Source organism: Mercenaria mercenaria, chromosome 3, assembly GCF_021730395.1.
Source record: "Mercenaria mercenaria strain notata chromosome 3, MADL_Memer_1, whole genome shotgun sequence".
NCBI classification, from domain to species: Eukaryota; Metazoa; Mollusca; class Bivalvia; order Venerida; family Veneridae; genus Mercenaria; species Mercenaria mercenaria.
The window spans coordinates 52,103,493-52,175,581 of record NC_069363.1 but is presented as its reverse complement, the minus strand read 5'-3'; the positions used below and the strand labels follow the sequence as shown (position 1 = coordinate 52,175,581).

Genomic DNA, 72,089 nt, shown 5'->3' with positions numbered 1-72,089 from the left:
ATGGAAATGGTGTTTAAAGGGTGATATTTTTATTTCTGCAGTTTACATTCCTGGGGTGGATAATGTTCATGCTGATTATTATTCTAGAAAATTTTCAAAAAGTACCGAATGGTCATTGAAACAAGATATTTTCTCTAGAATTTGTGGGCAATTATTCCATCCAGACATGGATCTTTTTGCATCAGATTTGAATGGGACAATTATGTCTCCTAGTTCCCAGGAAATCCTTCATTTTGTCACAATGCCTTTTCTTTGTCATGGAATGAGTTTACACCTTATTTATTTCATCCCTTCAATTTGGTTGGGAAGGTGATGAATAAAGTTATATCTGATGGAGTAGAGAAGGTATACTTGTTTTTCCATTTTGGAAATCGGCAACTTGGTTTCCAATGGTTTTATATAATATATCTTCTTTACCTATTAGACTACCACATCATCGGGATCTGTTATTGTTAGAACACAATGGGGAGGCATCCTCTGTTGTAGTCTTTGACGATGGTCGCTGTAGCTGTATCCGGGAAGCCTTACATAGTCAAGGAGTTTCAAGATCAACTGCTCTTGTCATCATACAAGCTTGGAGGAAAGGAACTATCAAACAGTATGAATTTGCCTAGAGAAGCTGGTATATTTGGTGTAATAAACAGTGTAAAAGTCCCTTTTCAGCCTCTGAAGGTACTGTAGTGAATTATTTATCCTATTTGCTTGAGCAAGGTATACATATCTTATTCACTTTTAATTACACATAAGTCTATGCTTCTTCAGACTTTGCCCTTTTTCAAGAACTCTTGGTGTGATAAACCGTTTCTGATTAGTAAATTTATGAAAGGTGTTTTTCATAGAACCCCTCCAAAACCTAGGTATTCTTTCACATGGGACGTGAGTGTTGTATTAAATGTTTTGAGGACTTTGTATCCTTTAACTGATTTGAGTTTAAAATTATTAACTTTAAAGCTTACAGCTTTGGTTTCTCTTTGTACTGCTCCGAGGGCACAGACTTTGGTTTCCTTAGATATAGATCACATGGACTGTACAAATGAAAGGATTACTTTTTATATTCCACCTTTACTGAAAACTAGTAAAGTGGGACACAGTGCGTATTCTTTAGTTTTAGACAGTTACCAGGATAGGAAATTGTGTGTTGTTAATACATTATTGTGTTATTTGAGCAGGACAGAAAGTGTAAGAAAAAGTAAACAGTTATTAATTTCTTATTGATACAAGGGTTTTTAAGCGCATTCTTATAGATCAGCTGCCGTTTCAGCAGCCTACACATGGGGGTGTTTTGAAACTGCGCAATGGAATAGTGACAAAAATTTCTATACATATTATTATAGAAATTGTAGATTAAAGATAATGTACATGTAGACTTTTCCCGAGCTGTTTTGAATAAATTATAAAAACTTTGTGATTTCAAGTTTTAAGAAGTATTGTTCTTGTACTTGAAGCTATAGGGATTTTCCTTTGTATTTTTCAATGTTTGTGGGTATAAGTATGGTTTAAAAATACCTTCAGATTTCATGTTGGTTGTTTTGTTTCTCGCCTTTAAAGATGCTATTTGTATACATGTGCAAGGTCGGAGGCCTTACGGAAAATAATGTCCCCTCATCCAAGCTTTAGTGATGGATGAGGGTCATTATTGAAGTAAGGCCGGAGGCCTAAGCATGTATGCATTACCCACCTCTGTTTTGTTTTTTCCCTCCCTTGGTAAGGGATTTTTTAATTGCGGAAACAAAACTGCGTTAAAATTATGAAGTTAGTAGCGCCTGAGTGAGCATGATGCGAATGACGTAGTTCTATTGGTTTATTAATCGGTTTTTTACTTTAAAATGCGGTGCTTTCTCGCGATTCTCGATAGACATGCTATTTGTATACATGCTTAGGCCTCCGACCTTACTTCAATAATGACCCTTAACCATCACTAAAGCTTGGATGAGTGGACATTATGCGCCATTTACAGCACGAGCGTCACCTAACACCACCCGTATTGGCACTATGCTTGCTTTATAACGAAACACTATTAAAATAAGTAGGTCGTTCTAATATTTTTAATTATAAACGGATTTTTTAGCTTTATCGAAACACTTACTTGAATTTACATGTAAACCCACTTTTTGTCTACTTTAGTTAACATAACATGCATCATACGACAATTGACTAATTCTTCTTAAAAACAGTATTTCATAGGTACTTAACAAAATGTCATTCTTGGAAAAACCAATGTATATCAATGCTTGGTACAACTGTAGTCGTAGTCTTATTTCATCATCCAGTAAAAAGTCAATTCTTGTAAAATCCATCAAAAATAATTACAAAACAGCTCATTAAGTAAAGTAAAACTAACACTGCAATAGAAAATGAAAACAATTAAAATCACATCAAAGTAGAGGAGAAACCTAAGGCATTTCATAAGAACAAATTCCTGTAGTTTACGTTTATATGCATGAAATACTTTGGTTGTATCACTCTAGGGTAAGGTTATTAGTCTTTATTTAAATTGATGTTTATAAAATCTTGGTTGTAGCAAAAGTACATTCAAAATAAGAGAATCCCTAATGTAAGTAAATAAAATAAAATAAAATGACCTTTTTAGCAAGACTTTGTTTTATAAAGCTGGTGTGCTTTGTTTTCCATAGACGTAATGTGAACTGCAATGAAGACACTACAGGGAATAGATATGAAAATTTGTTAAATTCATAAAATGTGTATTAAAACTTTTAATTTGAAGTAATTTCTCAACAATCTTTCTTCCAGGACAACAATCTGGACAGAGACTATATAATTGTACAGAATATGTTTAGAAACGCAGACGAAGACTTTTCCCGATTGGTATATACAACACTCGACACGTTCGGATTTCAACTGGAATCCGTATCCTTTCGTTCAAAAGTCTACGATCATATTTCAAATCTAGCAACACTTAGCAATTCTAAGGAAGGAATACCATTTTCTCTTGTCTATGTGGGTAGCGCAGGCGAAGGTGTGGCACTAAAGGATAGTGATGCTGACGTAATGTCAATATTTAGTGATACCATATGTGCAGACAAAGCAAGTGCTCAAAGCCAATTTAATATACTTGAGGCAGATTATGCAACTTCTCCTACCGGATACACAAAAATAGTTCCTGTTTATTTAGATGAAAACAGTTACAGCCATGTTTTGTTTAAGTCATCGTATATGTACTCATCTCAGACAAGATGTCCTTACATATCTAGTGCTGTATTCTGTAACTATGTTCATTGGTTTACTAAAATGAAATGGGCTTTCATTGCGAATGTTAAACCTGTGAACTTTTCGAACAACGGTCCAGCCACAACCATGGAAAGCCGTGATATAGTTTCTTCTATATATTATTTTGGTGGTGAACAGCTAAGTAAATGGAAAGACAGAACGAGATTTAACACCTGGCCGTCACTTGATTTAGTTCAGGAAATTTCTCAGATGGAAGGTTATATTGTGCCTGTCGGGGATAAATTAAGTGACAGCCAGTTTTTGGAATGGCGGATATGTTACACTACTGCAGAAAAGAAATTGATATCAACTCTGAACGATGTTCAAGTTAAATTATATGTATTATTAAAACTTATAGGAAAGAAAATATTGAAACCTGTTTTTAAGGATATTACATCTTACATAGTAAAAAATACTGTGTTCTGGGTTGTAGAAACAAACCAGGAAAGCTCGTTTTCTCCAGAGCTGTTGTTGAAGCTAGTACAAAAGTCATTGTTTTTCCTAAAACACTGTGTAGAAAATAATCATTTTCCAAATTATATGATAACGGATAGAAATCTTCTGAATGTAGTATTCGGTCATTATAAAACAAGGGTAGTACGCTTTTTGTCAGATTGTTTGAAAGACGGAAGAGCTATAATTCTTAGAAGTCCAGAACTTCGCGAACTTATGTGTTATAATAACACACCATTGGAGAGGATGGTTTTTAAGGAATGGAGATTTGAGGCGGAAAAGGCAATATTTACCCAGGTAATGCAGAGGCTAGAACACTATGACGCAAGTTTGATATCAGACTGCACATTTGTGGAGGACCTGCAACGGGAATACTTAAAAGATGAAAGATATTGGGAGACAACCTTGAAATATTTGAACACTTTAGTGCCAGAATGGTTTCAGTTGACTATAGAAGGGAGAATTGAAGAAATAAATAAATTGCGTTGCCTAAGGTCAGAAGCAATGCTGCCAAGATTGTAAGGTGATTCCCATAACTTTACTTAAATCATAAAGACCTTTCTCAATATATGCAAAACCCGCTCAGTATGAAGGGCGTAGATTTAAGGAACACAAAAACACAAAAATCTGTAAGTTAAAGTAGTGCTATATAAATATGATTCTATAAAATGACCAAAAACACCAACAAAAATAAACACAACTCAGTTTTTTCTATCACATTGACAATAACGAAGCCAGACAAGGATGGCGATCTCCGGACAAGGCATATGTTCTCCGTGACGATTTGTTAAAAGATAATGTGTCTGAAATCATTCGTCCTCCACCTCTGATTCATGAGGAGAAGTTGGCAGTTACTTGCGTAGAACAGGTTTGTACTTGTACAGAATCCAGGAACACTGGTAAAGTTAACTGTTCACCTTTGCATAACTGAAGTACTATTGAAAAACGGCGTAATACTCGAAACAAACAAACAAATTTAATACATGCAAGTATATCATTAACTAAACAAACTGCATTAGAATATTAGCATTGGAGTACCATATGAAATGGACAGGCCCGTAGTTCAATAAAAATTAAGAATGAGCAGGAATAATACGGTGCAGACATACTTCTACCTCAGTAGTCCGAAACTACATCCAAAGTATAAAATGTAAGGGGACAATCCCTAAAAGCATTGGACATTGAAAGTTCGGCCTTATCTATATTCGGAAAGGTACAGCAGATATACATCTTGATAAATCCCTCGGCAAGGTACATTTTCATGTAAATAGAATGCCATGTGGTCCCACGAAACGTGGACGGAAGACAACCCACAAATAAGACGAAATGACGGCTATTTAGGTTGGATATGAGGATGAGACTAAAAGATTGTAGTGTTATATAATACCATGTACTGTGCAGTAAAGACAGTCATAATGAATTTATCGCCATGCCGATATTGTTTTTCTTTTGGGGTATTATAGTTTTTACACTATTCATATCTTTCTGTTTTGGAGAATGTGCTTCGTCTGTGCAAAAAAAAAAAAAAATGAATTTGATTATCCTGAACTATTCCTATTCTTTGAATAAATAATTTATATTATTATAATTATTTTATATGTAATATATTTTTATTGTATTGGTTACGATTAATGCCTGATTCCTTTTCAGTTATGCCGTACAATCGTCTTTCCTTGTCATGTTTAGCAAACAGATATAAAGTTAGAGCTAAAAGAACAAAGATACCATTTTAATTATTTGACAATATTTACTAATATGGTATAGTATATATTTAATAAGTAAATATATTCGAACAAATTTGCTTACGATCATTTAACTGATAGAACAGTTCCTACACAAATTTAATCACTTTTCACTGCCTACAAGACGGGTATACCCGTCCCACTGCTATGTCAGCCTATTTGCCTACAAGACGGGTTTACCCGTCTTGGAATTTCCCAACATTCCCCAACCTATAAACAATTCAAATGACGTCACATGAATTTATCCCAGAGCAACCAATCATATTAAAGAATGTTTTCCATCTGTGTTTGCTGTTGTACTTTTAGAATACTGTACACAGGAAAGCCCATAATGACCTAAGTGACCTGGTAAATTTCCACATTTCAAAATGGTGGACGGCGATTCAACTGCGTGATAAAGTAGACAAAACAACTGTAATAAACGCCGAAGATTCGATAAGGAAATTAGGTCCTTCATATTGCTTTATTTTCTAAATATAGATTTACAAACCAAGTAGATTCTTCAAAAATTTATAGCTGTTTACGGTGATTTTTCCCCATCTAGCCCCTTCGCTGTCTACATGTATGACGGGTATACCCGTCTCACATTTACGTCAGCATATTTCAAACTAAAACAAGACTTTTTTTAGAATAAATCTGTTCATATGAATGCATTTATTATTTTTCTTTCAAACTTAACCTAGATATCATCAAGGTGAACATTCTCACCAATTTTCATGAAGATCTCATGAAAAGTATGGCCTCTAGAGAGGTCACAAGGTTTTTCTATTTTTAGACCTACTGACCTAGTTTTTGACCGCACGTGATCCAGTTTCGAACTTGACCTAGATATCATCAAGATGAACATTCTGACCAATTTTCATGAAGATCCATTGAAAAGTATGGCCTCTAGAGAGGTCAAAATGTTTTTCTATTGTTAGACCTAATGACCTAGTTTTTGATGGCACGTGACCCAGTTTTGAACTTGACCTAGATATCATCAAGATGAACATTCAGACCAACACTTATAAAGATCCCGTGAAAAATGTGACCTCTAGAGTGGTCACAAGCAAACGTTTACGGACGGACGGAAGGACGACAGACGCCACGCGATCACAAAAGCTCACCTTGTCACTTTGTGACTGGTGAGCTAAAAAAAATTAAGAGCTTAACTACATTTAAAAAAACAAAACAAACAAGACCGGTCTTAAAATTGGTAGTCTAACGTTCTGACCACTAGGGCATGGACACTGCTGCTAAACATTTGATTGATCTACGGTATCGTAGGTAAATACCCGTCTCTTTTGGTCCTTATTTTTAATCGATAATTTAATGCCGTAGTATAGTGAATAGATCGATTTTTTCTGACTTTCATTGTTTTATTTTATTACTATCGGAATGTTTCTACTGTAAATGGGAGCATCAATTGACTGATGTTTACCTTCAAGGGGCCTCAATTTCTGCGCATGCGCACTGTAACTGGAATTCCACTGCAGTTCCCAATCTCTTGTGTAAACATTACATCGAAGTAAGTTAAAACAACCGGGATATTCAAATAATAAATAAATAAATAAGTTCGGTAATGCTAGGTTTTCGCTGCTATGTAAAGGCAACATGATATTGTTACCCTGATGCTTTACGGCGGCGTAAAGTCTATACAACACGAAATATAAAAGGTCCGGAAAACTACTTGGGTCCGGAAACTACTGGGAAACCAGTAGAGATTGTACAGTAAGCAACGTTAGAGATTGTACGGTAAGCAACGTTAGAGATTGTACGGTAAACAGTAAGCAATGCTAGAGATTGTACGGTAAACGACGCTTCAGATTGTATGATAGACAATGCTAGAGATTGCACTGAGAACAATTCTAGAGATTGTACGGTAAACATTGTTAGAGATTGTAAGGTAAACAACGCTAGAGATTGTACTGTAAACAATGTTAGATTGTACGGTAAAAAATGCTAAAGATTGCATGGTAAACGACGCTAGAGATTGTACTGTAAATAATGCTAGATTGTACGGTAACAATGCTAGATTGTACGGTAAAAAATGCTAGAGATTGCATGGTAAAAAATGCTAGATTGTACGGTAAAAAATGCTAGAGATTGCATGGTAAAAAATGCTAGATTGTACAGTAAAAATGCTAGATATTGCATGGTAAACAATGCTAGATTGTACGGTAAAAAATGCTAGAGATTACATGGTAAACAATGCTAGATTGTACGGTAAAAAATGCTAGAGATTGTATGGTAAAGAATGCTAGATTGTACGGTAAAAAATGCTAGAGATTGCATGGTAAACAATGCTAGATTGTACGGTAAAAAATGCTAGAGACTGCATGGTAAACAATGCTAGATTGTACGGTAAAACATGCTAGAGATTGCATGGTAAAAAATGTTAAGGATTTTACGGCAAACAACACTAAAGATTGTACTGTAAACAATGTTAGATTGTACGGTAAAAATGCTAGAGATTGCATGGTAAACGACGCTAGAGATTGTATAGTAAACAATGAGGAATTGTACTGTTACCGACGCTAATGATTGTGTGGTAACCAATGCTGAAGTTTCTTCGGTAAACAATGCTAGATATTGTACGATCATTAATTAACATCGTTTGTATTACGTTGCTGAAAAGCAAAATATATATATTTAGCTACATTAACAATTTTCTTTCTAGATTCTTATGTTAATAATTCTACAAAAGTTATGTTTGGCCATCTATAATAATAAGGATTAAATAATCGCGTTCTTATATTTCTGTATTTCTGACAGACTAGTAAGAAATGGTATTCATTTTCTGCCATACCCATATTACAATGATAGCATAAACGATATTGTCTATCAATGTTGTCCTATCTTCCCGTTTCTATCGCCAATTTATGCGACGATAATCGAAATTGAGAAAGAGCAATTTGATACTTTCTTTCCTTTATATATTCTACATATTTTTCTAATTCGAAATTGTGCTTAATAAGTTATAAGACGGTAATCTACCAGACCCGTTTAATGAATGGAATAACCGGTGTTATCATTGTGCAACCGATTGATATTACAATAGAACTTTTGCTCAACAAAGACTACACTACAAATGATAAATTTTATCTGTCTATACGTCTGATTCCGTTTTGACTGCTGATCTCGTGGATGAGATAACGACCGTATTCTTTGTCAAAAACATATTTTATTTTTATTTTCTATAGGCATGCAACTGCTTTTCGGAGAATGGTGCAATGTATGGGTGCCACACCCTTTGAAATATTAAACATTAGTACTGTTGCATATAAAATTTTCTATCCTATAGAAAATGATAGAATCATAGGAGTCTGACAAATAATTATAAATACTCCAAAGTGACTGATAAAAATTTAATGTACTTTAAAGTCCTTTGTAATATGAAAACGGGTTCAAAGTAAAACTGGTTGGTGTCTACAATACCTGTAATTGATTCATTTAAGCTAAAACTTCACTTCGGGTATTTTGTCATTCATTATTTTATAGTAAAAGTAAAAAATCTTGAACAATATTTATTACAGTTTCAACGTTGTATGGTGTATCAACAGTTAAACATTTTGTTTGTCTTTCTAAATTTATCAAAATGCTTTATGAGACCATTCTTTTATGGCAGTTCCATGTGTGATAATTAATGCAGAACAAGACATTATAACTACAATAATATCTCAGCGAATCAAAAACAACAAATCACAACATCACCAATCACAAGGGATGTACTAGGTAATAAGAGGCATGAAAAAACGACGAGTAAAGCATGGTTAAATGACGATTAATATCCCGGTTTTGTACGTTTTGAAACGGTTGTGGCTGCTGAAGATGTGTTCATTAGTTCAATAGTTTGTAAACATTGCTTATGTGTTATTAACTAGATCTAAACTTCACTATCATTTCTGGTACAGCCGTCTTTAAAAAAGTGTTGTTTCTTTTTTGATATTTTTTGTCATACTGTGTCTGTTGAGAACACAATGATGATTTCCATGTTTCGGTTTTAGGTGGAGAATTTTGGTTTGGGGCCTCAATATTGTGGTTAAGGTCGCTGACTTCAATTTACTTGAATGTTACTGATGTGGGTTCGAAACCTCTATCGGGGTGTAGAATTCTTCATATAAGGAAGCCTTCCAGATATTCTACTATTGACTATAAACCCAACAAAAAAGAAAAGCATTAGATAGTTTGAAACTAACAGTGTTAACATTTTATGTAGTTGGAAAATTAAGTTACATTCAATCTGCCCGTCCATCATATCTATGCTGATTATCTCACTTTTACTTTTTAATTAATTATGAAACAACCACATTCGAAGAGGAAGCCAGCGAAATTACGTTAATTCACCATGCATTCTTTTAATTGTTCGGGTTTAACGCCGTTTTTCACTAGCATTTCAGTTATGTAACGACGGGCAGTTAATCTAATCAGTGTTCCTGGATTCTGGACCAGTACAAACCTTTTCTCTGCAAGTAAATATCAACTTCCCCTAAAGATTCAGAGGCGGAGGACGAATGATTTCATTATACTGCATCAAACCGAGTCAGTTCGTATTTTGCCGTCACTGCGGGGAATCACATGATCAAAATAATCCCTAAACCAAAGTTATATTTTGAAGAAAATGAAATATCTTCATAACATATGACTAATGAAAATCGTTAAATTATTATGTCGTTGACAATAATAATAGACATCATGTAATTACAAACACTAAGGAAAATGAGAAGTCTCAGTTTCTTGGAGTGTTCCAGATAATCAGAAGATTGTTGTAATTGAAATATATGTAGTTTTAAGATACATCTATGTTGCCATATTATAGGTTATATTTTACATTTACAGCACAAGTCGCTTCAAAATTATCCCATATTATTTATAAAGTTATTTTGACAAAGAGATTATTTTGATCATGTGATTCCCCACAGAGATGCTGTGCTCCATGGTTTAGAAAAGGCAAATTGTATAAACAGTTGCAACAACGGTCTTCAAGGACTGCGCGGCTTTAGTAATAATCTCCCGATACCTCACCATTCCGTCCTCCCATATTTGGCCTCAGAGTTGTTACTAATTCTGGTCATGATTCTATCAATTTGTTATCCGATTAAACCAGTGGCAGTGTATGGTAAGCTCCAGGGGGTTTGCACATTTCATTATTTCATGAACAAACGAAGTTAAACCTTTGCTTCTATTATTTAACATTGCTGCATTCATTATTTCAAAGGGGTCTAATATTTTTATGGTTAAATACGTTATGCAATCACACCAAATTATTTTTAGAAACACAAGAGGGGTTCCGTTGAAACCACTTCTGTATTGCCAGCTCTTCTTGAGCTGTTTTAGTTTACAAACCTTATGGCTAACTAAGCCAGTAATCTTTTCCCTTTTTCCGACATCTTTGCCCGACTAATTCTATCAAAGTAAAAACTTACAAGAAAGTGCGCAGCTGTATTACTATTTACGCCTTACATAAAATTGATTGCTATGTACAGTGTATTTCCTTGGATTCCTAACATATATTCTGCATCTTTGTGTTGAATCTCCTGACTTTTTGACAAAACCGAATTATTAAAAATGTACAAGCTTTTTATGATATTTTTGATAATGGTAAAGAGCGTGGCATATAATTTTATACTCATGAAAAAACTGCTGCGCATATTTCTTGAGTATATATTAGCTATCGTTTGTGTCTCTATTGTTCTTATACACTCCATGACGCTTTGTCAAAAATTCTCTATTATTCCGTAAACTTAACGCCTAGATGAAAATGAATGAAAACAATGAATGAAAAAACTAGTCCATAAGACACGAACGTCCACGAAGTGCGATGTTATGATGAGTCCTGTGAGTAAAGGTACTTTGACAGTAATCGTGTAATACAGAAGTTACGGACAGAGAAAGAAATATGACTGTAAAAAAATATTTCACCTTTAGATAATTAAATATTACATCGCCTTGCTATGTTGAAAGTTTGTAGTAATTTATCTAAATATTCTTTTTTTTTGCATATTAAAGTTAGAGGACAGACAATACAAAACGACATAAAATCTTTGACATCTAATTGTGAACTGTTTAATTTCAAACTGTAACAGATATCGGAGCAAAAGAAGAACTGATATCCAGACGAAAGGTATATAAATGTAACAGATTTGTGACAATAAACTTACATTTTGACAATTTGCAAATATTGTGCGATTGGTTTATGCACTTGCACAGCGAAAGAAACAAGTATGAGCAATGTGTCCTTGTCACAGAAAAGCACCATTTCAATATCGAAGGAGATATATCATTCAAAGACGAATCAAGCTAATGCCTGCTGGAAAACTCCTGCTTCAAACTATTTACTTTTTTAAAAAAGGCCACCATAGCAACACTTGACTAAAACAAAAGAAAAACTAACGTGACATGTATGAGCTCAGCAAAACATTGTTTAAATTTTATGCTTACCTTTTTATCAAATATTTCCTTAAGTTAAACTTAAATTTCAGTCGCACTAACTGCCGGGTTGCTGTATCAAATATAGGTGATAAATATGAATAAGCTTGACAATTACTATGAAATCATTAATATTCATGGGGGACTAATTTTCGTGGATTTCGTGGTTGAGGTAATCCACGAAATTTAATCCCAACGAACAAGTCAAATTCCCATTCATTTTATGTTCAAAAGTTGAAATCCACGAATTCATATCCCCACGAAATTGCCGTTTTGACCAAAACCACAAAATTTCATGCCCACAAAATTAAATGATTTTACAGTATGTCAAAAGGAATGGTTTTTGTTTTATTACAGAAATTCTAAATTATAAAATATATACAGCCGTAAAGTGAGGTGATCTATCTTTAAATCATTTTCGAACCGTGAATTATTTAGATGCATTTCACAATATACATGTACAATCCTAGTATACAGAAAGGTACATAGTTAACCAAAACTCAGTCAAAATGCAATATGATAAAAGGTTTCTCCTTCCATCTCAAAAAAGGAAACCTGGAGAAAAGAAAAAAAAACTCGCGAATAATCAAGTAAGTCAGAACGTCCAGAGTAAATTATGTATTTCTTAATACAGTGTTCTGCGATTTTATAAAGATACAGTTTGCTATTTTATATACAGTACAGTTTGTGATTTGATACAAAGTACAATTTGCGATTTAATACAGGTGATATTTTGCTTTCAAAATCGTCAAAATAAAATGAGAACAGAACAGAACATACCTTTATCAACTCAAACCCTATATCAGTTATACTAGTACACAATGCAATACAATTCAAATGACATGGTGATGTTTTGCGAGCAGGAAATGGATTGGTATTTGCATAAATGGATTCAATTAGAGTAATTATCTGATACTATACTGAAAATATTATAAAATGTATGTATTTCTGACATTTCTCAAATTCGCCTATTAATGCGTTATACAATATTATTAAAGATAATGAAGCTAATATCATCCCATGCGGTACAACAGAAGATATTACACTGTTTATTCACCCATCATACATTGCCAATATTTTATGTTCTTTCTGTTATATGTGCAAGGACACAGTACGTAAGGCAATAGTTACGTCTATCTTTCACGATCAAGAAGCAAGAAGTTGATGTAAAGTACAAAGGCAAAGTAATGTTGTAATAATCAGTTCGTTCTAAGATAAATGAAGATACGCTGCAAAAAAAAAGAAGAAGACAAAAGTAATGTTAAAATAAACAATTCAAAGTCCTAGTATAAGAGAATAGCATTTTTAACAAAAAAAGGAGATCTCTTGGTAATGCCTTTTTACACCAATTCAATTCATTTTAGGTATACTGTAGTCATAAGGGATTCTCTAATTATGTGCCTTTCCTTTTTGTAACTTGATATTCCCGCCTGTCTGCCATGACATACATTTTGTAGAACCGCACGGAGAGTAGATCCCAGAATAACAAAAATACAATATTGGTAACGCATTTTTACAATACAATAAGCCGACGGGAAAAGTCAAGTGATACACAGTTCTGAAAAATTATCTATTGTTACAGTAAGATTATTGCGATTAATGTAGGCTTCTTTTACTGCAAATGTCAAACAAAACCTAATCGGATACAAATTATGAGAAACAATAAATTGAATGGTATTTTGTATAAATGGAATCTTTTCTGAGCAATTAGCTTACACATTTAATACTTATAATGTCGTTAATTATGTATTTTTAACATTTCTCAAATTACCCCATTAATGTATTTGAAAGACCAACACCATTTATAAGTGGATCACAATATTTCGTATTTACGATTATAAATGTATAAATCTGCAACTGGTTTAAGTCACAACGGCACAATTCAAGTCACGTGATATGGCGAGTTTCCAGATTCTAATGGCTGAGAGAAAGATCTAAGATTCCCCTTTTGACAATATTACAGGTACGAGCGGGAACGTTGGTAGAGCCATCGACCTTTTACAACCCAAATTAATATTTTTTTCTGACATGGCAATAGCGGAGTCTGAACCTACTGAAGGGCAAGTGAAGCGGTCTCCGATATATCAATAATCATAGGCAAAAGTATTTGCCGATTAAAATAATAAAAACGAATATATGACGTCACATACTGTTGCGGGTAATCCAGAATTATACAGAAAACGCCTGTAAATCGAAACTGCAGTTCAGTTCGAATCAACAAAACGACACCCTAGTAACACAAAGTGGTGCTATTCGTCAAATGTCGTTTAGTGGCGCCATTTTCTATTTTTCATTCTATACATGACCGTGTTAAGTAATGTTACCATATTGAACGGACAAGGGGTTATTAGTACGGCTTTTTCTACATAAAAGAATTTTCTGATCGAATAGCGAAATATCGGTTTCGCACAATATACTTGAACAAAAATAGTTAGCAGATGGACACATTAGGATCAATACTGAAAAGGATTTCTGTTTTGCTCATCGACAAGGAGCATTGGAAACCTACCCGCAACAACTTTTCGCATGTTCAGTTTTTCTTTCAATAGTAAAGTCAGTAAAACTTGCATTTCCCTTTTAACAACTACTGCACTATTCATAAATACATATTCTCTTTGATGTTCGACATACCTTTTAAATAATTTAAATTACATATTTCTTCTTTTAACTCTTTTTCTTTAAAACTAATCGCATACTGCTCTGCTGCCCAATTCTGAACGAAGTCTCCATACGACTAACATCGTCATCTAGAGACATCTTTATTGATTATTTCCTCAAAAGTTTTTGATTATTTCCTCAAAAGTTTTCATAGCTTTTCTATCAATACATATGGATAAATTGTCACATGTATCTGGTATTTGTTTGGACAAAAATACTATTTAGCTCCGCCTCGAAAATTCTTGTGTTGCCTTAGCAACCACCAATTCGATATTATGTCATTATTTTGCCAACAGATGGAAGTCTATAACCGAAATTTCAGAAGCTCTACTGAAGATAATAACTTCACTGAAATATATCGTTTAATTCTGGATGTCCCTCGTACAAATATGAAGAGACTTTTTAGCAAGCGAATGATTAAGGAAGTAAATGAACTTGATATTTAACTAAGGAAACGAGATGGAAAGCACACACCGGCACAGAAAAGCAAATATTTGAGGTTGGAAGACATGAAAATTTGTACTGACTAAAGTTTCATTCAAGTTCGTCTGCATTTAAATCTACTAAAAATAAAAATATATAAATGGACTTTGTTATCTTAATAAGAATTTATCTTTTCTACGATATGCAGATGGACGTGGTGGAACATTGTTGATGTGGATATTAAGATTTATTCTAAATACTCTCATTACAAACCATATTGTACAAGTACAGTATATTCTTAAAGTGACATGTGACTTGGCACAAAATGCCAAATAAAACTATAAAAAGGATATAATTGTGTTAAGTGTTTGACAGAACAATCCTCTAATCTAAAATGGCATAAGGCCAAGGTTGTTGGACATTAACAAGCGCGAAAAAAATACCCTGATGATATGTTTCTGTAGAAGGATCTAGGGCAAAAAAAAAGATACGCAAGAAAAGTAGTTAATTATAAAGTTAAAGATTGTATTAGCGTGAATGAAATATATAAGAATTTCTCATTAATGTTCAAAGAGATCAACATAATGCAGAAATTTGTTCTGACAATAAAACATGAGAAACAAAAATACTAATTGCAAAACACGATATTTTCATACGCTTGTACAGGTGCTTTTGTCGCGAGGTTTAAAAGAGTTATGAAAGAGACAAAAGAATACTTTTGCTCTTTGCTCTGGACATGTTGGATTAAAGAACTTGTGCTAAAATGTCAAGACGGTAAATAAAATCAACGTTAAAAACAGTTTGAAGATTCTGCATTGTGTCAAACAGGATATTACAGATATGTGTACATGTATGCATAAACGTTTCGTGTATATAGAAGATAATCATATGTACATTCGTGCTAACGTGTAATTTTGTGATGATAATATCTCAACTGACTGAGTGACAAACCATTATATAATTTACTGTTTTTATACACTAACCAATATTGATACACGTTTAAGAAATTACTGCAACAAAATGAATTTTACTTCTTTGGTTTTAAATTATTCTAACTTAGTTACACTAAACAACAGTTATTATTATTATTATTATGATTATGGTTTTTCGTCGTATGATGAACTTATAACATACATGTTTGCAAGGGCATGGCGGGTCGCAGTAATTATTATAATCATCGAAAGCTGTATTGGAATTTTAGGGAATATAGTATCGTTGATAGTTTGGAACATTGGGAAAAGAAGCAGTGTATTAGCGTGCTCCACATATTTCAAAATACTAGCTGCAAGCGATATTCTTACACTTATAACTGGCATTTCTTTTTTTGTGGTTCCCTATTTCTTCGACAATATTCAAACAGAATATTGTTCTGTCATAGGCATACTTGACAATATTCTGTTACCTCTAGCACCAGAGCTATCAGCTTGGATTATTGTTAGCATCTCAGTCGAAAGGATGTTAAGTCTGTGTTTTCCTTTCAGATTTCACAAGAAAGGCTTCAGGTTAAGGGCTTGGATAGCCTGCTTTGTAATCATTATCCTCCTCACCGGGATTAATTACGACATGTTTCTTTGTAGCGATGTTGTTGCGGATCATGAACTAGGTATAACGATGTGTACATGTACTGGCAGCGGTAAAGATGCCTTTAAATTAGTTACAATAGCTTTGTTTCTGTGTATCCTTCCATTTCTAACAGTAACATTTTGTAACATTGTCATTGCTATCAAACTCTGCATGGAGAAAAAATCTAATCTCCAACTCAACAGTACTAACAGAAGAGATACACTTCAAACATTTACTAAACTATGTATTGGCATCGCCATATTTCATTGCGTGTCTGTGTTGCCATTGGCAGTAATAATCTTCTATATTTACAGGGTTTTTAATAGTTCTGATGAAGATAAATTTGATTTTGAAGACATTGGTGAAATTGAAAACTATCTGGCATTTATAACAACATTGTTTGCAGTGTTAGTAGGCTGTTTCTTTTTAAACAACAGTTTCAATTTCCTGCTTTATTGTTTTACGGGAACAAACTTTAGAAAGGATCTGAAAGAGTTATTCATCCTTTGTATCAGCAAATTTACATCGCGATAACAGCTAAATTTAGTGCACATGATGTAGTCATCAAAATCTCTGACTTAGAACGGGTACCAGCAGATCTAATATTAAGGAAGTTTATATACAATATTTGATTATTCAAAAAAGCAACCCCCAGAACTTCTCTCTAATTGTATATACCAGTTTTATAACAACTAGTCGGACAAGAACATTTTGTCTTGTTAATTCTTGACAAACCATCAGAAAAGTATGTATTTCTAATGTGTTTTTTTTTCCATATAAATTATATACTCAGTTAATATGAAACAATACTGCCGGATCCCTTAACATCAAGCCGTAAACGAACAAATTTCAAATTTTGTGCGACTGTTGTTTTAATAGAGATTATGGTTCTGATTTTTATTAATCTCTCTTGGTGACAATGAACAATCTGCTTGTAAATGTTTTTCAGTGTCACAATCATTTGAGCCGTGTCATGAGAAAACCAACATAGTGGCCTCTGCGACCAGCATGGATCCAGACTAGCCTGCGCATCCGCGCAGTCTGGTCAGGATCCATGCTGTTCGCTTTCAGAGCTTATTACATTAGCGGATGCACAGGCTGGTCTGGATCCATGCTAGTCACAAAGCCAGTATGTTGGTTTTCTCATGGCACGGCTCATTTCTTTATTTAGAAAGACAAAATGAAATTTTCAGTTTTATGCTTTTTGATATAATGTTAAATATATATGTAATACAGTTTGTCGCTTTGATATCCTATGATGCAAAATGAAATATTTAATGTACATAGGATGAGAACGACATGAAAGAATTTGTTGCATAATATGAGCCGTGCCATGGGAAAACCAACATAGTGGGTGTGCGACCAGCATGGATCCAGACCAGCCTGCGCATCCGCGCAGTCTGGTCAGGATCCATGCTGTTCGCTAACAGTTTCTCCAATTCCAATAGGCTTTAAAAGCGAACAGCATGGAGCCTGACCAGACTGCGCGGATGCGCAGGCTGGTCTGGATCCATGCTGGTCGCACACCCACTATGTTGGTTTTCCCATGGCACGGCTCATATGTTGTTTGTTTTATAGCTTTTCTTTTAAATACGAGTGTCTGTCGTAATATGTATTAATGAGTAAATCATCTGATAATATAATGTGTAAATGGCGATGGTATATAAGTTTCCTTATCTGTTTTAGTGATTACAGACTGATGTTACATTTTTTATTGTACATGAATGGTGTTATTTTCCCTAAATTTCAGAATGCCACATTTGAATTAACATGTATGTAATTGTTTGTATATTTCTCTTTATATAAAGGTATAATTATCATTATCATTATTATTATTACTATTTCTTGTATAACTACTCGAGCGCATTATTCATAAAATGTATTTTAAAATAAAGAACGACGGTAAAACTAATACATTTTAACTCTTTATTACTTGCTGAAAAAAGTACAATTTTTACGCATACAGAAAGCGATCAATATCTATTTGTTTTTTTTTATAAATAACGTAAATAAGAATCTGGTAGCAGTTGTTTTGGAACTGAAAATTGGAATTGTTTAGTTATTATATTGAAAACAAATTTTTCTAAAATAAGAATTCCACTAAAAGATCACACTAACCTAAACGGTAAATTAAATACACAATCAGATAATAATAACAATATGATGAAAATGCTTTGACTTGTTTAATCTTTGAACATTTTTAAATTACTAGTATAGGTACGACAATTGCAATTCGTCAGAGGTTCATATCAGTACATGTATATAATGAAATTTGCACGCCTATAAATGACCGTTTTCTTGCTAGATATAAGCTTTATTAAGATGAATGTTTTTTTGATACCTTTAAGCTACTTTATGTGCTTCTAAGGTTTTGTTTTGAAATTGCTTGGTAAAATGAAAGTAAAAGTCGGTAATTTCTGATGTCTACCCACGCTGTATTAGCGTTTTTGTCAGGTGTCTCAGTCATATTTTTGTTTATATTTTCGATTGCGAATAGACAGTAAACTTTACACGAAATGAAAGGCTGGAAATGCTGATAAAAGATGATATACATTGTTATTTTGATATAAAGATAATAGCAGAGACATTTGGGCGCTGGTATGTGTGAAATCACCACAAGAACGTAAAAACAAAAAACTAAACAGTTTTTACCTTTGACTAAGCAACTGTCCAGTGTTAGGTATCAAAAGCCGCTAAACGCACCAGATTCGTTAACAATATGTTTAACATTTGAAAACGACTTCTAGTTTCAATTTCACACTTTCTGACATTCTTGTAAATGATTCAAAAAAAAATAACTACAATTTAGTTAATCAACATGAAAATGATTTTGATAAAAGGTCAATGTCTCAGCTCAATTTGGACACCAGTTTCATTGTTTTATCGCTAAAACTGACCAAGATATTATCATCTATATGGTTGTCCAGTTGCCACGGAAACAGTGAAATCAATATAGCTCATAAGAGTTTTGCATGGAAACATAAAAGAGTTGGTCCTGTCGAACAATTAGCAATTAGGTACGTATGAAAAAAGTCTTGCTACGTGGGGGAAGAGAAAGCGCATGGTAGACGTTTTTAGTCTCCTACTACATTCAGGATAACTATACTACTAGCAAAAATAATATTTGGCCAATCATAGTGTGAAATGTAACTGGGACATTGCGCGAGTACAAAACGTTCGCAAAATATATAGCCAACATTAACATTGCATTAGGTCTGTTATGACAGTATATTTACTTCATGTATTATAGACAATGGACCCAATACAATGTTATGAAACCATGCGGAATATGGCGGATGTTGACAATTAAGCTAGTGAATCAGCCGCATCACTTTACATTAGGAAATGCAATTACATTCTATCGAAGGGTGTATAAAGTATATTTACCTTCGTTCCAGCAGCTACCGAGTTATTCTATTATGTTTGTGAGTTTACATATATTAAATAATATGATGTCTTGTTTTAAAAAAGGTTTAATATCGTGTACAGTGTTCTTTATGCAGTATTTTTTCCATTTATTTATACATGTATCATATATTTCATTGCCTCGATACCCTAACACCGAATGCGGGAGATCGTGGATTCAATCCCCAGCCGCGTCATACCAAAGACGCAAAAAATGGTAACAGAAGCTCACTTGCTTGGCACTCAGCATTAAAAGGGAAACTTAGCTTCTATTCTTTCATACCTTCTTAACGATGAATTCCGCCAGGAATGATGTGTCGAGAGTGATTGGTATACATTAAAAAGTTCTGTTTTCACATTCATAATTATTTTAGAATAAATTAGTATAAACTATAAACTAATATATTCAAAATCTTTCTTTCTTTCGCCCGATGTGGTTCTGGGACGATCTGTGTATGAAAAGAATTGGAACCACTGCCTTACCCTTGCATGATCGTAAGAGGCGACTAATAGGGTCTTAACACTTGGTTTTGTTGTAACTGTGATTCCAGCAGGTATGCAAATTTTGATTCCATACCTCATGTTTTTATTTCGGTGTAAATGAGATGTGAAACCAAAATTTGTAGTCCTGTTTGGCGCCATATAACCTATACTGTGTTGGTGCGCCATAAAACCCAAATAAATAAATTCAAAATCTTTCTGATGTTTCATTCACATAAAAGTACGTCACAGTATATGCAACATCTTAGCGCTATTCCAAACAGACAAATACAATAAGGACTGCTTCCAACGGTTCTTCATTACTTATCCGCTTCTGGAGACTTTACTCTACATGTGATTTAGGGGAGAATGTATTTTACATTAGCATAACTATATAGGTACTAAAAGTAGTCAAAACTACAAAATATTGCACGTCATTTTCATTTATCGCCAACGTTTTGGCAACTCAGGGTACTAAATAAATATGATAAAGGAAATGAAGTCCATGTCAAGTAATGTAAATGACGAGGACCTCAAAATGTAGCAAAGAGTTTTGCGGAAAAACCATAAACAACGTAATACGATGAAGGAAGCAGTATAAGTGATTGGTTAGTTAAACGCACCATTTAGAACTGATAATGAAATATATACAACATTAATTTATACAGAGGATATTTGTTTGTTTGCAGTGTGATATCGAAATTTATCTTCACCAATAAGAGAGACAATTGAATATTTTCACGAAGGCGGAGCCTCTGAAAATATCAGAATTGTCTCATTATCGGTGAAGATATATTTCGATATCACACCGCAAACAAACACATTTTCTTTTTATTTTATAGTTACATGAATGGCAAGGTCAAGCAACCAAGGTAACATTTCTAGAGCATTACTATTATTTTTTGCAAACTTTATTATAGCTTGCTTGTTCTATATAGCATTATCTATCTGTACATGACTCCTGTATGGCTTGAATATTAGGATAATCATAGGATAGATCTACCAGTAAATCTAAGGGCAACAAAGAGAGTTAATTAAAGAATATATTTCAAGGGAGATAATTTATATGAAAAAAAGAAGTTCGGCACTGTGAGTGATATAGAGAAATGTCTCACTGATAATTTTTCAGTATTTCACCAGTTAGCACAAAAAAGTATATAACAAATATCTTTAAAAGGATTATTACAGAATTTTTGAATTCATTCATTGCGGAGACACAGTACCTAGATTCATTTATCTGTGACATTTACATACACTAAACAAACATTTCTGTCTTTCGTGCTCAGCTTAAAATGAACTGAAAAATTCTTGAATATTCTTAGGTCTTTTTGTAAGCAACAATAGGTTTACTGTCACACTCCCATGTTGAGAATATCTAAAAAGTTTAAATTTTACCAATGATAGGCAAAGATGGGTAGTAGGTATATAAAAAAGAAATGAATTCTTGCATGTGAGAGAGGGGACTTTTTGATCTTTCATGCTTCATTTGAAATGTATAACTCATGCAAGGTAGTTACGTGCTTGTAAGATTTGACTAAATTTTCTGGTCAAAAATGGTATTGTCCGAAGTAAGACGCCAAAAATGCTTTACCTGACTGAAGGGAATGCACTTTTAACACCTTTTTTTATTTATAGCCAACTTGTCGACTACATTAGCTTTCCTCCGGGTACAAAATAAGCATGATTGAGGAAATGATGTCAAAGTTAAACGAGGTCAATGTAACATAGATGTCTAAGAAAAAAATACATTAGCACTAACTTGTTTGACAAGTAATATATTTTTCTTATTTTAATCGGCTATAGTTCAAGAAAACGTCTTTTAATGAAATATATTACATATTTCACATGTGTCTGACATATTTCAAAGACGCACCTTCTCCCAAAGCTGCATCGGCACACCAATTGAGAAATCTTCCAGTTGATTTGGTTTGGTTTGTTTTGGGTTTAACGCCGTTTTCCAACAGTATTTCAGTCATGTAACGGCGGGCAGTTAACCTAACCAGTGTTCCTGGATTCTGTACCAGTACAAACCTGTTCTCCGCAAGTAACTGCCAACTTCCCCACATGAATCAGAGGTGGAGGACTAATGATATCAGACACAATGTCGTTCATCAAATAGTCACGGAGAACATACGCCCCGCCCGAGGATCAAACTCGCGACCCCGAGATCCGTAGACCAACGATCTTACCTATTGAGCTAAGCGGGCGGGCTTTCTTCCAGTTGAGGACTTAGACTTAAAATAACAACGTAAAGGTTTGATACCCTGTTCTGGGTTTGTCTAGACCAGATACCATACTTTGTAGAAAGTTTTCATATTGTATGAGGGGTGTTTAAAATACCAGGAAAAGTACACTCAATATAATTATTTCTGGTTCTATTTTTCTGAAATTTGAAAACATGACAGAAAAGAATATATTACATGTGAATACTTAAATTTCAGATTTCAGAAATTGAGTACCATTCCTAAGGCAATGTCACTACCACTTGACCAGACCAATGTTATTATGACGATGTCATATCAAACAAAAATAATTATTACAACTTGTGATTACCAGTGGTTGAATGTTTATCGGCATTTCACGTATTTTCTTTACTTTCCTACGAACAAATAAAAACTGTTCATATAAAACTCCTGTGATATTGATGAAATTGGACACTCAACTGTGATTCACCGATCCATATCATGGAGTTGTAATTTCTAAAACGTGACTGAACGATACTGTCTTCTGACTACTGTTTCCCTTGTTTGTTTTGTCTATGATACTTTATTTTACTTTGTTTACGTACTTTTATGTATCTTTTATTATGCTTATATTTATACAGACACTGCTCTATGAAATTTGATACCACTGTCCACAGATAATTACAACACAAGCTCTCGTCAGTGATCCTGCCAATCTTGACTTCATTAAACACACCGATAAGAAATTACATGAACTTTTCAAATCAAGTCTAAAGCTAAAGGAACGCAAATTCTATAAAGACTTTATTGAACATGGTAAAAAAGATACAAAATACTTAAGCATGGAACAGTCGAGACAAACAAGAAACAAGTTTTAAGTAAAATAAATAGAAATGGAAAAATTTATTCGAAAATCGAAGACATTTTGAAGCAGGACGTTAACTTTTATGACGAACTCTGCACCTTAGAAAACAGAGAACTTTTAGAAAGTCATAATTATCTCGCGCAAACAAAACATGAAATAAAACGCACAGAGCCAGAGGCAAAGTCATGGCAATGCTTATCTAGAATGTAAAGTAGCAGTTTGTGCAATGAAAACTAATAAAAACCAAGGCATACAAGGTAATTTGTGATTTGGCCTACTGATCTAGAGTTTATCCCCTAAATTACCTAGATAACATATAAAAATAAAACATTCTGACCAAGTTTCATAAAGATCCAGTTTTTGGCTCTACGTAATCCAGTATGAGGTTTGGCTTCAATTGCGATATCTAGAATATTAAAATTAGATTTGTTAACGACGACACACGTACGATACACTCTTATATTTTCGATTATCTCATATGATGTGTTCATTTTGTTGATCTGAACAGGATTTGTTGGGGGACGTACAGTGGTATGCTGTAAGGATTATCTGGCTGTAACAATAATGGCCGAATTTTGAATCGAAAGAACATGTCCTCGGTAAATGGTTTTTTGCTTTACATTTCATAAAATAGATGTGCCAGCGCTGTGGCGCAAAGCTTGTTCTTGATTAACATTGTCTTTACAGCCGGATAACTATAATAACAAAAAAAAGTTTTATGGAAGGTTTTGGGATCGGATGCAATGATTACAAATAATTATCTTGAATTCTGACATAATTTTGCTCCTTTCCCCTGTCAATATGACACTTCTGTGTATGCTCTAAAAGCTCTTTCATGTAGATATGCCAATTTACCAAAACTTATGGTACTACTTCAACTGCCCGCAGATTCTGGCAATTTTCTATAACAGTAAGCCCTTTTTGATAGAGTGAAAACACATTAAGCACATTTAGTTCGACTGTAAATACATTTGTCAAAGCGGTATTGTTTTTCGAATATTCCTTTTATTCCCAGCGATGAACATTCATCATTTTTGTTTATTTGAGGTGTCATAAATACAATAGCTAGATCTTCTACTTTATTAACGTATATATTTAGCATTTAGTTTCATAATTAAATGGCAATGACATTTTATTAAATGTGCATTCATTTTTATGTATGCGAATAATGAGCTTACATAGTGCTCCTGGTGAACTATTTTGTGACCTCTCATTATCAGTTCATAGCATTATTTTTTATCAACCTATTTAATACAAATGGGGTCGTTTATGAAAATTCTAACTCACATTGATAATATGAGTTATTAAAACTACTCCTATAGCTTTAACCTGAGGCAGACAATAATAGTAATAAATTCATATGTACCCGAGGATGAATGTACGCAAATCTTAGATGTTTAGTAAATCTGTGCAAGATTCATTTTGTCTTGCCCTTTAATATTTTCCTTACCTGAAATAATTCCTTTAATTATCACTCATTGCGCATGTTTATAATATTCACGACCAGCAGTATATGACGATCGCAATACAGGGGGGTTAGGACAATATTAGGCTGGATGTTAATAAAAATGTTAACTCGGTAAACAGTATGACGTTAATAAAATCCTATATTTTTGCTATTTTCTGAGAAAAGAATAGATGTCCCTAAAAATTGGAATAGGTTACAATTAAAACTTTTACTTTTGCTTTGCTCGGATTTTACTGCTTTTGGTGAGCTTATTTATGCTTTACTAATTTATTCTTATGTTAAATACTTTATGTTTGTCAGAAAATAGTTCTTGCAATTGAAATATTCTAAAGTATCTACATGTTCTTGTATCATGTATAATTATAAGTTTCCCTTATTAAATAAAGTCAGCACTTACATAAAACAGATAAAATGCTGGATTCTTTATTTGAAGCTAAAGGAAGTTTAAGTATATCTGTAACGAGATAAAACTAGTAGGAAATTAACAGACCTATAAAATGCTTCTGCATACATATTTCTGATTATTTAGATGGGACATCGAGGACACCTACATAAGTCGACAATGTATCAGCTTTAGAGAAGATCGCAACAGGAAGGGAGTTACAATTTCTAATATAACTTTGGCTCTTTGACAAAGTATCAAACAGAAATTTTACACAAATATGCGGGCCTTTTCCATGATACAAAGTTACAAAGTCATGTCAATTTGCAAGATAAGCTTTCTGGTCAGGAAATTGACTCACTAATCACAACTTGCGTTGGTATTATCTTGTCTTTATTCTGCCAGGAAAGCAGAGACCAGTCTCCCTGATAAAATACACACATACGATCGCACTATAGACAATGAATATTTCTCGTTAGTTCTTGTTATCATCAAGTTTATCTCTGTTTTCAATAAAACAGATTATCGTGTAATGGAAAATGATCAATAATTATTATTGGAAATGGCAAGAATACCCAAAAACCTAACCGCTTTCACAAATATATGTTTACAGTCAAACTAAATGTGCTTAATGTGTTTTACTCTACCGAAAAAGGGCTTATAGTAAAAGAAAATGGTCAGAATCTGTGGGTTGTTGAAGTAGAACCATCAGTTTTGGTAAACTGGCATATATACATGAAAGAGCTTTTAGAGCATACAGAGAAGTGTCATATTTACAGGGGAATTGGGCAAATGTCGACAAAATTCAAGACAATTATTTGTAAACATTGCACCCGAGCCCAAAACCTTCCATCAAATTTTTTTTTGTCTTTACAGCTATTCGAATATAAATGCAATGTTGCTAAAGAACAACACTGTCACATTTATTTTGTGAAATGTAACGCAACAACCCACTTACCGGTCAAAAAATCCTTTAGCACATGCACTTTCGGTTTACGATTCGGACATTTTTGTTACGGTGAGATATTTCGCTCACTTAATCCTTACAGCATACCACTGTACGTCTTCTTTCCCCCCCCCCCCCCCACCCAATCCCACCACCCATCTCTAAAGCAGACTGCCATCAGACAGTACTTAGTCTTAACGTTGGTCAGCAAACCGCGTGCTTCTTTTGTCTCCTGTTCGAATTTACCTAGGCAAACAATAAATTGCATTACATTTCTAAATGCGTAAATACAATTTATGGTTGTAAAAACATGTTATACTGTCATATCATATAATTCCGATTGCATGAAATTTCGTGGTTTCAAAACAAATGTCTGTTTCGTGTTGTCACGAATTAGTGGCTTTCATTTCTATACAATGTCATATTAACGCGAAGTTTTTTATTCAGTGAGGTCCGAATTTATAAATCACTAAATGTTTTAATTGTAACAAATACAAATGATTTTTAATGGCAACACAAAGGTACATATTCTGTGATATAATGTAATTTCTAAATTTCTAACGACCATTATCACACCTTATAAACGACTGTACTCCCCATCTTCCACTTGCGAGTGATCAAAACAATAAACTGACAGCTAAAGGTTGAAAGACACCATTTTAAAGTGACTGATTTGCTTTTGAAGGTATGTATATTTATATTTTATTGGAAGCTGAACATGATTTGTTTCTGTATATAATGTGTTAGTCTGGTTACAGATAGAATTATAGCAAAAAAAAAAAAACTCGATTGATCACTGATTTTGTCCAGAAATTGTACATTGTCGGCGTCAAAAGTACATATTTTCTTGCTTGAAGAATGACCTACATGTAAACTCCACTGTTTCATGGATAAAGAAACAATACTATTGTGGTAAAATAAAATAAAATCATTGATTAATTCTCCAATTTGTTTATAACCGTCAATGAATGAAGATTCGGTGTTATTTCCTGACTGTATGCATGCTTGCATTAGTACTGTACAAGTGCTTGCGAGTTTCGTAAAAAAGACTGTATGCCTGTTTGCGAGTGACTCGGCGTTTCCTATGCTCCTGTAGTATTTCTTCATAATTATAACCCGCAAACAAAGTTTGAAAGAGGGTGGTATGTAGCAGTCACCATGCGGTCTGTCTGTTCGGTGTATTATGTGTCCTCATAAATTTGGTCGTGCAATTACTTCGATACTATTACACCTACCTCTCTCAAAATTTACACACAAACATCGGCAATATGTAGTTAATGTCCGTCTTATTCTTTTCCTTTTCTTTTTAAAGTGCCACTTAAAGGTGAAACAGGGTCTGTTTTTCGTGTCCGTGCCATAACTTCTTTATGCATTAAGGGATTCTGAAATAACTTGGCACAAATATTCACCATCATGAGACAACAATGAGACGATGTGTCGCACACAAGACTATTTTTTCTAGAATTTCATCCCATTGAAACCGATATATCATCACAACTACAGTTAATAAGGTGTGAAAATATGTAGTAAAACGGCACCAGATTGAATCCACTAATTCTCTGTAGATTGCTTTCTTGACAGCGTCGCACAGTAAACAGCTCTATTTTAGTTTTGTCTTTGTATTTGCCATAAACACACGAAATTTAACATGAAACTTGTCTTATTTTACTGAAAAAAAAATTTGCGAATGAAATAAGTCCCCATTTTACAAGCAGAATTGCCATTAGAGGAATAATGAGGGTTTATTAGCTCAACTGAGCAAGAAGTGCTCAAGGTGAGCTTTTGTGATCACCCTGTGTCCGTCGCCCGTCGTCGTCGTCCGTCGTCAACAATTTGACTGTTAACACTGTAGAGGTCACACTTTTAGTCCAATCTTAATGAAACTTGGTCAGAATGTTACCCTCAACAGAATCTTCGACGAGTTTGATATTGGGTCATCTGGGCTCAAAAACTAGTTCACCAGGTCAAATCAAAGGAAAATTTTGTTAACAGTCTAGAGATCACAATTTGGCCCAATCTTAATGAAACTTGGCCAGAATAGGTAGTAAACACGGCGGCTGTACTACTCGCGCACGGTATTTGTAACGATAAAATGTTTATATTATTACTGAGGAAGGGGAATCGGGTAGTGAAGCCATTAGGCTATTCGTGACAAAATAGTTGTACTACTTTTGAATCTTGTTGACTGATTTACCAGTACTACTTTTGAATCTTGTTGACTGATTTACCATGAAGTAAACTCTGAATTACTAATAAGGACTTAATCGACTTTTCCGATAATGTTTTCTTTATCATTTTCTATTTATACGTCCATTCGCAAGATACTTGTGGGTGCAATAGTTTTTAAAAAGTCAGAGGATCATTTTGCTGGCAGACGAGCAGACAGACGGGGGTCAACCTATAGTCCCCGCCTGTCCATCTCATCGATATTTTGAAATCGTCAGGTAACATTTCTACGCGTGATTTCCATAGGTTACTTTCTTGCATGGCATAGTAGGGACCCTGTGTATACTTAGGATAGCGAGTCACAGACCCTCCACCCCCACCATCAATGGATAAGTACAAGCATGTGGGTTCGACATTAAATGACATTATATACATGACGACTGATGAAAAGAGACAATTTTGTATGCATTTTTTTTATTTCATTTACGCCTTTAAAGGACATAAATCGCCTACTGTACTCGCAAGATGGAATACAGTGTCACTCGCAAATACGCGTTCAGATCAAATATCAAAATTGGCAAGTCGGCATACAGTGAATGTTTTTTCACCGACTAGATGAAAATTAATTTCATTCAATAACGCAACAGATATGAAACATCTTGTTTACATATATTAATGGAGTATGCATACTTATTTCAGAAAACATCATGGATTATTGGATTACAAATCAATTTGACGTATTATTCATCAGTTTCGTGACTTGGTGGTGTGAATTTTCATGTAATAGATGTGATCAGTCAACATTTTGGCAGCATTTTGTAAACATTACCTGTCAGATTCATCTATTATATCACCATATACACATATTTATGTTAGACTTATCGTTAAACTTAAATACACATACAGTGTAAAGCAAAATCATTAATTTCAAGACGAATTCTTACCTTTCGCGTGTCTGTTTATTGTTTTGATCACTCGCAAGAGGAAGAGGGGGAGTACAGTCGTTTATAGGATGTGATTATGCTTAATTCAATTTAGGTTGCAAATGAAATCTGTCAAAAGATCCTTTCATATAATTTGTACCTATATTAGTAATCTAAGCACAGTCTAACATTGATAAAGTTGAGCTAACAGGATACACCAATGTCTTCGTGATGATGACAATTGTTCTGGCCCCAACTGTTATGTTTGCAAAACACCAAACTCCTCTCTAATCCAGTACAGATGACATTGTCAAGGTATATTGTTCCTGTCCCAGCAGAGACACTGATGATACGTGCATGCGATCTATGGATTAAAAGTACAAAGATAACATAAGCAAGAGCAAACAAAACGCGCATTTATGTTGTTTTTTTTATTGTAAACATTTGTACTACTGAAGTCTACAGAACATCCATTTTTTCTGACAGCTTTATTTGCAGTGTTGTAATTATTTCTAGTCTTTCGTCGTCACGCAGTTAGTTCAAAAGCACTGTAAAAAAGATACTCTCTCGTCAGGGTTATTGGTGTAAGCCTTGGGATGTTGCCCTCATCTTATTACCTTTTATAAATAGACTTAATCCAACCGAGTCTAATTTGCACGGTTACATTATATGCTTCCAAAGAATCTTGTTATAGTTTTGATTACACTGACAACAGCAGTCTTAAATACCAGGTATTAGCAATTAGACCTCGCATCCTACTTGGACAGGGTTGTTATTTCATCTGGTCCCTTGAAATAATGGATATTATTCAGGATTTCGGTACCATAACAACGGCTGTTTGATATAATTTCCTCTCATGAACAGACAAAAGTGCTATATATTGAGAATGCTTCTCTCTTCTTGTTTAATACAGTATCATAATTATGTATATACAACCAAAACATTGATTTAGGAAAAATGCATTTGCCCGCCCGGACACATCCGCTAAATAGCCATGGACACTTACGCACACTGATATCGAATTTTGGCGATTAGGTCTCTGAAATCAACGCGACGCCATTTTGTTTTAAAGAAATGCATTTCTTATTTTTTTTATTATTTATATACAAGACAGCTGATAGATATCAACTAATGCCGATAGTTTCGTGATATTGTATGCCTTTTTATAATGTCTGGAAGATCTCATGGGCTGACGGATTTCACGCTACACCGGGAGCTTGTTTGTCGACAGCTGACGTGTCTGCTGAAGGTCAGATTAAAAACAGCATGATCAACGTAAACAATGGAGGGATAACTCGAAGGCCTGGATGGATCAAGCTGCAGAATGTAATATTTTCATGGATTTAATAGAGATAGCTAGGAAATATTATTCTAGGAGTTGCATGGCGTAACAAAAATGACGAAAAAATGGGAAAGAACCACGCAACGGGGGGAAAGCTGGTCCTGCCTGTACGCAATGTAAAAGACCTGTATTTTGAATTAACAGCTGTAGAAGACCTGTAAGTGGAAAAATACCAGAAATATAGTTGAAATTTACAGGTGTAAAACATACAGGTCTCAAAAAATACAGTTGTAAAAAATTATAGTTGAAAGTTACAGCTGTAAAATGATCATGTCTCAAAAATACAGCTGTAACTTTTTTGGAGGGGAACATGTGTACTGTCAGCCATCTTTAATGCATTTTGGCGAGATGTAACTGAACACATCGTCGAAAATTTTGGAATTTTAACCGTTAGGGAGTAAGTGCAAGGTTTTAGTTATCTAATACAGTTGTAAAAAAGATTGTATAAGTACAAACATTAACTATTTACATTATGTTTGAAGCTGATAAGTTTAAAAGAAATAATTACAAGATAATCATATGTTTTCGTGACAAAGAAAGTTTAATAAACAAGATATGATGCATAGTTTTTACAGTAGATTTGTATCCTACTCTTGATTTTTGCACTTGCTATGCTGTTTCCATATTTTATATTGTTCTGTACTTACTAGATCATATATTGTGTTATTTTTATAATAATTGATATCCTTTCTAGAGAACTACAATTCATCTTAAAACTTTTTGTACCTCTGCGTTCGTCCCTTAAAATAATGCTCTCTTTTTCACCACCTGTAATATTTCTACATGTAACTATTAGGCATATTTACAGCTGTAACTTTCTCCATTTTACAGCTGTAAGATTTTTTACAGCTGTATCTCATTTGCATAATTCGACCTCTTTTACAGTCGTTTTACAGCTTAAATTGAAATCTACAGCTGTTATATAACATCTACAGGTGTAAATGTAAAATAATCGTGACTGTAATTTTGGTCAATAATACAGATCTTTTACAGCTGTAAATTGTCGTTAAGGAGACTAGAAAACTACTTCGATGAAAATGAAGCTGAGGTGTAGTCTTGTGGTACTTTACTCAGACAACAACCCACTGTGATGTCGCCAGTACGATAGTAAACAGCTGAAAAAACAAGCAACGAAGGTAACATTTCTAGAGCATTACAGTATATCATTTCTTTGAAAGTATAGCTAAATTGTTCTATACAGGGTTGTCTAGCTGTGCATGACTCGTTTACAGCTTGATTTTTAGTATATCCATAGGGTGGTAATTATTTTCAAAGGCAACGAAGGGAGATAATTATGAAATTGTTTGTAGGGGATATACTTTTTCTGAAGAAAAAAAGAAGTTCGGCACTGTAAGTGAGATAGAGAAATGTCTAACTGATAATTTTCAGTATTTCACCAGTTAGCACAAAATAAGATAAAATATAACAATTACTCATTGACACGGAGGAAATACATCAATATGAACTCAGTGTTGCAAGTGGCAATTATTAAGCATGGCTGAATTTTTATTTTAACTTGGGGTCAAACTAATTGTTTTCATCCTCTGATGATAAAAATGTCTAGTTTGATTTTTTTTACACTAACACTTCGTAAAAATTGTTATGAACCTCAAAACGTAAAAATGGCATTCAGGCTATTACTGTACAAATGTACATAAAAATATTTGATATGTCAGTATAAAAGGTTTTCAGAGAATAGTTTACGAAATAGCAAACACGGTACTATCAGGTATAATGTGTTAACTTACTTCAATCGGAAATTAGCGACTACAGGGCATTTATTTATCTATGGGGAATATGTTCATGGTAGAATAATCTCTAAAGGAAAAAGATGTAAAACTTTGCAGGAGAAAGAAATATTTTGAGGCTTTTTTATGCAAAAATTATATAAAGCAAGCCTGACATCTTTGAACCACTGTAATACAAAGCACTAGTTTCAAGGTTTTACAAGACGATCAGTATTGAAATATTTAAGCAGAGAAATATTTCCAGGGAGAAAATGTAAATTTATTCGGTTTTCGTCACATTATGGCACCGAACAGATGATTTAATAAAATAAAAGATGATGCCACAGTATGTATGCGATGCTTGAACTGTACGGCTTCTCCAATATTATTTGCAAAAGAACTAGAGTCAAGACAGCTCAAGAGGACACGTCTATTAAAAGACCCCTGGTATCAATAAACCACTTTTCAGTTCCCATTGTGTTAATACAGAACAAATTATATGTATTGAAATCGGCATGTTCCTATCGCATGCCAGATAAAAATTGCAGAGTAAGAACTGTATGTCTCGAAAAGAGACATTGAAAGAAGCGAAAATGAGTAAATTCAGAGGCTAGTATCTAATAAAGTGTAGCTTTCTTTTATAAAAGTTAACACACCTTTTTATTTTTATTTTAATAGTAGCGATATATATTTTTTTAGAAGTCTTTGAAAAATCTGATATTCGAAATAACGTTAATATAACGAATTAAGAATAACGTAAGTGGAGTTTATATCATATAAAGGTATCTCGTATTTAGTAATGTTAAGCCTTCAACGAAGTTGAAACGTGTGAAATGGTACGCAGCTCTGCCGGCCTATGGCATATATACACCATGTATTCATTCCACGGAACTGATTGATTTATGAAAGTTATTGATTTCTTGAAAACGGTATCATTTGACGGAATAGTTACAGACCCGTAGGCTGATACCAGGGATTAATAGGTTGGTGCTAATTTAAAAGTTGATTTGACTATTGTTTCCAAGTTTCAATTTCACATTTGCCTATCTTCTTATATAAAGAGCATTTATTACCGAAGTTCTAAAAATAATACAAACACTATACATACGTAGGGTATCCTAGCATTCTACAAACAACCTGTGCCCCTGCAGTTGTAAACAAATCATTACACACTGTGCCCCATGCCAGACGGTCTAGTGATATTTCAACACGACCTCTACGGGCGCTACTTCCTCCAGCAAGACGAATGTATAGCGCTTGTTAGAAAAAACAAATGTTATTATAATTACTTCTACACCTAACTGTGACACAAATTATACAAACCCAGAACATCAGTTCTCCAAAACAAAACAAAAAAACAATAATTTTTTATACCTCCTCTTAATGCACTCTGTCATTGTTTGAAAATGTCAGCTTAATCCCCTGAATAGATTTTCACTTCTGTTCCATAATAAAAATTTAAATTAATAAAGAGAGATAGCAAAAAGTACGCAAGATAGAGTTAAGATGCTAGTACAGTGAACTTTTCTGAAATATCCTCCTTCTTTGTATGCAGTTTGAATAAATTCTCTATGATTCGGCATTTTTACCAATCATAAAATATTAGAGGATTTTTATATAACATGGGAAGTTGTGCACCTAGTGTTCTGTCCGGGACTTCACTCAGCCAGACCTGAGTTATGGTCCTTGACTTAGTTAGAACTACGCATGAAGTGCTTAAAAGCTTATGTTGCAATTATCTTAAAAAGTGTTTCATGAAACCATGTACATGTATAGTGACAGGAAGGGGGAGGGGGACACCAGTGTCCTATGGACATACATCTAGATTAAGGAATCAACTGTATTCAAAATCCACGAGATACAATTTGCTCACTACAACAGACTAATGAAGTCATCAAGTATAACTCTCAGAGTAATCCCTCTTGGATTTATCACCGGGGAAAGACGGACACAGCAAACTTTCAATTTGATAACGAGTTTTCTGTCTTTTAGGGAGTTTCAGAAGAAGTTTTAATTCGTCATTCTTAATCAAATAATTACAGATATTATGTTTGAATTATGTTTGAATAAGAAACGTAAGGAGTACAATGTACAAAGAAATATTGAGCTTAACATACGTATAAATGAACACGAGACTAGATCGCAGTTTACCCTCTCCATCGAGTTTCCGGTACAGGTTTTCCCTAGTGTGCTACGTTTCGAACAAGCTCGTGTTCTTTTCTTTTCACATTGAGCTGAACATGCTGACCATGATGACCATCTGGACCAAATATCGTTCGAGACTATAGAAAAATAAAACAAACATGATAAGTTTTGTCATGCAGACGGAAAATTGTTGACTGTAAATAAGAGGGTCATGAGCCATATATGAACAACTAGTCCATTCCCCAGCAGCCATGTGTAATTTTAGAAATTAAGACGACTTCATAAAATTTGCTAGAATGTCGTCGAAGAATCATTACAGTGAAATTATTTTGAATGCGACCAGTGATTTGTAGGAATGATATTATTTCTATTTTTAGCTTTGAAGGCCATGCTTGTTTGTTTAACAAACTGGTATAATCTGAGCAATTTGGTGTAACGAATATTTGTATAAAACTATTTTTAAATCAGACAATTAAAGAGAATAGTTTAAACTTGAAACTGAAACTGGTTAATTTGATTAAACGCCTATTTCTATATAATGACATATTCAATGGCGTTGTAAATAATAATAATAATAATAATAATAATAATAATAACTTTATTTAAACAAACAGTTATGACTGCACCCTGCCCCATGAGGCCATTTTCTTAAAGCCTTACATGGTACGCCCAGACGGGATGCATATAGAGGTTCAAACTCCCTTGTTATTGGTGCCATCACTTATTATTAAAAAAAAAGAAAAACTACATACTACCCTACCCATATAGCCTGTACCAGCAAGTACATTTAACTTAACAAACCTTGGAAATATAATTGTTGAAATGTAAACACTGGATACATATTGGGAAAACTGTCTACGTTTCCTGTCGACCATGTTTGTTTGTTTGGGTTTTTTTTTAGGTTTTTTTGGTGTTTTTTTTTTTCTTTCTTTTTTCATGAACATATATTTTTGTGAAATAATTTCAAAATATGTCCAGTAATATGTTTACTTTTAACTGTGGTGACCCTTGTGTGCAGCCTAACGGAATAATTTGAACAACTTTATAAAAGGACCACCGAAATTGTAAAATAAGGTATGTTTCATCAACTTCCACCATATGACTACTTTAATGGAATGGTTGACGGACAGGGACACACGCCATTAGGAGAGTGGTAACAATAGCCACCCCCACCCCCCACACACACCACTCCCACTTCCCTTAACAAATCGGTGAGCATGTAGAATCAGCATGTTTTACATCTAGATTAAACACAAAAAGAGCATTAAAACTGCATATATGTGAAAAATACCTTTTTAGATGATTTTACTGTGCGCATGCGTAGCAAGATGGCAGTATCCACCATTTGTACAAGGAGTAAACAATTTGGTTAGCTCAGGATCACAATTTTCGGCCCAGCAAAACAACACAAATATAGACCCCTTGCAGGCAATTATGCAAAAATTAGAACATATTGACATGAAATTAGGACAACTTGATAAAATTCAATTAATAGTGAGCGATCTAACGGTACGAATCGATCAAATGGACAAAAAGGTATGTGAAATTGAGTGTAGCCAGAAATTTAATGTGATCAGTACGAAACACTATCACAATGCACAAACAGTAACAAAAAGAGTGTACAAACAATAGAAAAAGAGGTGAAAAGGTTACAGTTGGAGAACTCGGAGTTGAAATCAGCGAGTGAATCTATGGCCGAGTCCATTATTGACCTCAAATGTAGGTCAATGAGAGACAGTCTTTTATTTTTCGGTATCCCAGAGGGATCTGCGTCGGGATATAAGATTACACATAGACCTTACTCGGAAGATATGCACATATCAACATCTGACAGAAACAGTGTTCCAGACACTCACAAGTCCCCGCTAGAGCCCCCAAAAGATACCCCACTAGTTGCGGAAAGTACTGCTACAAGTATTGATACGGATGATTGCGTCGCAAAAGTCAATTTGTTTTGTAAACAAGTGTTAAATATAAAATAAAAAATCCAGACACTTCACTTCAAATTGACAGAGCACATAGGGTAGGTGCACAAAACCCAAATAAAATCCGCCCTATCGTTGTTAAATTTAATACAGAATCAAAACTGATTGTGAAAAACGCATTAAAGGGTACCAATTTATATCCTACACCGTACAATGTGAGCGAGCAGTTTCCTCCCGAAATCCAGCAACGCAGGCGTGAATTGAATCCTAAGATGTTGGAAGAGCGCAAAGCAGGCAGGAAAAAAGCCCGTACTAGTCAGGGACAATCTCTTCATCATAAACCTGACCCCACAACAATCGATACCAGTTAGGAAAATTCAGAAAAGTGTGACTTAAGTGTTTTATCCTGGAACATCGAAGAATTATCCACCTGTTTTGAAAATGAAGACTTTTAGATTTTGTTTACAACTATGACATAATTTTTCTAAGTGAAACTTGGTAACGCCGCAATGATATTTTTTCCTTAGATGGTTATGAATATTTCTCAATACATAGAACAGAATCGTATTCAAATCAAAATAAAAGGGGTCACGGTGGAGTGTGCCAGTTTTACAGAGATTTTCTTTAAAAAATGGTATCGAAATAGTGGAAACTGACAGTAACGGTATATTCTGGGTAAAACTGAGCAAGGACTTTTTTCACAACGATTATGATGTATTTCTTTGTTTTATATATATACCTCCTAGTAATTCTATTTATTTTAATATGCATGAATGTGGTTTGTTTGAAACACTTGAAAATGGTGTGCGAAAATATTGTCAATATGGTAAAATATCCGTTTTTGGAGACTTGAATGCAAGATACGGCGACAAATCCGATATTTTAGAAGAAAATGATCATTTAGACCGTTATATTCACTCAATAGAAAATAGCGATTTAAATGATATTAGTAATATTTTGCCTGAAAGAAAATCGATGGATAGTATTGTAAATTCATCAGGAAATAAGCTTTTAGATTTGTGTCTTTGTACTGATCTTAAAATTGCCAATTGGAGATTAGGTAGTGACGCAGGTATCGGAAATTTTATGTCCAATACAGGTAAAAGTTTAATAGATTATGTACTCTTGCAATACGAGTTGTTTCCCTTAGTAAGTAGTTTTACTATTAATGATCTGTACACTTTTTCACACCATAAACCTGTACAGGTTGACTTTAGTTTTAGATGTATACCATTAATCAACGAAAGTGAATGCATTAATATTGATGTTTTGAAATGGGACAGTGAAAATAACGTAAAGATACGTAATTATAGAGAAATGATTGTAAATGAAATTTTTAATATTGATATGATTGTAAATAGTGTAATTACAAATGATGTTGAGTTTGATATAGGTATACAGAGAATATCTGACATATTGCATAAAAAAATCGTTTAGTGTTTTTGGAGAAACTAAAACAATAGGAAATACGAAAAATAATAGAAAAAAAACATAAAAGCTCTTGGTTGAACCAGGAATGTGAGGACGCTAGAAGAGACTTTAAACGGGCAAACAAGAATTATTCTAAGAATAGATCGAATCAAAATATAGAACTACTTTAGCTGGTAAACATCCGCAAAAGTTTTGGAAAGAAATTAAAAAAAATGAGAAAAAAAGCTAATAAAAATGAATTGTCATCGGATGAATTTTATGAGCATTTTAATGAAGAAATATTTAAGAAAGATTTTGTTGAGGAACAGCTGAATAGTAGTGATATTGCTTTTAGTAATGTTGATCAACTTGACATTGATTTCACGACCGTAGATGTTATTACTGCTATTTCTTCCCTTAAAGTGGTAAAAGTGCTGGAGTAGACCAACTTATTCCTGAAATATTTATTGAATGTAAAACTATTTTAGCACCAGTGTTAGTAAACTGTTTAATCATATTTTTGATACAGGTGCGTACCCCGAATCATGGTGCAAGGGTGTCATTGTACCTGTGCCCAAAAAAGTTGATCCAAGTGAGATGAATAACGATAGAGGCCTGCACTCCCACTAGTATTTTTTCAAAACTGTTTTCAATAATGTTAGACATGCGATTGCGCAAATGGGCCGAAAGTAATGAAATGGTGAACGATATTCAATTTGGTTTCAGAAAAGACAAAAGTACTTTTGATTGCATATTTGTTTTAAGTTCGATTATTAATAAAATAATAAAACATGAAAAGAAAAAATTGTATGCATCCTTTATAGATTTATTGTATAGAAATGGAATATGGCTTAAATTAATAGAGTCAGGTGTGACTTTAAAAGTAATTCGAATTTTGCGTAGTATGTATAGCTGTGTAATGTCTTGCGCTAGAGCAAATGGCTCCCTGACAGACTATTTCGACAGTTTTATTGGATTAAAACAAGGTGAACCACTTTCACCTTTATTGGGTTTTTTTTTTCGTACATGATATGTATGAAAATTTGCAGACTGATAATATTGATACATTTACGTTGGAAGAGATACAGATATTTTTACTGATATTTTGCTGATGATACAGTATTATTTTCCTATTCCAAGGAAGGATTACAAACCCTCCTTGACAAACTGCATGATTATTGTACAAAATGGGATATTGTTGTGAATGTGGATAAAATCGTTGCTATTGTTTTTAAATCCGGAAACAGAAATGAAAATTTTGAAGTACATTATAACAATATATTACTTAAAGTTGTTAAGACGTTCACTTATCTTGGTGTAACATTAACGTCCAATGGTAATTTTTACCAAGCCCAACTAGCTTTGTCTAATCAAGCATTAAACGCACTTTACTCTTTGAATTCTTTATTTGATGCTATTGCTTTGAATATCACAGAAAAGACAAAATTATTTGATAGTTCGATTTTACCGATCCTTACATATGGATCAGAGATATGGGGTTTTCACAAAGCACCAGACATTGAAAAAGTTCATTTAAAATTTTAAAAACAAGTATTTGGTGTACGCCAACAGACTACAACATCTGCAGTTCTCGGCGAATTTGGAAGATTCCCATTATCAGTATTACGAAAAGTCAGAATCATTAGATACTGGTACCGAATTTTGAAATCCCCTATTGTACAGATTGATGTTTTTAAAAGACGCAAATGGAAATCTGTTGAATGACTGGCCAAAAAATGTAAAAAAAAAATTATTGTCAGACTTAGGATTTTTATATTTGTGGGATGCTGAAACTGTTACAAATACACATATCTTAAATATTGAACAAAGAATATATGATCAACAATTACAACAATGGTGTGCAGAACTTAGTACCCTCTCTAAATTGGAAAGTTACAATTTATTTAAACAGGAGTTTTCTCATGAAAAATATCTAGATTGTGTTAATAATGTGAAACATCGTATAGCATTATCAAGGTTTAGGTGTTCTTCACATAAATTAGCGATTGAAGAAGGTAGATTTAGAAATATTGAAAGAAACCAACGTGTTTGTACTAAATGTAATATGAAACAAGTTGAAACAGAGTATCATTTTTTATTAGTGTGTCCATTATATAATAATTTGAGAAAAACATGTTTACCTAGATATTATTGTTCTTGGCCTAATATAAAGCAATAATGAAATCTACACAGAGAAATGTGATTGTTAATTTAGCAAAGTTTATATACATGGCGACTCAAAAAAGAAATGAAATTAGTTAACTTTATACTTGATTTTTTGTTTATGTGTGTTAAAGTTATGTCATAGAGATATGTTATCATGAAAATTGTTTATACTACACTTTTCTGTTCTTATAATATTGTACATAAATGTATAAACCGCCACACAGTAATTTGGCGATGGACATAATTATGTATGTTTATGCCAATAAAATATTTGTCATTTGACTCAAATTGACTTGACTAAAATGCACACATTCTGCAAAAAGAGAGGCGTAAATGTTAAGTATTAAAACAAAAAGGACGTCAGGATTGAATTGGTGCTATAAGAAAATAAAATGAATATACATACCAGGGCATTGAGTTTGACTGCATGCAGAAGTTTGCGTTGGATTGCCATCACAGAAACGTCCAACCAGAGACGGTTTTGGATTGGAACATGTCCTACTACGGGAACGTATACCGCCACCGCAAGTGCTGCTACAGGAACCCCATCTCGACCAAACTGACCATCCCCCATCTTGAAATGAAACGGGTTAGTAAAAACATGTATAAAACGAGGTCGATTAAAAAAAAATATAGCAAAAGAGTGTATTAACACTATTTATGCACGATGGGCGGTTATACGTCGGGCGTAATAATATTATTTTATTACCGCCCGGGTGTATAAATAGTGTTAAAACACTCTTTTGCTATAAATTATTTCGATTCTAATATGCCTTTAATCTAAAACAGTATATAAAGTAAAGTAGCGCTCTTTCTTGGGCGGTAATACGTCGTACAAATAATATCACTCGGGCTGCGCTCTCGTGAAATTATTACGCCCGACGTATAACCGCCCATCGTGCATAAATAGTGTTAAAACACCCTTTTGCTACAAATTATTTCGATTCTAATATGCCCTTACGCTAAAACAGTATATAAAGTAAAGTAGCGCTCTTTCTTGGTCGCAACAAAAACTTTGACGTCACCACACGTAAACGTGACGTCATTCTAGCGTAAGCGTGTTTTAACAGAGACACGCATATTAGAATGATTCATATTTTAAGAAGATAAATCAGGATATATATAGCTCCGTCGATATTGATATATCTTAAATTGTTTTCTGAAAACATAAATTCATTTAAACGTTTAATGTCTCTATCAAGAAAAAAACACATGGTAATAATTTTTATTGTGACTTGACATTAACATGGTATGTAAGGAGATATTTTAGTAGCAAGGAACATATCATAGTAGAATAAAAGTAGATTCTTTTTTTAACCTGACTCGTTCAAAATGTGTCTCTTTTCAAAGACAGGATCAAATTTTCTCACTGAATATCAGCAACAATAAATTTCATTAAATTATATTTTCTACCGGAATAGTAGGCTAATGAATTAAAAATCTGAACTAAAATAAAATTAATTTCAAAATAAGCCAATGATATCGATATATGACGTGTTTTAAAGTTATAATACTGGCCAGATAAGATTACGTAGCGAAAGTAATAGGAAGGTAATTTTTCTACAGCAACGCATAAAACATCCGTTCACGAGGACATTGGCTGGATAAATTTACTTGTAAATTGATAGATTCCACCGATGGAGACGGATATATAAAAAATGTTACTTTCGGTTTCAGTGACACAACCGCCATCATTCGGTTACGTCCGTGACTACGCTAAAGGAAGTGGCTAATCGTACGGTCCCGTATGAATAGTGAAATAAACTGCATGTGGCTATTCGTACGGCAGTTTTGTATTACATTGTACTGAAGTCATTCATGACAACTGATATGTTTTCAACAGATTTCTTTACTTTTCTTTAATTTTCAGTCGCACATAAACAGAAAATGATTTCGAATATAGAAAAAAGGCTAATTTTATGTCTGCGTGCAATATTGATGTCATCGTATGACACATATGCAAGAATAGTGAATAATAAAAATGTCATCTATAGACGTTCACATCATCGTTTGAATATCATGTAATATGCTTACTTTTTCTTTCATATTTCGGTTGATAAGACTGGAACTAATTATTAACAATAACAAGTCTTCTCTCTCTAAAAATGAAACTAAAATTTACATGTCTTCACTTGGTACCGGCAGTGTTCCACAAGATTGGAGGACGGCTATCGCCCCTGTATATATAAAGAGCCCACGAAGCAAAGCCAGCAATCAAAAACCTATTCTCTTACTTGCAATTGCTTCCAACTGATGGGGCATGTTTTAGTATCAAATATTATTAATCATCTAGATAATAAAATTTGCTTAATTTTTTCCAACATGGCTTCCGCTCAAAGCACAGTTGTGAATCTCAATTATTAAATTTTAGTCAAGAATATTTGATTACCTTGAAGCTAGTAAATAGACAGACCTAATAGTAATGGACATTATCAAATCGTTTGACAAAGTCGATCACAATCGTCTGGTCTACAAGCTACATGTATTTCAATTAGGTATATATAGGAAAACATCCATGTGGATTAAATATTTCCTTTAAATACGAACACAAAAGGTCTTCAATCAGATATACCACATTTGGTATCAGAGGTACCGCAAGGGTAGGTCCTTAGGCCTTGCCTTTTCTTAACATATCAGTCACCTGCCAGGCTCACTTAAAAGCACCGTAAGACTCGTTGTTGATGATACAGTAGTTTATCTCACTATAAATATCATGCATGATTGTGAGACTCTCTAGCAGTACCTCCATAAATTAGAGCTTTGGAAAAAGACCCGATCAAAGGAGTTGAATTTCGATAAATTAAATGCGAAGTGATTAGGGTATACAAAAAGAAATAAAAAAAAACATTGCTTTTCGCTATAAGCTACATATCCATGAATTTAAAACTATCAAAATGCTTAATGTTTAGGCGAACCAGCAGTGTTAGATCACAAAAAGACAAACAAGACCCTAAAATACATGAAAAGAAATGATCAAACAAATGATAAATGTACAAATTTAAGAAACTCCGTATAAAACATGTTCAGCCATAATTGGAATATTGCTCAACTGGCATTCAACAATCTCTAACAAATGGAACTGAAAGAGTACGAAAGGCTGCCGCCAGATATGTTCAAATAAACTTTGTCTGTAGATGCAGATTATGTAAACACTTCTTTTGTCGGAACAGTTGTCCAAGGACCGGCCAGTGATTGGCTGTAAACATGATCGTGTTCGACTCTGAATGCCAACGTCACATGTCACTGAACATGAGTCCCATGGAGACCACGCACTCCATTGTCCAGAGACTGCTCAACATAAAAGGAAATTATTTATTGCAACTGTAATGTGCCAACAAATTTTAGATTTATATCAGCAGGAGAAACAGAACGTACGGTAGGGATTTCGAATGTTAAAGAAATTGGCAAAGCTCAATATATTCCGGCTTGTAATAATAAAAGAAATAATAATAATTAATAATGAACATAATGATAAGAAGAAGAAGAAGAGGGAAAAGAAGAAGAAGAACTTTATTCAAAGAGGATAGCATATTTGGCTATAGCCAGTCTAAAACATGGTCCTCTAACATAATACTGTAAAAATTATTCTATTAAGTATGTAAAACATAGTGTAGTGAAATACATGAATTAAAATAACGTTGTTATGAACAAATTAATCCTTATCGGCATAAACAGTATGTAGTACGATGCAAAGAGTTTAAAATCTAGACAAGTGGTTAAAGAATGAGTGTTTTTGTAATCCACGCACAAAACCCCTAAACATTCTTATGTTAGAAAAGTACGGGAAAGCGTTAGATTGCATTAAAATATTGTTATTATGTCTGCACGAAATTAAACAAATGTGATTATGGAAATGAATTAAAGAAAACATAAAAACACATCTTATAAAAATGTGAACACTACAAGACTATTACACTTTGTGATAAGACATAAAGAGAAGAAATAAATAAGAGAGGAAAACAAAGAAAAAAATAAAAAAATGTGAGCACTGCAAGACTATTACATATATATATATATATATATATATATATATATAGAGAGAGAGAGAGAGAGAGAGAGAGAGAGAGAGAGAGAGAGAGAGATGTGACAAAATTGTCATATGAATAATACACAACTAAACAGGTGAGAAGAGAAAGCAATGTCATTAAATACAATTAAGTGAGAAACTATCACAAATGAGAACGAAAGAAAATAACGATAAATAACAGTACCCTTCCCCCTGAAGCTATCATACCCCTATTGCCGGATACCAGTGTTTAAAGCCTTACATGGTACGCCCAGACGGGCTGCATATAGAGGTTCAAACCTCAAGTTTAATGGTGCTATCACTTATAATTAAAAATAAACACTACCCCATAAGGTTACGGACACCCGTGGAGCATGTACCAGCAAGTATGGAAAACATGTAAATTATCTTTGATTAGGGAACTAGAGTAGATATACAGAATTGTTCATTTGTTATCGATCTTAGGCTTCTACTGTAAAAATAGGAAACATTTATGATCAATATCAATGTATTGCGGCGTCGTATTATTAAGTGATTTATAAGTTAGTAGACATGTGTGATAGTTCACTCGTTTAGTGATCGACAACCACCCCAAGTCCCTGAACTTGTCCGCCGATGGTGCCATAATGTCAGCTTTAAAGATTATCCTAGCAGCACGTTTTTGAAGTTTAGACAATCTGTCTATGTTGCAGGCAGAAGTACCACCCCAAACGCCATAATCAACTAGAGGAAGAATGTATGAATTATAATATATAGTTAAAGATTCTTTAGGAACATATTTTGGGAGTAATTTGAGTTTTGAGTAATGTTATCTTACATGACATGTTGTTTTTATGTTCAATTTACATATAAATCAACAAAACAACTATTTCCTCTTGTAATTTGATTAAGAATGTCCTGCTAAACCTTAATGACTTTGGTAACGTGGCCTTCTAAATGTAGGGTATTATTGACAGGCCTTTATAACTATGATTATCAGTTACCAAGACACGGGGCATTTTGACAATCAACTATTTCCGTATTATTTCCGTCACATTTGAGTCCACCATTTAACGAAGAGGGATTTGTGCAACTTCGGATCCTCATTTTGACACCCTTGTGGCATGTGACGTCACAGCTTGACCAGAACGACCATTCCGTCCAGTTTCCATTCACTGAAAAGAAAATTTCAAAATTTTGTTATACATCATATTTTATCTTAAGGACATCGAACAAAATTATTAAAGGGATAAATACCAAGACTGATCTGATTTTATGTAAAAATATTTTATCGTAGAAAACACTTTATATAATCAAACTGTCACGCTAGTTTTATAACACTTTTTGTTACGAGATTGTTTACACAAACCAGGAAGACATGTTACCGAGTTTGATTAACAGTTGCAGTACATAAGGTGACATTGAAACATGAATTTTAATAAGATATATAGGAAACAAGAAATATCTTTAAAAATGATAGTCGGCGAATTGTAATAAGGAAAGAAATTTATGAATTTTTCATCTAACATTCATCTTTCATCTAACATTTTTCAAATTGCAAAACTAAACACCGCACTTTAACAATTTAAATGGTTCTCTTTTAATTTTTCGCAACTGAGGTTTCGTAGGGTTGCAATTTTGTTTCGTTTATCCTTAGACGAATAATTACAGCAGTAGTTTGATGAAGATTCATGAAGCGGTTCATGAGAAGAGGTCATTAAACGTGTTTATATTTTTAGCTAAATTGGTCCCTATCCCCATTTGTAACAAAATAGCAGGAGACCTTACGATATTGTTACGCATCGAGTTTGATAAAAATCCATTACATTTTAGTGGTTAATGCGAAGAAAGGCATATCTACTTTTAGCGTTAGTGGTCCCTAATAGGGCCAAAGTTCCTATATAAATAAATTTGGAAGAGGACCTTATAATGATGCTCCAGACCAAGTATGACAAAGATCCACCAAGTTCATGAGACGCTGTATAAATAAAATCTGGAAAGTAGATCCCTCGGAAGCACCGAAAACAAGGCAAACAGTGAAAATTGCAGACTCGGTTTGATTGAGTCTGTTCATGAGCAGTAATGAAAAATGCAACACTACCCACGCCCCCTAGCACCGGCTTAAGCGGTATTCAATCTTCAAATCTAAATGAATTGAAATCAATGATCCCGAAGAACCAGAAAATATTACAACACTTAGATGCAGTCAAAGGCATTTCTAGTTTTAGCTCTAGCAGCCTCTAAAAGGGGTCAAGTGTCCCAGCTGAACAAAGTTGGCTGCGGGCCTAACCAAGATGCTACAAATCAAGTTTGATTAGAATACATGAGAAACAAGAAATATCTTTAAAAATGATGGTCGGCGAATTGTAATAAGGAAAGAAGTTTATGAATTTTTCATCTAACATTCATCTTTCATCTAACATTTTTCAAATTGCAAAACTAAACACCGCACTTTAACAATTTAAATGGTTCTCTTTTAATTTTTCGCAAAGGTTTCGTAGGGTTGCAATTTTGTTTCGTTTATCCTTAGACGAATAATTACAGCAGTAGTTTGATGAAGATTCATGAAGCGGTTCATGAGAAGATGTCATTAAACGTTTTATATTTTTAGCTAAATTGGTCCCTATCCCCATTTGTAACAAAATAGCAGGAGACCTTACGATATTGTTACACATCGAGTTTGATAAAAATCCATTACATTTTAGTGGTTAATGCGAAGAAAGGCATATCTACTTTTAGCTATAGTGGTCCCTAATAGGGCCCAAGTTCCTATGTAAATAAATTTGGAAGAGGACCTTATAATGATGCTCCAGACCAAGTATGACAAAGATCCACCAAGCTGTTCATGAGACGCTGTATAAAAGCATTTCTAGTTTTAGCTCTAGCAGCCCCTAAAAGGGGTCAAATGTCCCAGCTGAACAAAGTTGGCTGCGGGCCTAATAAAGATGCTACAAATCAAGTTTGATTAGAATACATGAGAAAAAATCAATTAAAGGATTTTTTTATTTATTATTTTTTATTTATTTCTAAAATAGGCCAACTGATCCCGCTTTAACAAATGCATATTCGCTATTCATGAATCTTTGGACAATGACGTCACACCTATAAAAAAAAGTGAAGGTCAAGCAAAACATACAATTGTAATTATTTCAATATTTCTGTTTCATAAGCAAAGTTTGACCGTAGTCATATCACATAGATAAACTGTATGCAGCGTACCTTCATTTGAGTGTAATGAGATTCAGTCATTATATAGCATATACATAATAAAACAGATTCCAACTGAGTTCAATATTTGCATACCATACTAAAGAAAAATATTCATATATAATAAATCAGTTAAATAATGTATAACAAATATATCAAAGCAAACAAGTACTCATTTTAATATGCAACCTGAATAAGTCACAAAAGCAAGAAATACAGACGACAATTGTAACAAGGAAAATCTTTTAAAAAGCACTTCTCTACATAAAAGACTCTTATCACACCCTTATTCATGTGATACGCAGACCGTATTCAGCTCTTTCTTTAATTTGATATATGTTGGTATTTGAACAGGTTTTTATCATATTTATTAAACTTACTTATCATTTTGAGATATATCAATATCCTAGCTGAATATACTGAGCCAATGTTAAAAGGATAAACGCTTTGTCTACATTTCACTCAGCGTAGCACAATCAACAGAGTGAAAGAAATTGACACTCTCGTCCAATCAGGCAGAGTGTTGCATAAATCTTCCATTTTGATAAATTATCTATAATGCGTTATCAAGTAGTTTGATTTGCAAACTGAAGTCACGTGGCATAGGTAACGAATTCGTTCTTAGACGGCGTTCGCCGAAAAATCAATTAAAGGATTTTTTTTATTTATTATTTTTATTTATTTCTAAACTAGGCCAACTGATCCCGCTTTAACAAATGCATATTCGCTATTCATGAATCTTTGGACAATGACGTCACAACTATAAACAAGAGGACCATGATGGTCCTGAATCGCTCACCTGTTCCCACATGACCCAGTTTTGAGTAAGACGTCGTTTTTTCTATTATTTGACATAGTGACCTAGTTTTTGAGCTCATGTAACCCGGTTTTGAATTTTACCTAGATATCATCAAGATGAATATTCAGACCAATTTTCATGAAGATCCATTGAAAAATATGGCCTCTAGAGAGGTCAAAAGATTTTTCTAATTTTAGACCTACTGACCTAGTTTTTGACCGCAGTTGACCCAGTTTCAAACTTGACCTAGATATCATCAAGATGAACATTTAGACGTACAGATCCCATGAAAAGTATGGCCTCTAGAGAGGTCACAAGGTTTTTTTTATTATTTGACCTACTGACCTAGTCCTAGAAGGCAAGTGACCCAGTTTCAAATTTGACCTAGATATCATCAAGGTGAACATTCTGACCAAGTTTCATGAAGATCCATTTAAGGGTTTGGCCTCTAGAGAGGTCACAAAGTTTTTCTATTTTAAGACCTACTGACCTAGTTTTTAATCGCAGTTGACCCAGTTTCAAACTTGACCTATATATCATCAAGATAAATATTCAGACCAACTTTCATATAGATCCCATGAAAAAATATGACCTCTAGAGAGGTCACAATGTTTTTTCATTATTTGACCTACTGACCTACTTTTTGACGACACATGACCCACTTTCGAACTTAACCTAGATATCATTAAGATAAACATTCAGACCAACTTTTATGAAGATCCATTCATAAGTATGGCCTCTAGGAGGTCACAAGGTTTTTCTATTTTTAGACCTACTGACCTAGTTTTTGACCGCATGTGACCCAGTTTCAAACTTGACCTAGATATCATCAAGATGAATATTCAGACAAACATTCATACAGATCCCATGAAAAATATGGCCTTTAGAGAGGTCACAAGGTTTTTCTATTTTTTGACCTACTGACCTAGTTTTTGATGGCACGTGAGCCAGTTTCAAACTTGACCTAGATATTATTAAGTTGAACATTCTGACCAATTTTAATGAAGATCTTATGAAATATATGGCCTCTAGAGAGGTCACAATGTTTTTCTATTTTTAGACCTACTGACCTAGTTTTTGACCGCATGTGACCCAGTTTCGAATTTGACCTAGATATTATCAAGTTGAACATTCTGACCAACTTTCATAAAGATCCCCTGTAAAATGTGACCTCTAGAGTGGTCACAAGCAAAAGTTTACGCACGCACGCACGGACTAACGGACGGACGACGGACGCTGCGCGATCACAAAAGCTCACCTTGTCACTTTGTGACAGGTGAGCTAAAAAGTGAAGGTCAAGCAAAACATACAATTGTAATTATTTCAATATTTCTGTTTCATAAGCAAAGTTTGACCGTAGTCATATCACATAGATAAACTGTATGCAGCGTACCTTCATTTCAGTGATTCAGGTTCAGTATTTATAGCATATATATAATAAAACAGATTTCAACTGAGTTCAATATTTGCATACCATACTAAAGAAAAATATTAATATATAATAAATTAGTTAAATAATTTATAACAAATATATCAAAGCAAACAAGTAATCATTTTAATATGCAATCTGAATAAGTCACAAAAGCAAGAAACCTTTTCATATACAGACGTCAATTGTAACAAGGAAAATCTTTTAAAAAGCACTTCTCTGCATAAAAGACTCTTATCACACCCTTATTCATGTGATACGCTGACCGTATTCAGCTCTTTCTTTAATTTGATATATGTTGGTATTTGAACAGGTTTTTATCATATTTATTAAACTTACTTATCATTTTGTGATATATCAATATTCTTGCTAAATATACTGAGCCAAAGTTAGCTTTAAAACTGTGAACAGTGTCGTTTAGGATAAACGCTTTGTCTACATTTCACTCAGCGTAGCACAATCAACAGAGTGAAAGAAATTGACACTCTCATCCAATCAGGCGGAGTGTTGCATAAATCTTCCATTTTGATAAATTATCTATAATGCGTTATCAAGCAGTTTGATTTGCAAACTGAAGTCACGTGGCATAGGTAACGAAAACGAATTTAGACGGCGTCGCCGAAAAAAATTAGAAGCATGAAACGTAAACACGCAAATAAATAGTGAACTCGATTCGATTTGGTCTTGACTTGTAGTAAAACGTGCAACCCCCTCCTTTGGCGGAACTCAGTTTTAAAGATACATTGCATGAACTGCATGATACCAAAGGATTTGTGAAAAGTATAAATCCAATTCGTCTTCAAGTACTTAATAACTAAATGTTTGTGTAGCTGGCAGGCTGGTTGAATGAGTGTCATGTGCATCGTGTTATGTACAGCTGATATTAGTCGAGCAGACAAAAGGACAGACGGTCAACCAATCGATGAGAAAATGAGTACAATAATAGAAATATAAGGTACATAACTGCTATTGTATGGGCAAGAGAGGAATTCAAACACAATAATTATAGGTCACATTGGTACTTTCAAAATGATCAAAAACACGCAAAACATTTATTATCATTAATGAGATTCTTTGAACGAAAGATCATTTGGACAGCTAAGCTTTAGGTTCATGTTGAAGCTGAATACATACTCAAAAATATGTATCTAAATTATTGGTAATTGTTCGAAAACAAACCATACTAACCTTTTGTTTTTGTAGTGGCAAAAACAATGATAGCAATAAAAACCGTTATATACAAGGCTCCTATAAGAATTAAATGAAAATATTTTCCACAGTATTTTCTTAATTCAACTCTAATAGGTACTTTTTCAGTAATGGCCGTTTCATCTGTAATACTACTAGGCCCATGAATTACTTCATTTGGTGCAACACTTCGCCTAAGAGTCTCATAGATTCCTGAGTCTAAATCATTCTGCAGAATGATATTTCCTGATATAATTGATGTATTCTCGTAGGCCTTGTTTGTTCTAGAGTTCACTACACCTTCACCAGTCCTTGCACTCACACTTTGTCCATTTAGATCACTAAATTCCATGACTTTATGCAATATGTCAGACCGTCAAATACAATTCTGTCTTCGTAGTAATACTAATAAGGTTAGTTTGAAGTATCGAATCTACCAATCAAAAAATAATACCCTTCTCCGGCATTTACTCTATTTGTATATATATTGTCAAGTAATATATTTTGTGACCCAATCCGTTATCAGCAGACCGAAATAAACGATGGCGTAATGAACTAGTCAAAGAATATATCTTGTTTACTCAAGTTTATCAATAACTTAGGCTGTCAGACTGTTTTGTAGTCATATAAATTATATTTATATATGTCACAAAACTTAAATAAATTCATTAAAGTTGTCCGCATACGAAAACACATGAACTAAAAATGAACATGATCAATATAGAGTTTAATCATCTACACAAAAAGTAGTATGCATCTTGAAAATGAAAGAAAACATGTTATATCATGCATTAAAATTAAAGAAGCTAGTCTTTAAATAATACATAGAATGTTTAGGCACTGGTTAAAAACTATCAAAGTGATTAATACATTGTAGTTGATAGTGTCTTATCATTAGCGTGCCATTGGTGTGATTCCCTTCACTGAAATGTTTTTTTACAGGCATTTCTTCTGAAACAGTTTTAGATCTGTGATGGTGACAGCTATTTTTTTAAAAGTGGTCGGTTAACCAATTTTGAGCTGTGATGGTAATACAGTTGGTTCAGTGGTAATACAGTTTGTTCAGAAGTCAGTGAACAATTTTAGGTTTAAGTGTTACAGTTAGTTTAGTGATTGGTGAATTATTTTAGGGCTGTGATGTAGGTGTCATTAGTTTAAAGGTCTGTTTACTTTATTAGATCTGTGGTGTTAGTTTAGAGACTGGTTGAATGTCAAGAAACTATATGTGCTTCATCGGCTTACGTATAGCGCTGAATAGTTCACCATGTAAAGCGCTGGAAAGTAGATGATGTGCTTCACGGGCTTGCGTACAGCGCTGAAAAAAAATCATTATGTGCTTCATCGGCTTGCGTATAGCGCTGAATAGTTCAACATGTGCTTCACGGGCTTGCGTAAAGCGCTGGAAAGTAGATGATGTGCTTCACGGGCTTGCGTTACAGCGCTGAAAAAAATCATTCTGTGCTTCATCGGCTTGATTATAGCCCTGAATAGTTCAACATGTGCTTCACGGGCTTGCGTAAAGCGCTGGAAAGTAGATGATGTGCTTCACGGGCTTGCGTTACAGCGCTGAAAAAAATCATTCTGTGCATCATCGGCTTGATTATAGCCCTGAATAGTTCAACATGTGCTTCACGGGCTTGCGTAAAGCACTGGAAAGTAGATGATGTGCTTCACGGGCTTGCGTTACAGCGCTGAAAAATTCATTCTGTGCTTCATCGGCTTGCTTATAGCCCTGAATAGTATAACATGTGCTAATCGGCTCACGTATAGTCCTCAATAGTTCACCATGTGCTTCACCGGCTTGTGTATAGCACTGAATAGTTCATCATGTGCTTCACCGGCTTGTGTATAGCTCTGAATAGTTCACCATGTGCTTCACCAGCTTGTGTATAGCGCTGAATAGTTCACAATGTGCTTCAACGGCTTGTGTATAGCGCTGAAATGTTGATGATGTGTTTCACATACTTGCGTTTAGCGCTGAATAGTTCATTGTGTACTTCATCTGCTTGCGTATACTGATTAGTTAACCATGGTCTTCACCGTCTTGGGTATAGCACTAAATATGTGATGATGTGTTTCACGGACATGCGTATAGTACTGAATAGTTCGGCTTTATGCTCTGACGAAAGTCGAAAACGAAACAGTTAAAGTTTATAAAATATTTCTTCATGGGAGACATTCCTAATGTTTTGATTTATCATGTATACATAAATAGATTATAATACAATTGTTATGTTAATTTTCGAGGTAGTACAGCTCGTTTAAATGGGTCAGCCGTGTTGATGTACTAATAAACTAGACTGACCCGGTTTATAGGTTGGTCAGGACTACGGTATGTATTGTATTTTGCCATCGAAATATTTCTATAAAATGCTTCTTCCCCTTCCGTTTGGATCCGTTCATGTTTACAAACACGTTTGTTTATTTTATGGACTGTATATCTATGGAATATTTACTATAGATGGGTGTTGTGTTTTAATTCACGTCATATTATTTCATAAGGGTATTGTGCTTTTCTGTTTATTTTGTAGATAATTTGCCTTATTGAAACAGAGTGTTGCTACACTTCACGTGTCCCTATCTTTAAAGTCAATGTTTAGCTCAGCTGAGTAGAATCATGCGTCGTCTGAGGTCCGTCTGTCGTCCAGTCGTCCACGCCAAAAAAAAACACGTTAAAACTTCTTCTCATTAAGTTGTAGCATCTTTGACAGAGCTAAAAATGGAAAACCTTATGTAGACTTCTCAGTCAATTGACAGATCATCGCCCAACTTGTTCTGTAGCATCCTTATATGGTCATCTCTCGGATTTGTTCAAATGGTTCCGCTTGACTGATTTTAAGCGTTGTCAGAACTAAACAAAGGACAACTTTTAAGCAACGTCTCTTGAACCCCTTGAAGTATCATCACCAGACTTGGTCAGTAGCATCCTTCTTAGTTCCTCTCTCGAGATTGTGCGAATATTTCTGACTGGCTAATTTTAAGGGACCAACAGGGCTTAAAAAGAAAATATCTTCGTTTAACGACTTTTTCTTATGAGAAAGTCGGCGGATCCTTGTATGTTCTTGTCTCACATTTTGTTCGAACGGTTCCTCTTGACTTATTTTAGGGGCTGACAGAGCATAAAAGTCAAGAAAAAATATAAACAACTTCTCTTTAACCACTTTAAAGAACATCACCAAACTAGGTCCGTGGCATTCTTATAAGGGCTTCTCTCAAGTTTCTTCAGACGGTTCCAATTCTGAGAGTTTAGGGACCTCCTGGGCTAAAAATAGAAAGACCTAATTGAGCGGGGGTGCACTGTACTAGAACCATACTTCTGCAATGTTTACTTTCCTTTATCAACGTAAGTTGTCCGGGACATGAATCTAAGTGTGCTGAATGGAATTTATTTTCCCACATACACAGAGGATATACAGATGTTATACAGGGAAACTGCAGGAAGCAAAAAGCATAAGTTTTCTTTCTTACTTTTGGATTATCCCTCTTTATCTAGTTTACTGAACACTTGTTGCGACAATAACTCCTAACCTCTCAAAGAAATTTTGTTGAACCTTTTGAAATTCACTATACTTTAGTGCAATATGTTGACAGTAACATGTTGAAATTTCTCATAGTCATATCTTTCTAATGTTTTCAACATTACCAAAAATTTTAAACATTCTCTGAAATGAGAAAAGTATTGTCTTTTCACGAATAAAATCATCAAAATATCTGATATAAATTGAATTATCTGCTATGTCATGGTCACTGGCACCAGATCAGAAAGAAAATCCCTCCGTACGTGTTATACCCTACCCCTAGGTAACGGTTCTTATAGAATACCTAGGGGTAGGGTATAACACGTACGGAGGGATTTTTCTTCTGATCTGGTGCCAGTGGTCATGGTTCACTCGTTTATAAATTTGTGTTTTTGTTGTGATTTTGGGGAATTGAATAGGGAATTGAATAGCATCGTGCGATTTTCCTGAAATTGAGATATTTAACTGGCATTATTGCTAAATATCAAGTATGTGTAAGTGTGGCTAGTCGAGAAAAATCAGTAACCCGGGCTTATTGATACAAAAATATTCAGGTCAATATCTTTTGTAAAGTCGGGTTAAAATGACCTTTTTATTAAACAAACGCACCTGATAATAGGGGGATTAAACCTTTAAATTTTGATGTTTAAACAATGTACGCTGTAACAATAGTCGATAATCCTTTTACTATATATAGCAGGTACTATCCATTCAAGTACTACTCCTTAATTATAATAATATAGATAGAAGTAACAGACTATGTAAGATTTGTAACCAAAATGTTGTGGAGTCAGAATATCATTTCATTCTTTGTTGTAGTAAATATACTGATATTAGAAAAAAGCACCTTGGTAATACACAATTGCCCACTGTCCAAAAATTTAATAATCTAATGTCTTCAAAAAATGCGAAGGTGCTTGTTAAGCTAGCTAAGTTTATTAAAGAAGCCACGCAATATAGAGTTGATACACTTAAAAACAATACTACATAATGTAACGTAGAATATTGTATATGTTCTGTTTGTTTAGATGTTTCCTGACATATTTGTTTTTCTTCTGTAATTTATATGTTTGTTTATTGTATGCATACACTTTTACTTTTTTGAACTGTATATGTATGCACGTATTTGTATCAATTGTTAATATGCCATGTTCCTATTATATTTGTTAATGGCCAAAGGCATGTGTAATGCCGAATTTGCCGAATAAACCTTGAACCTTGAACCTTAATGAAATGGTTTGGTTTTTGTCTGTAAGTTAACTTTGACTGTATTTGTATTACAAAGCAAAAATGAAAAATACAAGATTAAATACAAAATTAAGTATATACTAAGCATTTGCGCACACATAAAATTTCCTTCAAACAAAAAAAAGCTGTATTGCCTTCGACCATTTGTCGTTGAAATTTAAACGCCAGCAGTCATGCATATAATGTATGTTAAGGAACGAATCGAAAAGTCACAGAAACCATATGAGAACAGATCAAATGAAAGTTCCATGGCTGCTGCAACTAGCATCGGGACACAAAGAACTCTATTGCAAGACTAAGAACATTATAAACCAATTAGAAATACTCCGGTCTTGTCAGAAGACGTTTTACCACAGAGTGAGCAAGTAACAAGAGTTGAGCCTTTGCCGGATAATACTGCTCCACGGAGAGATGTACATCATCTACTTTCCAGCGCTTTACGCAAGCCCGTGAAGCACATGTTGAACTCGAGCAACATGACAACCTTAGTAAAGATACAAAAACGAAAGAAATTGCAAACAAATTTGGGATTACAAGATTCGCTAAATATTTTCAAGGGATATCTCTTCTGTTCTTATTTATGATAGTCGTTAGCGTATTTTGTGTTTGCGTTTTCCAAAAATAGTGGTAAGTATGTATACTTTAAACGCAGGGAATTTTCAATATTTTTTTAAACATAAGATATTTTCACTAAGTTCTTTAATATAAGATGTTTTCAACCATCTTTAAAAGCAATGTGTTTTCACTAATTGTTCGCATTTGCCTATATATTATATTACATCATTTTAAACATCTTCTTGACGTAAATGAAATACAGTTAAATATAAGAGCCTCGTGAAGTACACATTTAGAGAGAAAAAAGTGAAGTAGAACTGTGAAGAAAATATTCACAGAGGTCTAAACTTTATACCTTTTGATGGCTTGTATTATGTATGTATTGCGTGTAATTCTTTTTTTCATGTGAGGAATACGGCTTGTGGAAGGTCGTTAGTTCTACCCAAGTGTCCGCGCGTGCCGAGGGGAACGTTGGCGTTTCCTCCACTATTAAAGGCTGGACAGCCTATAGCCTATAACTGTGTCGGTGATACATTAAACCAATTAATCCACAACTATGTTAAAGTCCTTCATAATATAAGTAAACGCATTGCAACAAAATAAATAAATGGGAAAATGCGAATTTTCACAGGAGTGAAAAATATTCAACAAAGCATAAAAAGGAGTCTTATCTTTTGCAAATAATATTATAGTCATTTTAGCTTTGCCGATGTTATTATCATTCGATCTTGATAGAAATGCTTTAATTCTAAAATTGATTAAAGAGACTAATACGCTATTTATGCATTTAAAATATAGATAGATATTAATAACAAATATAATTTAAAAAAAAAAAACACTTGCCAAGAATAAATAGTTTACATTTTCCCCTTTAGACTTTTGCCGGTGATGTAATAAATACTCAACTTGTTTCTTTATTACAACCAGATTTCTGACTACAGTTCGACAGATTCATAACTTAGAAAAATGGGTAACTGGACACTTCCTTTATTGAAAATTCATCCAACACATGAGATAGATATTTCAGTTATCAGAAAATGAGTACATTTAGGTTATCAACTGGTGGTTCACATTTTTTCAGTTAACGTTGGTTGAACAAATTTGTCTTACTGATGTTTACCAAATCCTGTTGAAATCTTTTTACCGGCATCTATGCACAACTTCTATGATTTGGAAAAACCAGTGGTGCATTTTCCATCTTGGATGTTTGACAGAATAATACCTGGAGTTATGGAGGATTTTTCCTTTGCGCGGACGTTTTACATATTGACGACAGTCATTTTTGTTGGGTTTAGAATCAAAATGAGACAATTGCTAAGACTTGGGCGGGCACCTGGGCTGGGTAGAACTACTGAATTACGTTAGGCTAGCTCGAGATAACTTCCTTATGTGGAGATTTCTACACCCCAAAATGAGGCTCGAACACACATCAGTAAGAGGCAAGTGATTCGAAGTCAGCGACCTTAACCATCCGTCTACGGAAGCCCCGTCTGTGCAGCCAAAAATTGACAGATTTTGCTTCTTATTTCAAATCCGCACTACTGTATAATACCGAATGAACAAATTTCTATCAATTTATATCTTGAATGTTCTTTTATTATAATTAAATTGCTTTCCTTTATTTAGACATTTTCGTTTGTTTGTTTTTGGGTTTAACGCCGTTTTTCAACAGTATTTCAGTCATGTAACGGCGGGCAGTTAACCTAACCAGTGTTCCTGGATTCTGTACCAGTACAAACCTGTTCTCCGCAAGTAACTGCCAACTTCACCACATGAATCAGAGGTGGTGGACTAATGATTTCAGACACGATGTCGTTTATCAAATAGTCACGGAGAACATGCGCCCCGCCCGAGGATCGAACTCGCGACCCCGCGATCCGTAGACCGACGCTCTTACCTACTGAGCTAAGCGGGCGGGCATAGACATTTTCGTGGTAGGGGGTTTAATCCTCCACCGAAGAATGGTACTAATAGTTTTCATTTAAACAAAGAAACCAGGTAGTGATCATCAACAGGTTGGTTCGACATTATGCTCCACAGTAACCTTGATCTTTTACCTTTTAATATAATAATTATATTTCCTTAATTCTATGAAAGCCATATTGATTTTGATCTGATCTTTCGTCTGTCTGTGCATTAGAGTACACCATGTACCGTTTCTGTTCTTGAAGGGTTTTCAGATTATCTGGCAAAAATATTTGCTATAATGTGCCGGCAATGCCAGACACAATTTTCATTTATTTCGATTCAAGACAATAGTTGCACGATGGAATCAGAGGTAAAGTGTGCAGTATTTTGTGTCAGCTCTACGCCTTTTACCCACTGAAGAGTTTTCAAAAAAAAATTGGCATAAAGATATCAGACATTTCATTCCAGTCCAAGGCCATATGGTGTTATCGATGTTCAGAGAGGCCGTATTTCTTACTCACTCTACATTTTTTTACCACTTTGAAACTGATGTCTAAGTGACTGGGCACAAATGTTTGCCCTTTGAGGTGAGGTGCAGCACGCAACACTCAATCTTGTCCGCTAAATGTCAAGATCATACAATGAAATAAAATTGTTCGCTTTACCACATGTAGGGACCAATAAGCTATAGTAGAAAAAAAGATAACCTTTATACTATACTCCTGAACTGCTTCACAAAGCCTGTCAAAAGTACATTGCAAAGACCTTTCAAAGTGTGCTCAAATGGTTCCGCTTGACTGTGCTTAGGCATCACCAAAGCTAAAAAAAGATCATTTCAACAGCCTTTTCTCATGAACTGCTTAAGTATGTATATAGGTGTTCAACCATGTCGTTACTCAATCTTGGATGAATATTCCTTCACTTTGTTCAAATGGTTTTATTTGGTAACACCTAACGACTACGACTACGACCTTTTCCATGTTCAAATTATTCCGTTTTGGGGGCTTTCAGGGCTAATCATTGAAAGAGAAAACAACCATTAAACAGTTTCTTCTCATAAACTGAATGACAGCGTTTCGTCTAAATTGATAAGATGCATCCTTCGTTAAACCTCTCGAAAGTGTCTTGCTTAAGTAAATATTGAATAGAATAACAAGAAATGAAAAGGATATCATGAAAGGTTGCTAAAGTGTAATTGACCATCTTGTTATTGATACCTATGATGTGACTGTATGCCTTAACTTATTTGTTCATGCTAACGGCACCATATATCTGTCTATTTTTTCTTGCTTTGGTCATAGTTTTCGTATCTGATTGGATTTTATTCCGACTCCTGTGTTTTTGAGAAGCTAAATTATTACCATACCATAGACAAATACACCATTCAAATGTCAATAAGGCTTCAGATATGTGTACCATTCACGGTGCAATTTAATTTTTAGAAATGGAGATTTTCGGGAGGGGTGGCGGAACGGGCCATAGAGGACACATTTTTGTCCAACATAACATTTTTGCTGTTCTTGAAAACAAAAGTTATTTATAAATGTACAGTTTATAGTCTTCTCTCCAGATGGTGGTTTGACAGAATGGGAGAGCTTGAGTTCATGTACCAAGACTTGTGGGGGCGGGATATATTCACGTGAACGAAATTGTACGAACCCTACACCATCAGTACAAGGTCGTTACTGTGAAGGAAGCTCACTTGAAACTTCTGAATGTAATACGGATGCATGTCCTGGTAAATATGTCGATTATTTACTTCGTTCGTATATGTTTCATGACCGTCGCACTTTATTCGACGCCGCCAGGAAGCGGTGTCGAGTATATGGGATACACTTTTATTTTGGACCCTGTAAAGATGGTAATGAATAGTTTCGGAATGATAAACTGAACACAGTGAATAGTTTGTAAAAGGACCCTCGATATTGCACGGTAGATTTTAGTGAATAAACAAAAAAATGGCAAAAAGAAAACATAAGAAATGTATGTAATGCAATTTATTATGTGATATAAAACAATGTTATCTGTCTTTCCTCTCCTTATTTGTAGAGCAGAAAATATTTTCTTAACGATTTATTGATAAGGGAGGTTACTCTGTATGTCAAGTTTTCTATTTCTGACCTTAGCATGACCTACTAACCTATCTCATTTTCTATAAATAGAACACACCGCAGATATACCATACTGCAACGCGTGATTTGCGGACAAGAATGCGTTCATGCATTTTACAATAACCTTTCAGTAAACTTCGAAGAGAATATTAAAAAATAAAAATACGGAGAATTACACTTTGCCTGCATAAAATTCCTTGAAAAAACGTATTAACAAATTAAATAAAGAAATCAATAAGCATATATATGTTTAAATGAACGTAGGAAGTGCCGCTGTTAACTTATTGTTTATCTTTTGTCTTATTTTCTTTGTTGATAGGTACAGTGATGTAATTTCAGAATGCGCACATTTTTGCAGATTCCTTTTACCGTTGTATATTTATATAATTGTTATGGTTACCTTAACTTTGAAGCATAGAGTTTCCCATTTGTGACCACATGTACAACTGGTCAGAATATTTCTAAATAGTTTATAAACTCATCTTAATTCTAACCTTTGACTTTCTTTTTGCTTATGTGTGATATACTTATTGTTTACAGATATTCACTGTCAACTAAGGTGTGCAATAAAGGGCCATCATTTGGCTGAATTTGTCAGTGACAAGTTAATACTTCTTTAAAATGTGGTTAGATCGAAATATCAAAAGCCATGGGACCATAACTTATCAAAGCAACAGTGATTTTCAAATAGATTTCCTTATTGAATTTATATTTAAAAATTTCATTAATTTTATATGACTAGTCAGTTGCTCCGTTTGTATAATATTTTGTTACTTGTTTCTTTCTTTTTTTTAAACTTGTATAGATAGTTTGTTTTTGTATCTGTCAATTCCTGTCTAACTTAGAAAAGATTCATTATTAAACATTATATGATAATAAAAATAATGGTTTCTGTTAACCACAGCTTTGAAATAATTATCTTTCAACATTTCCTCATTTCCCAACTAACTGCATTTCTGTGAAACTTCATACACATACTCCTGTATATAAGAACTTTTCACAGGTGCTGACCTTAGTTGGTGAAATAAATTCTTTAATTTTATATGTAAAGGGACCACCTACTCGCAATGTCATTGTCATTGCAGGTAGAGGATTTGTATTGCATGGTTATACTTTTCTATCATGGTTATTTTTCATGCTTTTAACAGTTTACAACATATATTGTATTATGTGCTAATGTTGATAATTTGTAACCAGTCAGACTAACCAAACTAATAATTAGGTGATTTCTCATATTGCAATAAATGTACTTCAGACACAACACTTGGCGGCGTCTTTGATGCTTGCATCAATGAATTTCCTTCTTGACATTTTGGAATAGGTACGTGTAAGAGTTGTTTATGAATTGTTTATGCATACAGGGAATCTCGACAAAAATAAAATTAGTTTACTTGACTGCAAAAACAAAATGATTTTATCGAAAAATACTTTATTAGGTTAAAACACGCATGTACTACTTATTAGCATTACAAATTATTAAAGCAAAGATATTGCTATAAATTTAAGAACATATTCATTGAAAATTATCAATCCTCACCAGTGCTGGTTATTTGCATCTTAAAGTTCAAGTATTTGTTGCAACAATTCCCACAATAAAATAACACCCCGTTGTTTATATGGTTAAGAGACTAAAAGCTTACTATTCATTCCGTATCGTAGAAGCAGAGCAGTGGTACATTTATCCTGCCTGGCTACCAAACCAGAAATTGTGAGTTCGGTCCCTCGCACCTCCGACTGAAATACTTAATATTCGTATGAGAGTACCGTGTATTGGTGCTTTACAACTGGTGCTCTCAAGAAGCAGGGAATCTTCCTTAATTGGAGCGTCTTCTTTGTCTTGTACTATTCTCCAACTGAAATTACAAACAGTGTTTTAGAGGCGTCGTCCATGTGGACTACTAGTGGCGACTGTAAATAAGTTTAAATACAAACAAATGTTATCACGCATGCCATGGACACTAATCGTGCAAATTAAGGATTGTTGAACATGACCAAGAATAATGTTCAGGTTGAAAACATGTGATGAAATTATTAGATGGGCGTGAAAGCTCGAAAGCTTATTTCCACTGAGGTCCTGAAATATAGTACGATTCTTACAGTTCGTAGTAATGAGCAAAAGAAAGTACAATATAATCAAACAGAAAAATAACTAACATTTGAAAATCAAGTTTTTTAATTGGTGTGTTGCTATAATATTTTTTAAAACAAAACAATACTATTAATATCTATATCATTTTGAGTTCCACATAGAAACGTATGTCTAGTCAACAGTGAATAAGTATTTAGTTCTTTCTTGTAATATCAAGAAAATTAAATCATTTAAAAAAAATGGAAGTTTGAATATGTATCTTAACACGAGTTCAAACTTTTCTTTCATAAAAGATGAATATTTATTGTTATTTTTTAGATATAATATACTCGCCACTGCCTTGTTTTTCTGTTTGAAACTAAGAACTTCAACCACCTTCAATACATTCCCTGGTTCTCATCTTCTTAGTAATCTAAAATATCAATTTTGCACATTTGAACTTCAAAATACCAATATGTAATCCAAGGGCCGCTGTATAAGTCAGAATACTTATACTAGTATTGTTCAGCTTTAGAATGTGAGTTGACCTTAGTTGCAACATCATTTACCATGATTTCTCCAGACCGAGACCAAAACACCTTGATATTTACTTGTATATTAAATGGTGTGCCATTGCAAATTATCCGTAGATATTTTACCCTGCTTGGATTCTTGGAAAGATGTAAAGGCAATTTATTGTCACAATAAAGAAGATTTAAAAACGAAGGAAAAAGGCTCTATATGATAAGTCATGTTCTAAGTATGCAAAACCCTACATTGTAAAAGATTTGATACAATTAATACTAATTTGTGATTTAGTCCAGTTTGCACAGCACTAGGAGTAATAATAAATACAGTGGAAAATTTCCATTTTTACTGATTAGATTATCATGCATGTCATAAACATTTTTTTTGTTTTAAGAAATTAGTTTCTTATATTCGTTTGTATGACGTATTGATTGCTTCTATAAATTTCTAAAATGGACTGGTCCATCATTCAGTTTGGGCAGTACCACTTATTATTCAAAGGGGTGTCCACTGAAAATTCACTGACTGAATAACGAACAGTGCAGACCATGATCAGACTGTACAGATGTGCAGCCTGATCTTGGTCTGCACTGGTCGCAAAGACACAATCACTTGCCAACAGCAGGCTAAAGGTTAACAAGATACGTTTTAGAATGAATGTGCCTTTTCTTTAAGAATATATCAAAATCAAAATAAGATCTAGCCCTTCAAATATATATGTAAAATGTGCAATTCCTACATTATTCTATGATCTATTTTCATTTCATTTTAAGACCTTTATGTTCGACTTGTTGGAGGTACTAATGAAAGTAATGGACGTGTGGAAGTCTCGGTTGATAATGAGACATGGGGCACTGTATGTGATGATAAGTATACTGACTCGGTGGCAGAGGTATGCTAGAATGCTAGGATATTCCACGTAAGTGCAACCTGTTCAAGCCTTGTTTAAATTGACTTTTCTCTTCCAAATAGCAGCTTGCGTTTGTACAACATGACTGTTAGTTATACAAAATGTATTTACATAAAACCATTAACGTATGAACGTGATCATCAAATACGTTCGACACGATTATCTACGTTTTACGGTTCTTGGGAAAACAAGCACCAAATAAGGGAATTTAACATTGTTCTGACTTGTCTAATGTGTTTGTTTTCGAATGGATACTCGTCCAAATACTACTAGTATTCGACAACTTCTCTATTTCTGCACCTGATTGTTTCGTTGCTTTACAGAGTAAACAGCAAAAATCCAAGTTTGCAGTTAGTAAAGTTGTTATGAATATGTTGCCGTTTTATACAGAATACTTTTGAATAATCAAATGTAAGCGTTCCTTTGTTAGTTTCATGTTTACTTTAAGGTATCCGGTCCACAAATAAGCAAGTTCTATAAAACAATGCTATCATAATATATCAAATATTGATGCCTGGTAAGGTCATATAATTTCGGTATCATTTGAAAGTGTATTGTCTACTGAAAAAGAAAATATAAATTGCATGACAAAAATATGTTAGAGAGTTTGTATTTGTTTACTTTATAGTTTTCATTTTCAAAGATACTTCAACAGAAATCCAGATATTACAGTGCACGATGTATCATTTCGCAGTCAAAAACATGACTGAAGTGATTTCTGTATATTATTTATGGTCATCTTTTTTACTAATTCTTATTCAGCAGACACAAATCTTTCAAATGATACCAAAAATACACGGGGTCCCCAGGCATCAAAATGTTACCTATTTGTGGATCGGATGCCTTATTAAATGGTTTTGATAAAAATGATAGCTGCCTGATCAACATGCTGGCATATTAGAGCCAGTGTACATATTATATAAGCATATACTTTTAAGTTAGACAGACATTATCAAAGTACTTCATACATTTTCATGTAAAGAAGTGATGAAGTTTCTTTATCATAATAAAGCAAACCTATAATTCAAGAGTTCTGTCAGCATCCCAAACAGAATACTACGTGACGATCGAATGTTCATCGTCTCAGAGTCTCATGAAGGAATTCGAGTGACCGAACAGGAAAATAAAAATGGCGATAAATGTATATGCGAATGGAAATGTGTCTTTCGACCTACCCTTGCTAAGAGTATGGACCGATTTAAGCTATTTAAATTATCAGATCTGAAGTTACCGTCACAGCTTTTTCCTTCCATTGAATGTATTAAATACACGCTAAGATATATAAATGGAAACCAAACGTCGTGCAAAGTGTCTGCTTTTTTTATTCTATGTTAATATAATCGCATTCGTTTGGTTTGTGTAAATGTATGCATGTGCTCAGCCGCTGTGTACGTGCATACATTTACACATATTCCTATTTTCTTATGGAATGCCATATGAACAGCTACGTTTGTTCAATGTGGCTTTTCCTGACTGACTTCTGTCCTTGTTTTTCATATGATAACATATGATAGCTGGTCAGTCGAGAACTGAAAATTTTACTTTGTGTCCTTTGTAAAGGACGTTAGGCTATCTGGAATCAACACGTTTTTGTACTATAAGAGTCTGTGTGTGTATATTAAGAGATACTATTTGTATGATAAGTCTATCCATCTATTTTAAGTTTAATAAGGGTCCTTTCAGGCACAGTATAGCTTTCGCTATGTAGAGTATAGACCCCCGGCATGTCACCAGGTATGTCGTTAAAGATGCTTTTTGAAGCCAAAGTGGTGAGAATTTACCTCTACGCAATTTCCATAGAGTATATGCCAAAGATAAGTAATTTTGATGCCAAAAGTGGGTCACTGTCGCGGCCAATGAGACCAAAATGACAGCTCCCCCATGGTAGCCAACAGACAATATGAGAAGAAGGTGTGGCAAGGGTCGCCCTTAAAAGGGCGGTTGAGGCCTCTGGTGCAAGGTGTCTCCCGTGGTGTTGATGCCCCTACCTACTCGCCCCTCACGTTGAGCGTGAAGTTTGAGTAGCTCAGGGTCTTCTCCGCATGCAGCGATGTACTGGCAGGTCTTCTATCTGGTCTACACGACTGTGCCACACAGAAGTGTCCCGCGAAGATCTGCCGCAGCGTTCTGTTGTTCTTGCCGTCTATCGCCATGCAGGAGTTCCATCATTACCACCCGAGTTGAATGGAGCCGAGTGGCCGAAGCCTTTTGTTAATAAAACAACCGAAGTTGAGTAGGTTGGCTCCCCAGGGTAGAGTCGTTGGAAGTCTGCATGGCCCATCCTCGTCGTCCCAACCTTTGCAGGGCCGCTTCCTCCGGATTAGTCAGGACACCGACAGCTGTCTTGGCTCCACTTCTGTCGATGCCCTGTGCCTTCTCCGCGACGTGCACGCTCCGGAGGGAAGGAGAAGTTGTATGATAAGGTCTCTTTCTTTATCATTTATAATCATGAGGACAGCTGTATCATACTTTACCAAAATCACTTAAACAAAGTACAAAACAAAAGTATCAAACGTCGTCAATGTTACTTTTGCGTGTTTTTCTTTATTGCAGGTAATGTTGTTATAATGTTTAGGACAACTTCCACGTTAGAAGCTCAAAATCAATTACATTAAATGGATTTGAAATTAAACATGTATTTAATTTTACATACTAATATATGTTGGAATAAGGCATAGCCTAGGCGAACAAATTTTCTGATTCAGTTCTAGAAATCACATTTCTTTGTCAGTATGGCATTAATTCTACAGCTTTTCTAGTTTGGAAATTAAAACTATATTTTTAACATAGCTTTGATATCCCTTCTAGGTAATCGCTTCTCAACTTTGTAATGTTTATTTAGTAACATGACATCTGTTTGTAGTCATGACTTTTGTTCTGCGTTTCCAGCACAAAGAGAGTGTATCAAATCAGTGTCACCAAATTTAACACTTCACTTCATTATAGTTCATATATGAGCCGCGCCATGAGAAAACCAACATAGTGCGTTTGCGACCAGCGGATGCGCAGCCTGGTCTGGATCCATGCTGGTCGCAAACACACTATGTTGGTTTTCTCATGGCGCGACTCATATAATGTAAAATCTATATCTGTTGTCATTTATATTTTTTCTTGCTGTTGCATTTTTAAAAAAGATTTTAATGTACTGTAACTACGAACAGTTGTTTAAACATTAATTTGCCAGGTACATTGTCAGACCCAGTAGCCAAGACTTCTTTAATATACAACGTCATTTCATATTTTAAAACAGATCGAATGCCAGACGAGTTTCAGTTGATGCAGGATCAGGTTCCATCTATCTCGACGAGGTTCCGTGTACCGGAGAAGAGAACAGTCTGATGGTTTGCAGTCACAACAACTGGGGCGTCCACGACTGTAGTCACAACGAAGATATCGGCATTGCCTGTTGACACTATACTGTCTGTTTTCGGCAAGAGCAACCTAAATAACAAAGGGCTGGTTTAGTGTCTAATGCTAACCCATATACTTTGTTTACATTTCATTTCTTAGGAAAATAGCAAGTTATTTTGTTGTCTAAATCACCACAGATTAGGTGCAGAAACTGAAATATTTCAAGCATGTTAATCAGAAGAAAGAACAATGAATCGCTGATTATACTATCAATACAATACAAATTCGTGGTTTGTTTTTGTGTCTGTCGGCCTAGAGTCACGCCGACAAAATTTAGATCATATGGTGACTATTCCAACTTTTGATGGTGAAGGACGACCCCAGGTGTCCATCCGGGCCTTATTTCAGACATGGGAAAGCTCCTGGGTAAAACAACCAACCTCCCGTATGCTAACTGGGTGGCTTCCCCACTGGAAGAATCCCAAACGAAGTTTCGAACCCACACCGGTGAGGAGCCAAAATTCAGATTGATATAAGACATTAATCAAGCGAGAAACTATTGTAATATAATATCCTCTTTGTAACGAACAACAGAAAATAATACAACATCTAGTCAACAGTGTAGAAACTTTCTTTTGTTGGATTCATTTAGTTCTAGATCAATATGCTAGAAAGAAGAGATGTAGTAGATTTATTTGGGTGTCTTGTTTGAAAAATTCTCTTTGAGGCGAAAATTTAAAATTAAAAAAAAAAGACAAAAATGGTACAGATTTCTAACTGACTAATTGTAGAGAAACAGAACGTACAATCCATATTCAATCAAGAAAAATACATGTTCATTTGTAACACTAAACACGCCGATATAATTCTTATCAAGGGCTTATATTATCCCGGTATTGCAATTTTTATTGAAGCATCAACAGTGACACATTTTCTTGTGATATCTTTAATTGTGTAATTATTTTTTAATTGGATACCTGGACAAAAAGTTTAATAGACTTACTATGACTCAATTTAACTCACGGTGCCAGTATGCATATATTCAGTTTAAGCCACTTGAACTAGAAAAACTGACCCCTCCAATTAAAATACTGACTCCCTAAAGATGACTCCCTTCGAATCTCATAGAATAACGACCCCGGTTATTATTCTATAGAAAAAGTGACTCCTTCCATGTAAAATACTCACTGCCGAAATTACTACATTCGAACTCTCATACAATATCGATTCCCGAACATTATTCTATTTAAAAAAGTTACTCTTTCCGTGTAAAACACCGGCTCCTAAAAAGACTTTCGACGATAATATCTATTAAAAAGTGATCCCCACCAAACCTAACGGACATTTTTACTAGATCTACAACTCTAATACCCTCCATTGCCAATAGTTAACATTTTGATTGTACTGCTACTACTGGTGCCGCTACTTCTATTGCTATTACTACATGTACTTCTTCTTCTACTACTACTACTACTACTACTACTACTACTTCTACTACTACTACTACTACAACTGCTACTACTGATACTACTATACCTGCTTCCACTAATACGTCTTGTACATCTACCTCTTCTTCTCCTGCTGCTATTGTTGCTGTCACTTATTCCTCTGCTGCTGCTGCTGCTGCTGCTGCTGCTGCCGCTGCCGCTGCCACTGCCACTGCCGCTGCCGCTACCACTACCACTACCACTACCACTACTACTACTACTACTTTCTATTGTTGCCGCTACCGTACTTTACTGCCACTGCTAAGTATTGCAACTTCTATTAATACTAAGTTCTATGCTAGCAGTTTCTTGTGCAGTTTTCTTCTGAAAAATTACTTCATACCGAAGTTTGCAGGGATTATTGACACTGGTGTGTTTTGTGAACGTATTGTGAGTTGTTATTTTCCTGAAAAAATGTATACACCAAGATACAGCGTCTAGAAATAGAATCCCTTTTCCCGTTGCGGAATGCTCTGATTTCTGTGTCAAGTGATGGTATCTGGGGCTAATGGTCAAACGGAAGGACGGACGGACAAGGGCAAATCTATATCCCCCCTCCCCCAAGTGGGGGCATAAAATGCAGCAATTAGGCCTTAGATACATGAGTTATCACTAAATTTGACCAAATGACCGGGGGTCGTTTTTTATGGGAGTCAATATTCTCCGTGAGGTTCAGTTTACTTCACGTGGGGGAGTCATAGTACTATGATCTGGAGGTCATAATACTATGACCGGAGGTCACTTTTTCTATAGAATAATGACCGGGGGGTCATTATTCTATGGGGGTCGAAATACTTCATTACACCGGCATTTGCCTTAATCTGATGTACGATGCATAATGGGTTAAGGGTAGGTAATTTCAAATATCTATTTAAGTAGATCTGGTTTGATTCTGATATTTTTCTGATTGATACATATAATGACATAAGCTAGAAATAAATTAGTTTTCAACACAGCACTTTATATAATCTAGGAAGTATAAATTAGAGCGAAAAAACCTAAAAATATCAAAAATCATCAGTTTTTAAATTAAAAAAATATATATATATATATATCTTAGATGCACGGTGACGCAGCAATTTTTCTTTCCATTTTGAAGCATTCTTGAGTGTCATTAAACTAGCAAAATATTTCTAAAATCTTTTCATTTTTTTTTTTTTTTCATATTTAAATACATTTTTCCATTGAAAAATGTGGGTCGTGTAAATCTGTCAACGTGTAAAAATGAAAGAGATTTGAGCTAGAGATTTGGTTAGATATCATACTGATATCACTGGCCATGTATTCATAGTGACCTGTTAACATTAAGTGGGATATTATGAATCATAAAGTACCGTTTTGTTTTTCAATTTTACTTCAATATTTCAGAAGTGTAAAACAGTGGGTGAAGACAATGCCCTATAAATGTGCTTTTTATGCTCTTATTTGTCCTAAAACCTCATGTTCTTCAAGCTCACAGGGTATGAAAAAATTCTTAACTATAGAAAAAAATGGATCCTACATCCTTAATAAAATATATAATTGTCTTTGTGTACAAGTTGCGCACTGACAAATATCATCTTGTAACGTTATGGAACTTGTGACGATGAGTATCATTTATATAGCGATTTCAAATTTGAAAATTTTAGATTTTGGACTGGGATATGGAGTTCGGGAGGGCGGCTTTTCGATCACTATATTTGGTTGACATGCTGTCACCAAACCAGGTGTTATATGAAAACCTTACTTTAACGCTGGGAGGTTAAGATTGCTGTTATCAAAATACAAGTAAATAAAAGCAAGTTTTAAATGGGTCATATTGTATTGTTCCAAATTTTGGCCTAATTAAAAACAAGGACAAGGTAGTTATCACGCATTTTTTTTCAGCGAACGGAAGTGGATTGAGCTCGGTTTAGCAATCAAAACGCCTGAGCACGCCAGGAACCTCGCTCTATCTACCAGTAATGCGGATTTCGCCATTTTCATTGCCAAGCCGTATTTAATCCACGTCCGTGGATTGAAAAAAAGTGATAAGAAATACCTTGTCATTTATTATTTCATAGGCATATTCTGAATATTTATTAGAAGCATTTAAATCGCAAGTGCTGGGTTATTTGCAAGGGGCAGGACGTGAAGTGGTTGCACACTTTGTTCAAGCGAGCGAAATGGTTGCAAACTTACAAAATGGCGGATATTTTCTGAAATCATTGCGTGTTCGCTTGTTTTTTTTATCAGGTAAGTGGGTTTCTATGGCATTTTGAACTCTATGAATATGTGCATGCATCAGTTCTATGTCTACGTCACACTCGGTTTTGCGTTTCAGCGTTGTAGATTTCGAATTCTCGAAGTTATTGAAGTTTTGATATTTGAATTGCGTCGTTTCTTGCCGTTTTTAACATTCTATTGATCAAACTAGCCTGTTTTGGGGCGCTTAAACGAGACAAAACAACTAATTGTCAAGAATTCTATAAACGTTTGGCTCTGCATGTTTTAGGGATAGTGCTATACCCAAATAAATCTTGTTCAAGCTAGTTTTTGTTGCAAACTTATACTTCAAGCAATTTCTGTTGCAAACTTTTCTGGAAAAATAGTGTCCAACTCTCAGAGAATGTTTATTGTGCAACCGGTTGAAGAGGCAAATCATAAATTTCCTCAAAGTTGTAGCAGATAGTGCGAAATTTCATAATTCTATTTCTAATCACGTATAACGACGTTTGGGCACTAAACAGAGCCTTATTTTTAGCTTTTTGTGATTTTGGAAGATCAGTGAAATATGGTCGATGTTTTACTATGGTGTGTACTAGCCTTGTGTGTATCTTGCCCAAGAAATTACTTAATGCAAACCGTGTAATCTGACAAGTTCTCGTCTCAATTCTTAGTCCCAATTCTAAGTTCCCATCTTCATTTACCTGTATTTATAATTGACAGAAAATTTGTAAAAGATATTTTACATAAAAGAAATATTATAATCGAACTAATATAAAGCAAACTTGTGTTTTAATTTCAATCGATCTAAAATCTACAGTATTGTATTTCCTTGTTTAATTTATTTTTCAGGCAAAAATGCAAGACTGGGACAGCGATGGGAATTCTCCTCTGGAATGTGGTACTTGCGAAAAGAAATTCCGTTCACGGTTTGTGCTTAACGTCATTTGTCATCACGTGAAACAACAAACTACAAGGATACATGATTTGTTCATAAAAACTGTTTTTCGTAAAATATTATCACATGTAGTTTTGATAGAAAAAAAAACAACAACACATTTATATACAACAGTGATGTAATAACACAATGACATAAATGCATACGTTATGTTTCATTTCTAGATTAAATGTACAAAAATAATATATCCCAGTCTTAAGATATGATTATGACGAAAAATGTTTTGAACTCATTAGAAGTTATAGTAGTTGTTTATCCTCCTGCGCAATCTTGTGACGATATAACATGATCATGGTGTTAAGGTACATGTAATATACCCCTTTACGTACATGCGGCGTAGTTCATATTTTGTTTCTGAAACATAAATCCGTTATCGTCGTCTTTGAATATCTTATGAGACATACTACTGTGTATCAAAACAATAAATAATTCAATACTAACACTAAAACACATGGACGCTGTACAATGAGAGTAAAACTGAGATAAAATGTTTAACTCATCTATGTCACAGTGTAACATCTGCTGAAACATGAATGTAGTTCCCATCATTTTATCACGCGCTTAATTTTGTCGTTTAAAGCTTCTGATTGGAAAATTGAATGGTTTTAAACAGAAAGAACAAGTACCACATACAACTTCGGAAAAGG

At 34.3% G+C, this 72,089-nt stretch overlaps 1 protein-coding gene across 1 annotated transcript; it reads right to left on the bottom strand.

Annotated features, from left to right (window-relative positions):
• Nucleotides 1-26,364: 26,364 nt before the first annotated feature.
• On the bottom strand, nucleotides 26,365-51,072 carry LOC123524774 (scavenger receptor cysteine-rich type 1 protein M130-like). Its single transcript, XM_045303239.2, has 6 exons — nucleotides 50,617-51,072; nucleotides 44,998-45,168; nucleotides 40,415-40,582; nucleotides 34,480-34,644; nucleotides 33,471-33,618; nucleotides 26,365-29,657 (listed from the first exon to the last, which is right to left on the bottom strand). Exons 1-6 carry the CDS (start codon nucleotides 50,966-50,968, stop codon nucleotides 29,498-29,500), a joined length of 1,164 nt encoding a protein of 387 aa, XP_045159174.2. The 5' UTR covers nucleotides 50,969-51,072; the 3' UTR covers nucleotides 26,365-29,497.
• Nucleotides 51,073-72,089: the final 21,017 nt, after the last annotated feature.

Excerpts from the sequence above, each read along its gene's own strand:
- LOC123524774 (XM_045303239.2), bottom strand. The coding sequence starts at position 50,968 with ATGGAATTTAGTGATCTAAATGGACAAAGTGTGAGTGCAAGGACTGGT. Across the intron at positions 45,169-50,616 it reads TGCCACTACAAAAACAAAAG|TGAATGGAAACTGGACGGAA; the intron begins GTTAGTATGGTT and ends TTTTCTTTTCAG. Across the intron at positions 33,619-34,479 it reads AGTCTCGTGTTCATTTATAC|CGCTATACATTCGTCTTGCT; the intron begins GTATGTTAAGCT and ends TTTTCTAACAAG.